General features: G+C 42.6%; 2 protein-coding genes, 1 long non-coding RNA gene and 1 pseudogene across 4 annotated transcripts in view; 2 read left to right on the top strand and 2 right to left on the bottom strand.

Moving 5' to 3' along the window:
* Window positions 1-353: 353 nt before the first annotated feature.
* On the bottom strand, window positions 354-55,724 carry AP3S2 (adaptor related protein complex 3 subunit sigma 2). Of its 2 annotated transcripts, XM_058542450.1 has the most exons (6): window positions 55,617-55,724; window positions 51,941-52,032; window positions 51,415-51,526; window positions 31,265-31,336; window positions 3,020-3,127; window positions 354-1,331 (listed from the first exon to the last, which is right to left on the bottom strand). In XM_058542450.1, exons 1-6 carry the CDS (start codon window positions 55,683-55,685, stop codon window positions 1,203-1,205), a joined length of 582 nt encoding a protein of 193 aa, XP_058398433.1. In that variant the 5' UTR covers window positions 55,686-55,724; the 3' UTR covers window positions 354-1,202. The 2 variants fall into 2 exon arrangements, with proteins under 2 accessions (XP_058398433.1, XP_058398434.1); XM_058542451.1 differs by lacking the exon at window positions 31,265-31,336.
* On the top strand, window positions 34,378-41,786 carry LOC131405249 (arginine/serine-rich coiled-coil protein 2-like; annotated as a pseudogene).
* Window positions 55,725-63,218: 7,494 nt separating the features above from the next.
* ARPIN (actin related protein 2/3 complex inhibitor) lies at window positions 63,219-72,052 on the bottom strand. The gene is made up of 6 exons (XM_058542452.1): window positions 71,917-72,052; window positions 70,537-70,612; window positions 67,810-67,942; window positions 65,443-65,649; window positions 64,865-65,028; window positions 63,219-63,978 (listed from the first exon to the last, which is right to left on the bottom strand). The coding sequence occupies exons 1-6, from the start codon at window positions 72,006-72,008 to the stop codon at window positions 63,970-63,972; spliced, it is 681 nt and encodes a 226-aa protein (XP_058398435.1). The 5' UTR covers window positions 72,009-72,052; the 3' UTR covers window positions 63,219-63,969.
* Window positions 71,747-72,089, top strand: part of LOC131406456 (uncharacterized) — a 2,708-nt gene continuing 2,365 nt past the window's right edge. The window contains exon 1 of the long non-coding RNA XR_009220144.1: window positions 71,747-71,849. This is a non-coding gene — a long non-coding RNA (uncharacterized LOC131406456). The remainder of the gene's footprint in view (window positions 71,850-72,089) is intronic.

The raw sequence follows: 72,089 nt of genomic DNA on the forward strand, positions 1-72,089 counted from the left end.
GGCACTACTCCAAGGAGCAGTTTTAGCTCTAAATTAACCACCGGAAGAGAGACTGTTATCACACATAAACATCTACAGGCTTCCAAAGCTAGCTCTAGAACATCACCTGAGGGGCAGAGGGCGTGCCCGTAAGCAGAGCTCAGGGAGGGACCCCTCTCACCGTGGGGAGAAGATGCTGCACTGTGACCAGTCTCCGCCAGCACGCTTCCCGCATCCCCAACCTTCCCCTCTGCCAGGTCCAGAACAGGTGACCCCAGCTCAGGCTCTCATGCTCCAGAAGCTGGTACAGATGGCAGTGGGTTTCCAGTACACGGAAGACTCATCCTTCACAACACAGCAACTGACTCGTCTGCTCCTCGTGAGGAGAATGTATTTCAAACCTGGAAAGAGTCACAATTCTGAGGTGTTCCACATGTTGTCAGCTTCACCTTCTACAGACACTGGGCCTCTCCCCTGTGAGGGAAGACCCTGGAGGGATGGCCGTGTGGGGGTGCTCTCCCTATTAGCAGAAGTGTGGTGGGCATGCCCCAGGTTTATGATTTGGATTGTGTCCTGCACATAAAACCTGTGAGAGCAGAGGTAGGACCATGGCATTGGGGCAAATGTATTCTGTAGAAGGTGGGAATCAGAAAGCTTGGCTAATACAAAAGGATGCTGGGTATGACAACCCTAGTCGAGTCAGTAGGCAACTCTGGTTCTCATAAAATCCTGCCAGGTTTGCCACTTACCACATCCCAAAATCTGAAGGGTCAGCCCTTTTCTAGCTATGGCACCTTGCCAGCAAAACTAAATGCTACAGGACCTCAAAAGCCTTGTGGTGCTAAGGATGAAGGCCCCAGTCAGAGAATGTCCTAGTGGTGGGGTTCTGGGAAGCAGGTGGGCCTCTCAAGACAGACCTCAATCCCTGGGAGCAGCTGCAGGCAGGAGGTAAAGGGTGTGAGTGGCTTGGGCATGCTGACCCCCCACTGAGGAAGCCAGAGACCCCTCACATCGGCAGTGGCCACGTGTATCAGAGACCGGCAAGGCTGCACATGTGAGAACCGAGCACATGCTAGGAATGGACACAGGATTCCCGCCCCCATGCCAAGACAGCAAGGGTCAGGGCCCAAGGCTTGATTTCTAAGGCTTGGAGTGGGATCTGTTGCAGGACTGGCTTGGCTTTGCTTGTTTCAAGGACTCCAGTTCAGCCCAGTCTTCAACCCTCAGACAAACTGGGACAGGTTGGGGACTTTGATGTTGAGATCGCCAATGTTGATGTTCCGAGGAATCTCCGGCAGGTTGATGTTTTTCACAGCAGACACAGCCCGGGCAGGGGCTGCTGAAAGGCCACCCTAGGAGAAAGGAGAGGTGGGCATAAGACAAACCCTCAGTGTCATCTGTTTAATGCTTAAGAAAAACAAGTGACGGAGGCCTAGAAAATGTCCAAACTGAGTACATACAATGCAAGTTTTTGATTTTTCCTCCTTATTCCTCACAGGTAGCCAACAAAACAATCTTTAGGTGAGATGGGGACCATGGTGTAGGGATCCAAACTCTGCACTCCTAAAGCTCAGGTTGTGGCTTATGCAGTTTTATAGCCCCAGCACCTAAAAGTGCCTGGCACATAGTAGGTGCTCAATAAATGCTTGTTGAACTAATCTGAGATGGTTTAACCAAGTCACATTCAGTATCAGGGCACTTTTCAGGTTACAAACCAAAATAAAACCAAACCCTTTCTCAAGAGACTGACGACTTATAAACAAGTGCAGTCACAGAGAAATTCTTAAGAGGAAAAGGAATGTCACAGCTTAGAGCAACTATTTGCCAACTAATAATGTGCAATGGAAAAGAGCTGGCTCTGAAAATGTCATGTGGCAACAAGATGGGAGGAAGGACACGTAGGAGGGGAGTGAACCCACAGATATGGAAGGACTGGAAACAAAACACAGACAGCAAACGTGTCTACGGTCAGCCCTCACCCTCCAGGCTCACTCCATGTGCGGAGAAGGGGAGAAGTTGACAAGGACTCTCTCAAAACCATTTCCTCCTTATTGACTACTTTCGGGACACCAACTCCAATTTCACCCTCACCCAGCAAACCACCATTTCTTCTGGTTTCCAAACCCCCTGCCTCTGACTCACTTACAATTCCTGGAAGCGTCCCAGCCTGCATTTCTAAAAGAACTATAGTTACCACAATAGCTGTGGTCTGGAAAAGCTTCTTCAGCAGGACGGCCAGTCCTCACAGAAACAGGAATTCCTGGTTTTGCAAGATCAAGTTCCGTTACACACAGCAATGAAGCTCTTTAGGACATTCAGATAACTAAAGAGGTAATCTGTTTTGCTATTTCTGCCCCATGTAAAGGTGCATGCCTGTAACCTCCACTCCCTGGTAAGTCTGACAAAGCAATGGAGAGACCTCAGGGGGACAGGACAAAAGACAACAAAAAGATCTAAATGATTACCAGAATCAAAAGTTCTATTCCTCTGAGTCTCTTACTGCGAGCATTTGTATCAAGCCCAGCACCATGTGGGGGTGGACTGGGGTATGTTCTTTTCAAACCCAGCCCAAACTCCACTGTAGCTTTTTATAAGGCTAACTGGAAATAAGGAAATTGGCTACTCTGAGGTCTGAAAGACACAACAAGAAATGGCTGCTGGGAGACCAGACTCACACAGCACACAAATGAGGAAACCACGCTGGAATCAGAGAAGGGGATTCTGGGTTCCTCCAGGGAACGTGTGGCTTTGAGAGGAGGAATTACAAACCACGAACATAGGCCATAACCCCCTGAGCCAGAAGTTGTTTGCCCTCCCGTGCCATCTGGCTTTTCCATTCACACTTTACCCTCATTCTTACCTGTTTAATTTTCAGGGCTGGCCTTCAAATCAGTGAGTTTTGATGGACTCAAGGAAGACAGAAGATGAGTATGAAACACTCCTATGGTTCCACAGCAACACAAACCAACACGTGTATCCACTCCTCCTCTGCCCAGGTCTTCTCTAACCAGCCAGGACAAAAGTACAGCTGTGTACTCACCTCGGATTTCTCCAGCCTGTTCTGAGCTTCAATCTGAGCCACGATTTCATTCATGTTTGTTTCCAACACCATTCCACCCATCACCACCTCCTGAAGGATGTAGTGCACCTAAAGGGGAGGCAAAAACAAGAAGGGTTAGAGCACTGGGTGGTAGTCACAGGGTGTGGCCCAAAAGGAAACCTCATGGGCTTTCCTGCAGCAGCAGAGCAGTCAGACCAGACACTAGCGCCCGCTTCACAATGCGCACCTATGCCCCCTGGATCTCCATCTCTCAAGTGAGACCAGAGGGGTTTCCCCCACGTCTCGGCATATCATAACATGACTCTCTCCATGAGCAGTGCTAGAGGTGCCTGGCTACATTCAGGCAGGGAGGTGGCGGCTGAGAGCACAGACTTGGGAGTCAGACAGACTGTGGCTAGATTTCAGCTCAGCTATTTGTTAGCTAGGTGACCTCAGGCAAATGATCCTTTCAGGGCTTCAGCTTCCTTCAGGACCGTGGTGAGGACTAAATGAGACAACCTGTGTAAAGCACCTAGCCCGGTACCTGGCACACAGTGGGTTCTAAATAAATACTGATGTCTTTCATTACTAATATTATCATCATCAACACTGATTGGCATTAAGTGGGTCCAGTTATGACAGAACAATCCCTATCCAAGCACATTTCCATGCGAAATGGGATGTCTCCCAGGCTTCGTAAGATAGATCCTCCTGTGCTCTTTTGGAGGCAAAATAGGCCCATTCCTTGTAGCCGTCCTCATCCCATATCTTGTAGCTTAGATAAGAACCAGGTTCAGCATGAATACTTTTCTGGGCATGAGGCTCACATTTGGACTCAGGTTCCATCCAGCTAGTAGTTCTCGCAACAAAGCTGAATCCCAGTGTTCTTGCTGTGACAGTTGAGGGGCTGTGCTGACTCAACCGCTGTACCCCACGGTGGCAGGAAAGCTGCCATGGGAAGCCCCAGGTGGGTCAAGTCGGAGGTGCCCACTGAGGTATATAAGGGGTGGTACCTCATATTTCAAATCAAAACCTATCAACATGGCCTTCAAGGTGCTTTCAGTCAAGTTGGAAAGATAGCAAGTATCACTTTGTATTGTTAACTAAGTGCCAAATTAGTGGAATAGTCTTATAGGTTAGAGAAGGAAGAGAGCAGTAGCTAGAGACACCAGAGATAGCTTCAGAGAGATGTGGGAGGACTGAAGCTGGGCTCTGACATCAGAGAAGCAGGGAGAAGGATTTCAGGTGAAAGGTGCTGTAAGAAGCAATTCAGTTGGTGTATGGTATGAGGGGCACCTGGGTCTGGCTAGAATGTCAGGTTTACGCAAGAGGGAGGCTAAAGACAATGCTAGGAAGGTAGACTGGGTCTAAGGCAAGGTTTCTCAATCTGGGCACTATTGCCATTTCGCGTTGGATTATTTTCTGTTGTGGGGCTGTCCTGTGCATTGTAGCATGTTTAGCAGCATCCTTGGTCTCTGCTCACTAGACTCCTGTAGCAGCCCTGCAGCTGTGACAACCAAAAATGTCTCCAGACACGGTCAAATGTCTCCTGGGGGGCAAAAATCACCCCCAGTTGAGACTCACTGATCTAGAGTCTAGACTAGACTGTGGAGGATTTGAGGGCCAATTTACTCTGTAGGCAATGAAGAGTCAAGAAAAAAGACGTGTCTGTGTGCTTGTGCACGGGCATTTTGACACATGAAGTTCCCTGGCGTGTCAGTTCTCCATATTTTGCCCATAGTAAGTGGAAGGAATGCACTAACAGATGTAACTAGGGTATTTCTCCTAACCTCAGGGAGGGAGTGTAATAAAGTATACATTCAAATACAAATAAAGTATATTTGCCTACATTGAGTCTTTTTTTTTTTTTTTGGTGAGGAAGATCAGCCCTGAGCTAACATCCTTGCCAATCTTCCTCTTTTTGCTGAGGAAGACCGGCTATGAGCTAACATCTATTGCCAATCCTCCTCCTTTTTTTCCCCAAAGCCCCAGTAGATAGTTGTATGTCATAGTTGCACATTCTTCTAGTTGCTGTATGTGGGACGTGGCCTCAGCATGACTGGAGAAGTGGTGCGTCGGTGCACGCCCGGGATCCAAACCCAGGCCACCAGTAGCAGAGCACGTGCACTTAACCGCTAAGTCACGGGGCCGGCCCTACATTGAGTCTTTTAACCACTTTTCTGTCTGCATATACACTCTCATGAGGCATTCTTAAATTTTATACAATATGAATTATTTCATTGTTTATAGGCAAATGGAGATTTAATGCCAAAACTCTCATATTTAGATAATTTACAAAATGTTAAAGACGACTGGTCTTAAAATTATTCCCGGGGGAACTATACTGTTTATACTTCCCCATCAAGAAACAGCCCTCTGAAAACAGTATGGTGGTTCCTCAAAAAATTAAAAATAGAATTACTGTATAATCCAACAATTCCATTTCTATGTATATACCCAAAAGAATTGAAAACAAGGATTCAAAGAGATATTTCTACACCTATCTTCATGCCAGCTTTACTCACAATAGCCAAAAGATGGACGCAACCCAAGTGTCCACCGATGGATGAATGGATAAACAAAATGTGGTGCATACATATAATGGAATATATATATATATTTTGTGTGTGTGTGAGGAGATCAGCCCTGTGCTAACATCTGCCAATCCTCCTCTTTTTTTTTTTTTGCCGAGGAAGACTGGCCCTGAGCTAACATCCGTGCCCATCTTCCTCCACTTTATATGGGACGCCACCACAGCACGGCGTGCCAAGCAGTGCGTCGGTGCGTGCCCGGGATCCGAACCGGCAAACCCCGGGCCGCTGCAGCGGAGCACGCGCACCTAATCGCTTGTGCCACCGGGCCAGCCCCACACAATGGAATATTATTTAGCCTTAAAAAGGAAGAAAATTCTAACACATGCTACAACATGGATGAACCTTGAGGACATTATGCTAAGTGAAATAAGCCAGACACAAAAGGACAAATATGGTGCGATTCCACTTATACGAGGCACCTAGTAGTCAAAATCATAGAGGCAGAAAGTAGAATGGTGGTTGCCAGGGGCTGAGGGGAGGAGGGAATGGGGAGTTGTTGTTTAATGGAGATAGAGTTTCAGTTTAGCAAAATGAAGAGTTCGGAGGAAATAGGTTGTGCAAAAAATGTAAATGTACTTAATACTACTGAATCGTAAACTTAAAAATGAAGACGGTAAACTTTAAGTTACGTCAATTTTACCACAATTAAAAAAATAGGTCTCTACACCAGTATTCCTAGTATTTGTTCCTTCTTTTAACAAACTCCTTTTTCCTGGGGGGAAGTCACACTTGTTGAGCATCCACTATGTGCTGAGCACGTTACATGTAACATTTTAATTTTACAACATCCATCTGAGCTAGGTAACGTAATCTTCATTTTATATATGAGGAAATTGATACGTGGAAAAGTCAATAGACTATCCCAACGTCACGTATATTAGTAACAGAACTGAGCACTGAATCTAGGTCTGACTCCAGAGCTCACGTTCTACCCTTTCCACCATACTCCCTCAAAATCCCAAACTGTGTCTTCCACCCCATTCATCCCTTACCCCTACTCGTGTGGAATCATTTTAAGACTCGCCTTTGGTGTGTCAAAGATCTTATATGAATCCTTCCATGCTTTATCCCCAAGGCCTAGAACAATGCCCAGTGTGGAGTAGGCATGTTGAATGAATGAAAGGCTTTTCCTAAGTCTCAGTAGCTTATTCCTTGGGCTTTAGATGCTCAAAGATGGATGACAGTGTGGTGGTGGAGGCCTTATGGAGAAGGTGTAGTAAAAGGCCTAATAGAGGATATCATAGGGATCAGTGGTTGGTTAAAAGGAAACATCAGTTAAGACTTCTGATTTGAACATTGCATCACGAAGTCACAATTTTACAATGTTATTTAAATGTGTTCTAAGTGCAAAAAGGAGAAATAAATAAAAATGCAAACTCAATTTTCAACAAAACTAGAAGATAACCAAAATCCCAGACCCCAAAATAGGTGGAAAAGCTGTCAAAAGCAGGGAGCACAAGTAAGGGCTCCTTCTCTTTTAGAGAAGGAAAAGAAGGAAGGATGCTACACAGAGAGCACACGTGGGCTGGAGAGCTCAGTAAGACCTGTAAAAATACACTTCCTGTAGGTAAAGAACACACCCTCTGGGACAAAACATTCTTTGTTTTTGGAAGGCAGGAACTTCCTTGGAGCCCCTGGAGTTGGGGCTGAATGAGAAACTCCACAAACGAGCTATATTTGCCTCACCGAGTTGGTCTCTTGGCAGCGGAGAAGATAGCCTTTGCATCGGGAAAAAGCTCACAGATGCCTATCTCTATTGGCTGGAAAGAAATAAAGGGTAAATAAATTCACCCAGAACCCTAAACCATGAGAACAACTGCAGCCAGCCTGCAACAAAGACTTGGTGCCTCCCCTAAACAAGCATCTTGCAAATAGCTGGTCCCTGAAAAACTCACCTATTTAAAGATGAGTTATAAAAATGAAATCTGCAGAGGATCTATATAAAGACACAATAAAAAATTAGGAAAGAAACAGGAAAACCAAAAGGTAGACTAAGATTACACACTGGAAAAGTGCTGCCATGGAGCAGATAAAATTATAAAATATTCTGCAAAATTAAAAAAAAAACTATAAAGCAAGAGCTCGAAGCGGAAGTCCAAGAACTTACGAGAGAAGTAGGGAGACAAGAAGACATATACTAGCACAGTTCAGGAAAAAAACATAGAGAAAGGAAGATGAAACTGGAAGGAACAAAAGGGAGAAGAGACACTGCTAAATACATAGTAAGGAACAAAAAGGAGAGAAATGAAAAAAAGCAAGTAAAATGAAACGAAAAATGAGTTCAAAGGAACAGAGAGGGGGCTGGCCCCGTGGCTTAGCGGTTAAGTGTGCGTGCTCTGCTACTGGTGGCCCGGATTCGGATCCCGGGCGTGCACCGACGCACCACTTCTCCAGCCATGCTGAGGCTGCGTCCCACATACAGCAACTAGAAGGATGTGCAACTATGACATACAACTATCTACTGGGGCTTTGGGGAAAAAAAGGAGGAGGATTGGCAATAGATGTTAGCTCAGAGCTGGTCTTCCTCAGCAAAAAGAGGAGGATTGGCAAGGATGTTAGCTCAGGGCTGATCTTCCTCACAGAAAAAAAAAAAAAGGAATAAAGAGAAACTGAGAGTACAGAAGACAGCAAAGGAGATGCAACATATGCATAAAAGAAACCTAACATGGAACGAAACAAATATGTAAAGATTTGTTCATAAAGATTACATAAAGATATAATTCAAGATGTTTCTGAAATAAAAGAGGATCTACATATGAAAGCGCACATTGTATCTCAGGGAAAACTGACCCAGAAGAGTCAGTGCCAAGATAGACCTTGAAGGTAAGATTTATGGATTTCTGCAACCTGGCAAAAAGATCAAATCACTTAAAAGAGGGACAAAATCTTGAAAATTTCCACAGTAAAATTCAAAGCTAGCAGAAAAAGGAGCAATACATACAAAATTCCCAAGGACAGAAAGTGTGACCCAAGAATTTTATACCCAGTCAACTGTCAATCAAGAGTAATGGCAAATATTGTTCCCATGAGCCTTCCTTGAAGAATCTACAAAAGGAAACATTTCTGCCAACCAAGGGACAACTGGAAAAACTATGGCAGCAGGACTGGCGGTGAGCACTGAATCTACTTAATGGCAGGACTAAGACTAAAATGGGATTAGAGCGACAACAGAAGGTCAATGCTATATGCTTTGACAAAGCAGAAAAGCTACAACCAGCCAAAATTAGGAAGACAAGGGGGAAACAAGGAGGGAGGCAGAATAAGAACACTGAGTTCCTCATCCTCAATAACTGAGAGTCAACGGATAGCATCTAAAACCAACAAGTCACGTAATAAAGATACAGTTATTATGACTTATACTGTGACTTTTTTCTGCCAATGTCCAAGCCTAAAATCATTTGCTGTAAGCAATACTTTGAGAACCATCAAACTTTTGATTTAAGGCCAACAAGATCTTTACTGCTGATTAGAATTCTATGCCAGCTTTCCTGCATAAAATTCTCCCATAACGCATCACCTACAATTTCCAGCTTCTCTCAAGTAGACGGAGAACTCACACTCCGTGAAGCAGTAAGTACAGAATCATCCTAGATTTTTAGGCACCCTCCACCTCTAGTCTTCTATAGTTATCTTGCCCAAACCTATTCTCTTGCCCAAAACTAATTCAATTTTTTTTTTCCTGCTGAGGAAGAGTCAACCTGAACTAACACCTGTTGCCAATCTTCCTCTATTCTCACTGTGAGCCACCACCACAGCATGGCCACTGATGCATGGTGTAGGTCCACATCCAGGTACTGAACCCAGGCCGCTGAAGCAGAGTGCGCCGAACTTAACCACTAGGCCACGAGGGCTGGCCTTTCATTTTCTCTTCTTAAGTAAACTTGCCTTTCCAAAGCATTCACCTTAGTTTTCATAGAACAATTCTCTTTTCTCATTATCTGTATATTATTAATTAACCAGTAACTGGCATCAACAGGTCTGAAAACATCACAACTGACCTCTGGTAACATAGTGACTCATGTGGTGTAAATGAGCAAAGGATGAGCAACTAGGGATCAACTTACCAACTGCCCATGTCAATGTGACAAGTCAGTGAAGATCTCTTCCACTGAACATGAAGTAGACCATGAAAGATGGATAACACTTTCTGAGTGGAGACAGAGGGTACCTGAGAAAGTTGGAGGTTGCCAAGCATGGGTGTGGGGAGACGGCCGCCAAGAATCAATACTACACTCATGGACGTAAAATACTAGAGACACACAGTCAGATCACAAAGAATGGTTAAATGACAGGAGTTGACTGATGGACTGATCTTGAGGATGCCAGCAGAAATGCAGGTAAACACCTCAGAGAACACTGAGAGTTAAAGTATCAAACCACCAAAGGGAGGCGGGGGAAAAGGAAATCTGAGTCATGTTGGCAGCAATAAAAACCGCAAGAATAGAAAAAAGCAAAGAGGTAAAGGTCCTCAAGAGCCCTAAGCCCAGCCTAACACATAGCGTGCAATGAACAAATATGAATTATCAAGTAATAATAATTCACAGCTTTTTGCTATGTCAGCAACCATCTAAAATAATGACAGCAAAATTAATTCAGAAGTGTTTATTAAGAGAATTCAAACAAAAGTGCTACTGATTTCTTAGTTCTTGACAAATCTAATGGTGATTTGACCTAGGAATAATCGCGACCAGGAAGAGTTTCATCTGAACATAAAAATTAAGATAACCCCAGGAAACCAAAAGGTTACCTTGATGTAAGGGGAAGAAAATTGAGAAAATACTTTGGGTGATGAATCTGAAATCTCAACAGGTAAAATGCTGGGTGGAAACTGATGTTCTACAAGACCAAGATACATAAACTTATGGCCACACTTGAATGAATGAAAATTGGTCTTTATAATTTTGTCATATTAAAATTTTTCTCTTACAACTCCTCAAAACAGTCAAAAAGTAGGAATGATTACCAAAATCAAAACTTCTATTCCTCTGAAGGCAATCTAACCTGCCAGCAAGCCTCTATTCTCTCCTCTCCACACATCTGGACACCTGTCTTCCTTTATTTTTCTTTTCTAGGAAGCTGTCACCTCGTCTTCCCTCCCCTGAAGGTACTTGCTTCTATAACTAGATCCACTGGGCATCCAATTGGCCCCATTATTCTTTTCTGTCATATAAGTTAGTAGAGACCTTTTCCATCTCATTCCCCAGAGGCAATATGAATGTCCTGATCAGGATGGGGACCCATAAGTTTGTGCCCTGGGCTCTCCCAGGAAGTTCTTCTGTGACCCAGTTTACTAATAGGTGAAATAGGAAGAACAAATTTGGTGCATGCTGAGGATTCAACAGTGCTTAGGTACAGCTCTGGGACTCCTGGAAGGTGTGACTCTCCTGTTCTGAAGAGCTTGAATCAGAGGTTCTGTGCCAAGAAAAGCCTGGCCAGCAGTCCCAGTGTGAAAATGCACAGACAGGCAAAAATAATACTGGGTAGCATCAGAGGAGAGTTAAACGAATGTCTAACTTGCTGGGACTTCCTGACGGAAAGAAAGCACTTCTCCACCCTGGAACAAGGACTTGTGCTGCTGACTCTGCTGAGATTTGCTAATCCTAATCCTCATTACCTTCTAATGTTCTTCATGCTGATCCTGTCAAGCAGTTCTGTAAAAATCAGACATTCGTCCAGGATTTGAGGTGCCAAATACCCAAGGTGTGGGCCAAGTAAACTCAAGAAAGGCTAAGACCCCTCTAGGCTGAGATAATCACCCTCTTCTCAATGATACTACTGTGCCCAGTGCGCATTTCTACTGAGGTACTTAATTCAGTGCACTGTCATATTTTTTGTCTCTTCTCCTCAACTATGATCTTCCTTGAGGGCAGGTACTATGTCATATTCATCTCTGAGTTCCCAGCACTGTGCTTGGTAACAGTGGTACTTCATAAATGCTGGCTGAATGGATGAAAGAGGCTCACCTGGTTCAAAAGTCTTGATTATGAGGAGACAATGGCCTGGCTTCCCATTCTGGTACTGAGAAATATGCTCTACTACCTGAGACACTGCCTGAGTCAACCTCTACAGATAAAAGTGGGTTAAAACGAGCTTTCTAGTTTCATGTCAGGATTGACAAGAGTCTAAGAGGGAAAATAAAAGTGTCACTTGAAGGATAGAGGTGCTCCTTAGGGACACAGCTCTGGAACTGCTGGAGATGGAGACAAGTCGGTTACCACAACCCTGTCCAAGGACAGGGGGGTCAGCATCCTCAAGAGTTCTATCCTTGGTTATGTTTCTCACTGAAGTCAGAAAGTTCTGAATCCAATCCCAAGTCGACAGAGACCATCACTAAAAGCAAAGTGATCTGGAGCCTGAAGATAAGACATTAATTATTCTTTTTCCTCTAGTAAAAACACATAGTCTCCAGACCTGAAACTGGCCATGTTCCAAAAGTTTATTTTTAAGTACTAAACTTACAATGTATTTCTCTATAGGTATAAGTAAGGTTCTCATATTAGCAGCTCAAAAAAGCTGACTTAAATCCATAATGCCACCTAGAATGTGGTACCACCTCCTGCAGCTACAACTAAGTACCATGAAGAATACTGTAGTGAAACGCAGTTCTATGTTGGGACAGCAGGAACCCACCTAGTGGAACTCCACGGGCAGAGAGGGTAGGTAAGATCTTCTGAGACAGTAGTGGTACATTAATGCACACCACACCCCAAGCTCAATCACATCCATAGAAACCTCTAGACTAGATCAATCTCTGCCCACGTGTTTTGCATTGAAGGACAACAGCCTGTTGTACCACAAAAGACAAGGGCTCACAACCCCACTGCCTATTCATACTGTCATATCTTTCTTAAAACAACTGTGTTACCACAAAGAAGACAATAAAACACTAAACAAATACAAAAGATCATGGTCCTGTACTGGAACACAAGGATGCCAATATTAAAACACTCAAGTTTTAAAAAAGAATTGTTGGGGCTGGCCCAGTGGCGCAAGTGGTTAAGTGCGCGCAATCCACTGCGGCGGCCCAGGGTTCGCCGCTTCAGATCCCGGGCACGCACTGATGCACTGCTTGTTGAGCCATGCTGTGGTGGTGTCCCATATAAAGTAGAGGAAGATGGGCACAGATGTCCGCCCAGGGCCAGTCTTCCTCAGCAGAAAAGAGGAGGATTGGCATCAGATGTTAGCTCAGGGCTGGTCTTTCTCATTAAAAAAAAAAAAAAAAAGAATTGTTAATCACCGATAAGAGATCTAGTCTACTATATAAAAAGGTAAATGCTGTTAACTTTTTCTATCCCTTCTTGGCTTGGTTGGTTTCATTAATTCCTAGGAAAGGCGTCCAGAGTGTAAAGAGGGAAGAGATTCTTGGTAGATGGGGTATGCGTCATCTTCTTGTCCATGCTAGAGGGTATGGTGGCTCTTAATAGGCCAAAGGGTAGGAGGACACTCTAAGTGGACTCAGCACTGAGAGGAGACGAGAACATCATTTGAGTAATTTTGGCCCAGAGTCAGTCTCTAGTTTCCGTATTATCCATTTTAGAAAGAAATGAAAAGGGGAAGAAGGCATAAAAACGCCTTTCAGAAATCTAGTTTATATGCCTTCTTCTCTCTTTTATTCCACTTTTATTCCTATTTTAATAGATAATCCCACTTTTATTCCAAAGTCCAATGTTTTATCAGTGTTTTAAGACATGCTAAGGACTGCCTATCCTCATTCCCTGTGGGTTGCCTTTCATCTTCCTTGTCTACCAATGAACACACCATGGCAATTAGATTCAACAACTGTGGGCCGCCCCCGTGGCTTACCGGTTAAGTGTGCGCGCTCCGCTACTGGCAGCCTGGGTTCGGATCCCGGGCGCGCACTGACGCACGGCTTCTCCGGCCATGCTGAGGCCGCGTCCCACATATAGCAACTAGAAGGATGCGCAACTATGACATACAACTATCTACCGGGGCTTTGGGGAAAAAAAGGAGGAGGATTGGTAATAGATGTTAGCTCAGAGCTGGTCTTCTTCAGCAAAAAGAGGAGGATTAGCACGGATGTTAGCTCAGGGCTGATCTTCCTCACACACAAAAAAAAAGATTCAACAACTGTTGGTTGAGTGTTTACATAGGTATAACTGCAATGAAAAATATGGACACACAAAGAAATATCAGTTCTAATGAAAAGCTGACTTTCTAGCCAGGGAGACAAAATAATGCATGAAACAGTCAAACAAAAAAACACCATTATCTATTTCAATGGAAACCTTCAAGTGTACTACACACTCCCATGACTTCTAAAACAGAGTATTTTCAACATGACCTAGCTGCTTCTTTGTCACTCATTGTTAATGTCAATTAATGAATTTACTCTATGCTGATATATCCTTGGGAACTCTCAGGCGTACAGGGTTGCCTGGTCCCAAGCAGTTCTGCTAATGTAAAGAAAGCAGGCAAAGAAAGCAACCTGCTCTGTAAAGTTCTATTTTTCTCTTTTCCTTGCTATTAGTGTCTCCTGAACCAATCTTATGACCTTTCTCTGTCTTCAGACTGCAAATTTCCATGGTTTTCTCAAGATGTCTTCTTGCCATGAAATTCCAAAAGACTCAATTTCTAGCCCTTGATTTGCTTTCTTTCTTTCTCTTTCACTCATATGATCATACATTCTTTCAATGGAAACAAATGAATCTAGTGGAATCTCATCTTATGTGACATTTAAGTTTCAAAGTCACCAAGTAAGACGGAAACCATACATTGCCAAAAATTCTTTAAATCACCTATGTAGTCCAACTCGGCTAATTTTTCCTCCACTGGTGGAACTGAATACTTTTTTTTTTCCCCAGTTGAGCACTAGATGAAGTGGCTGGCTTGTTTAGGGACCACATAAATTGAAAATCTGTGTTGCATCTTTAAGCATTAAAATCACTCTAAGCACCATACGATGCTTATGAGAGGACAGGCACACGTGAGCAGAGGCAAAGAAAGGCTGAGTCAAATCTTTCACCTCACACTCACTCCAGGCAGGGAGTGGAGCACCTGTCTACTCTTTCTTTTTGCCCAATGGTTAGAGGTGAATCTGTATAAGCTGAATATGTGTATGTGAGCCCACTGTACCCACTACACACAAGATAATGCATTAGGTTCAAGGAATTCACTCACTTTCACCAAAAGAAAGTGATCTGTTACAATGTCTATTTTCAAATATGCTTAACATCACAGAATGTTAAGAGCTGGAAAGAGGAAATGAAGATAAGATGTGGACCCTGTCCTCAAAGGGCTTAGAATCAAGTAAAGAAGATAGAGCATGTATGGAATTAACTATGATAAAAGGAAGACTGTGATAAGTACCATGACCCAAGTACAAACTACTATGGAAGTTTAGGGGGGGATGGGGCTTAAACTAACTGGTTTATGGAGAAGGCATCCAGGCAGAGGGAATGGCAAATCGCCCAGCAACTTGTTAACTAGTCTTCATGCTCTGCTAATAATTCTTCTTCTTTAATAAAAGGGTCACTCACTCGCTGTCTTTGTTGTATGCTCTTTAAGTGTGTATAGTTGACTGGAGCAAAGTATACTCATTGCATGTTATTCCTTCCTTTTTTTAAAAAATGAATTCCTATTATGACTCAGAGTTCTCTGTAAATTTTTTTTTTTTTTTTTGGTGAGGAAGATCGGCTCTGAGCTAACATCTGCCAATTCTCCTCTTTTTGCTGAGGAAGACTGGCCCTGGGCTAACATCCACGCCCATCTTCCTCCACTTGATATGGGACACTGCCACAGCATCGCCTGACAAGCGGTGCGTCTGTGTGCGCCCGGGATCCGAATCGGCGAACCCCGGGCCAACCCTGGGCCGCTGCAACGGAGCGCACGCACTTAACCGCTTGTGCCACTGGGCCGGCCCCTCTCTGTACTTTTTTAAAAATGTTCCAGCAGGACTTTTTCTTTCTCATCTACTGTTTCACCCCTCTCATTTGCTGCCTGTCGGCAATACTGGTCCCAAATGCTAAGGCCAGTGCCGGGTAAAGAAAATGATCCAGTCCTTGTCCTCTTGAATTTTATCCTCTCTCTGGTTGGTTATCTGCTAACAAAACATGACCCAAATACACCCCTTTCCACGACGAGGATGCTAAAGCAGGAGAGAACGCGAAGGGCGGCATAGCAGTATGGAGAGTGGAGGCTCTGGAATCCGAGTCCTGGGTCTGAATTCTGTCTCTGCCACTTACAATAGCTGTGTGACCTCGGAGAAACTGACAGGTCCTAGCTCTAAACCTCAGTTTCTTCATCTGTAAAATGTGGAGAACTAGAGTTCTTATCTGACATGCCTATTCTAAGGATAAAATAAGATGATGCAGGAAATAAAGGAGACACTGTAATTAAAGCACTTAGCTATTATGTGCCTGACACTTAAGTAAGTACCTGACGAATACTAGCTAATGTAGTAATTATAATCAAAGTCATCCTGCCAACCTCCTTCCCAATGCAGGAATTTATTCTCTGGCTGTTGAGACAGAATAGATCCTTCAGCTTGGTGAAGAGCTCACTACTGTTCCTAGGCTGCCCAGTCTACGGTGGAGCAGCAATAATTGTCAGAAAGTTCTTAACTGTATTGAGCTACAATGCAAATGCAACCATTTCCATCCCCTGTGCCACCTGGAGCAGCAAAGAATAAGTCCCTGCCCTCTACCCTGAGATTCTATCACTCTTCCTAATATGACCATATGACAGGCAGTTAAGTAAGTGAAGCACAATTTATTTGACCATCAAGAAAAAATTCCAAATGCGTGCCTGGATCCACAAACATGTTTCTAAGGAGATGATCTCCACCCCCACAGTTCCTGTTCCTTCTAAAGCACTGCTCCTGGAACGGCCCTGGGCCCTGCTCTACCCTCTCTAGCCCTTTACATGGTGGGTCAAAAACTTACAGAGCTATAACATCCTTAAAGACAAGTTATACAAATAATTCAGCACTGCTGCAGCACAAAGTTCAAAGCAGGAAATGGCAAGAGGTGAGGCTAGAGATGCAGCAGGCTGGGAGAGATCTCGGAGATCTTTGTAAACAATGTTAAGGGGCCTTAGCCCCATTCTTTAGGCAGTGGTCTCCTACCTTTTTTCTAAACTCATGAAAATGCACTTGCATAACACACTTCCCTCAATCACTCAGTGTCATCTGCCATTCATAAGGTTCTGAGGAAGGCAGGGGAAGGAGTGAGGCATGTCCTCTTTCTCCTTAAGAATTACTGCTATGGGGAAAAGACAGCCACTGAATAATTCAAACAACGGAGGTAGACAGTCAAAAACACATTATTGGGCCAGCCCCGTGGCTTGGGGGTTAGGTGCACGCATTCCGCTGCTGGCGGCCCGGGTTCGGATCCCGGGCGTGCAACCACGCACTGCTTCTCCGGCCATGCTGAGGCCGTGTCCCACATACAGCAACTAGAAGGATGTGCAGCTATGACATGCAACTATCTACTGGGGCTTTGGGGGTGAAAAAATAAATAAATAAAATCCTTAAAAGGTTTAAAAAAAAAAAACCACATTATTAATATGTCATTAGGCTGGTGTGTAAAGGATGGATTTAAGGGGATAATATCGGAGGCAGAGAGAAGAGTAGGAAAAAAGTAAAAATAAAGACAAAATCACCATTTATTGAGCCTTTAAGCAATTATTCACTAACTCTAATCCTCAAAATAACTATGAATGGTGGATGTTACTCTATTTCATTAAAGCTAAGACTCCATGGATTATAAAACACACCACTATTTTATGTACCACTAAAAAAGAAAAACATTGCTAATTAAACAATGAAATGTCAACAACTGTAAGACAAATCGTGATTTGAGATGTTAAAATCATAACTATTCCAAAAAAAAGGAGTCTGAGAACTGATGAAATATGGTATCATCCCTGTAAAACAACTGAATAAACTGAGGCACAAAGAGGTCTTTAAGAGGCTGCCTAAGTCACACAGTTAGAATCGTAAAGCCAGAAGCCCGAGAGGCCACTTCGGGCAGAATCCCACTCGAGGAACACAGGGCTCCTCCTGAGTCCATCCAGAGGTTATCTCCCAAAGGAGCAGAGACAAAGCTGAGGGAGACCTACTGAAACCCATGAGCATGCACAGGTCATAACCTTGAAAGTCAAGGTCTAATCAGAATCTGCTTTTTAAAAATAGGCCTCTAGCTGTGCTAATTGACATTTATCTGAAAAGTACTTTGAAAATTTAAAAAAAAAAAAACCCACACAGAATTAGGACACATATGTATTACACATCAACCAATCAACTATATTTGAGCGCTCTGCACTGTTCAGATAACCAATGAAGTATTCATACTGACACTATTCCAAGAGTTTACAATGTACTGGAAACAATTAGGACTAAAAACTTCAGAGCATGAGCAAGAAGACAAATAGCTTGGAGAACTACAACACTGGAGTTCAGAGAGACTTCATCAAATGTAAAATCTGAGCTAGGCCCTGAGTGTGGAAAGGTTGACAGGGGAAGGTGAGAGTAATTCAGGGTGGGGAAGGGGTGTGGGCAAAGGCAAAGAGGCGGGAATTGGGATGTATGTATGGAAGACAGAGGAAGATACATCTGATGGGCATGAGAGGTCAGTGTCCCAGAGCAGAGACAGCCTGAAAGCCAAGAGGGTCCCTAATGCAGAGATCCTTGGAGACCACAGGGAAGATCGCAGATTGAAGGGAAAATGGGAGAAATGTTTTCTACAGGAGGGACGTTGGAGGAAAGACTGGATGTAGCTGCTGTAGTCACCTAGAGCTGATATGTTAGTTACCTGGATTCAAGTAATGGGAAGAGAAAATAGAGAAAAGAAAAGAGGTGGACCTGAAGAAAATATTGAAAGAAGTCATACCTATCTGGGAGTTCATGCCTTGAAGCAAGATGGTACTGCTGACAGAACTAGGAAAGTTAAAAGAAGACAATGGGTGACGGGGCAAGTGGGTGACAGGGTAGGAAGGAAAGGAGGTGGAGTAGGGAGGAGAAAATGAGTGGTTTGGTGTACACTAAGTTGGCAGTGGTGGCAGGTCATTCAGATGGAAAGGTGCTGTACACTCCTGGAAACACGAGTGTTTAGCTAGGGTCAAAATGAGATGTAGATTTGTCACCTATCTGCGTCAAAGCAGATGAATGCTCAAAGGTGAATGCACGAAGAGAAAGGCAGCAGGGTGCCAGGGACGGAGCTATGGGGAATGGGCCCATTTCTCTCACTCTCTAGGAAAGAAAAAGAATAGCAGTCTTAAAGCTCAAGGGGTCAGGCCCAGTTGGCAGGGAATCTTCCACTCCTTCCATGAGACTTCTATAACCAACATCAAATATGATACTTATAGGGTAAATTCAGGTATATGGATTCTGAAAATCTAAAGGGATACAACACTTATGTAGTGACTGGGCAAAAAAATAAGGAAGTGCTCAGCTCCAGGCTATGAGAGGATGTCCTCCCTTCAGTGCTACCAGTAGTTAAACCACGGAGGGGATGGGCCTGCGCATCCTTCTGCTGTAAGCTGCTGGAAATGTCTCCTGGTACAGACCTGGCTGACTTCAGAAACAGGGTCAACAATCTGTTCTCTACAGAACATGAACCTTAATTCTTGAAGTCATAAGCATATAAGGCCACAGAGATTTAACGACTGAGATGTAAACGTAGTCTACTGTTTTCACTAAGCTCACAGATCTATCTGCTTTCAGACTCTCATGATGTGTCCTAAGGCCATTCTGGGCCATTTCCATTGCTGTGCACACACTCCTGTGGCCCTCCCCACGTGTGCTCCAGGCATTAATCATAGCTCCCAGGCTAGGGTGAAGGGATAATTTGCAGACAATCTATCAATTTATCTGGCTTCAAGCTCAGACTTTGCCTCTGAGCAGCAGAGTGGTTTAACTGTTTACCGTGCTAGGCAATAAAGCTTACATAGAGAAAAGATTGTCTGTAGTCTTCAGTGCAGTGGGCCTAAAAGACCCAGGGTGATAAACAGGCAATTTATGCAGACAGTACAACATTTCTAAAAGTTAGTGCCCACACTTACCTAGCTCCCCTCCCCAGAGGTAGTGACTCGCACCAATTTCTTTGGTTAACAAAGACCTACAATGACTCATCCAATCCTCTTCCCCACCCCTAACTCATCTATTACTTCCCACTTTTCTCACTTCTATGGTTCAAGGTCTTGGTACTTGTTGTTCCAGCTACCTGGAATGTTCTTCTCCGGAGAGCCACGTATCTCTCAATTCTCTTACTTCCTTCAGGTGTTTGCTCAAATGCCATCTTACCAGATATCCTTCCCTAACCACCCTATATAAAATATCAAGCCATATCTACCTCCCCCTCAGCCTGCTTTACTTTCTCCCCTGCACTTATCACCACGTAACATCCCCCTGGTAGATATAAGATTCATGAAGACAGGAATGTTATATTAACTATTTCCCCAGCCCCTAGAACAGCAGATGGATAAATGAATTCAACAATAACTGAGTAACCAGTATGTGCCAAATATTGTGCTAATATCTGGAAATGCAGTGGTGAACAAGACAGTCTGATCCTTACCTTAATAATATCTGGGGTGGGGGACAAACCAAAGAATGAAATACTTACTATGTACAGGTCCTGTTCCAGGCACTTTCCATATATTCAATGCTTACATCCACCATATAAGCTGGGTACTATCACCATTCCCTGTCCACATATAAGTTCCTAAGGTACAAGTCACAGTTTGTAAGTGGCAGAGCCAGGATTCAAGCCCAGCCATGAAGGCTCTAGAGTTTGTGCTCTTAACCAGCCAGGCAAATAAGCAAAAACAACATACTGTGTTAAATGCAATGGCAAAAGTAGTTGAGGGTGCTGGGGGAAACAAGACAAGTTCAGTCTATAGGCAAGGAGGGGAACATCAGGAAAGGTTTTCTAAAGACTAACTTCCTTGAAGGTTGAGTCAGATTGTCAGCCTGGAGACGCAGGGGGCTGGAGATTCAGTTTTGGACATAACTGAGTTTGAAGTGCAGTGAGTTCAGATGGTAATTTAGGAGTCACCAGCAGACAGATAACTGAAGCCATGGGATTATATGAGATTTCCTAAGAAGAGAGTATCTAAAAGAAAAGAGAAGGGGACCATTTAAGAGGTAAGAAGCCCAAAATGCCATATGGAATAGCCAGAAAGGTAGATAAAATATCAGGTGAATGGAAACCAGGATCAAACAATGCTTTAAGAATGAGAAAGTGTTCTGGGGCCGGCCTGGTGGCATGGTGGTTAAGTTCGTGCACTCCACTTTGGCGGGCTGGGGTTTGCAGGTACCAATCCCGGGCATGGACCTACGCACCACTCATCAAGCCGTGCAGTGGAGGTGTTCCACATACAAAACAGAGGAAGACTGGCACAGATGTTGGCTCAGAGACAATCTTCCTCAAGCAAAAGGAGGACGATTGGCAACAGATGTTAGCTCAGGGCCAATCTTCCTCATCAAAAAAAAACATAAAAAAAAAAAGAGAAAGTGTCAAAACTGCTTGGTGAGAAGGACACTAGGAAGTGTCCACTGGACTCAGAAATGTAGAGGAGAAGGCTCTCCACAGTCTGATCGCCATCTACTTCTTCTCTCCGACTAATCCCATGCACACACCCCGAATTCTAACCCAGTACTCTTCATCTAGGACATACCACTCCCACGTACCACTGACCCCTCTGCATTTAGCAGAGGGGGTCAGGGATGCTAAACACTAGCAATTCCATGAAAAATGGTACTGCCCAAAATGCCACTAATGCCTTCACCAGCAGACCCTTTGTCTAGCCGAAGTTTATGCATAATTCCAAATCTCCAGCGGCCCTCACCCTTAATGTTCACACATTCCTCCCCACCCCCCACCATACCTTGAGCCTTTGTCTCCCAGAATTCTGGTTTTGGAAACAGAAATCGACAAATTCCATAAATTTTTACATATCATATCTATCATGATATTCACACTTCAAAATTCTCAAATTCTGTGGTTTAGTGAAAAGAACATGGTTAAGTTTCACGCACTTGAGCCTAAGCCTCAACTTCCTGATCTGTTATACAGGGACATTTTCACCTACTTTATAAAAATTACTGGGATAAAGTACCTAGCACAATGCCTGGCACTTGGCAGCTGCCCAATCAACATTCACTTCCCTTCCAATGACTCCCCCTCCCCTTGATGATTGCTCTACTCAAAATTCATACAGCCCTCATTGCTCTTCTCACTTAGCATTGATCTACCACCTCAAATTGCTGGTGTTTTTCCCCAGCTATCTGACTTAGGGCCGTCACTACTGTGAGGCTCGCCCAGCCTTGCCTATGTTGTTACACACTCAGCCTGGGCCACTGCACTCAGTCAGGAGGTTGCCTAACAGGCTTCCATATCTAGGACCCCAGACTCCCAGCCAAAAGCTGCAGATGGGCCACCATCTATCCTGCCCACCTCCATTTCAGACCCTGGCCTCAGAAACAGCCCTATCTTCCAAGACCCACTCTTCTTTCTCTACCTCTGATCAAAAATCATTAAATAAAAGAGCTCCTGATTTGGTACTGTATTATTCTGTATAAATAATTTACATACACTTTAGTTTTATGAAGTACAATATGCAGATATACCATATATATTTGACTGAATGCAGTGTTTGTGATCACTTCTATAAATTAAAGTAGTGCAAGATGAGAGCTCCCTCATATAACACCATGCCTACTGAAAAATTACATTCAACTTAGGGTACCTTTTCCAAAAAATGTTGCTTACTCCAAGATCAAAGACCGTCTCCATGTGACCCATCTTTCTAGTTGGACTATGAGCTTCTTGAGGATAGGGCATCTGTCTTTTCCATCTTCGTATCTCCATATCTTGCACAGTGTCCTTCTCATTAATAAATGTTAATTTATTATAAATAATTTATCAAAAATAAACTGGGGCTAGCCCCGTGGCTTACCGGTTAAGTGTGCGCACTCCGCTACTGGCGGCCCGGGTTCGGATCCCAGGTGTGCACCGACGTACCACTTCTCCGGCCATGCTGAGGCTGCGTCCCACATACAGCAACTACAAGGATGTGCAACTATGATACACAACTATCTACTGGGGATTTGGGGGAAAAAAAGAGGAGGACTGGCAATAGATGTTAGCTCAGAGCCGGTCTTCCTCAGCAAAAAGAGGAGGATTAGCGTGGATGTTAGCTCAGGGCTGATCTTCCCCACAAAAAAAATAATAAAATAAAAAAAAAAAAACTGTTGTTTGTCTGATAATCAGAGAAAAAAAGACAAAAACACTGTCAACAGACACTAGTACTTTTCCAAGGTCAGAGAGCCAAGGTAAGGACAGACGATTTGAGGAAAGTCTCTGTAAGGAGGGAGGTACCTGCTTCTCAGATATGGAAGCAATTATTCTGTTAGGGAATTTTAATTTCTTAAGTCACCTTAAATTTATTTGGGAAGTATATCAGATATAAATGCCAAATATTCTGTTAGAGAAATTGAAAAGTTGCTACATGAGATGCCTTTTTCTAAGATTCAACCATGTTTCTTCTTATAAGAGCATTCCTCTATTTTTCTTTTTTTTTTTTATAATTTTATTTATTTAGTTTTCCCTCAAAGCCCCAGTAGATAGTTGTATGTCATAGTTTCACATCCTTCTAGCTGCTGTATGTGGGACGCGGCCTCAGCATGGCCGGAGAGGCAGTGCGTCGGTGCGCACCTGGGATGCGAACCTGGGCCACCAGCAGCGGAGCGCGCACACTCAACCGCTAAGCCATGGGGCCGGCCCCTCCTCTATTTTTCTGATACCAAATGATATGAAGCAAATGTCAGTGTTTCCTCTAAGACAATAAATGAAAAAACTGTCGTAGTCATTAGTAATAGTCAAAACTATTTCAGTTCTCCCCCATCCCGGCCACATGGTAAGACTGCACATCCCTTGCCCCTTAGGTGTGGCCATGTGACTTGCCTTGACCAGTGAAACGTGAGCGCAATGGGGTGTGTCACTTTAAAAGCCAACGCACAAGCGCCAGGTGGAAGTACATGCTGAGGAGGATGTCCATCCACCTGGACCACCAAGTGACTCCAGTGAATGGAGACACTACAGTGGCCACATGAATGAGTGAGAAATAAACTTGGTTGGTTATAAGCTACTAGAATTTTGGAGTTATATATTACCTAGCCTACCTAGATTGATACAAACATAAAGCCTGGCAAAGGGTTCTCAACTAGGGATCAAGAAATTCTGCTTTTTATCTCAGAGTAGGCCCATTCTCTTCTGCATCCTAAAGGATAATAGCAAGAACAGTAGAACCGAATCTCAATTCCAGCCTTTTAGGGCGCCTATGCATCAGCAATCAAAGTGATATACAATTTGTTTTAACTGTAACACATCCTAATAATATCATTGGTAATAAGATTTGCTATTGACTACAATCCTGGCAAATACTAGGTTTTATTGAAAAGGCCAAAAACAAACAGCTCTAAAGGTCACATTTTGCTGTTTTGTGTGCACAGGATGTGCACTGCCATCCTAATGCCCTTAACCAGTAATAAGGAATGATTAAACAAACCAAAAAGGTTCCCTGTAATTTCGATTGGCAGGCAATCAATGAGATTGTGCATAGAGGCAGTGCAAAGTTCAAGTAAGGAAAGTAAGAGTGTGTACTATAGTAGACATTAAGTGTAGCTTTGAGCAATCTTAGCTTTTCCTGCTTTCTTTTCTCAAAACAAAGTATAGCAATATTGGAAATTTAAGAAATCATTATTGCTGGTCTCTGTCACTTGTCCTGAGGGAATAAGATATTGGCCTCTGAAAAATACTCTACCACAAAATTCTTATCTATCAAGCATTAGCAGAGAAGGGCTCAGGATGCGATGGAACAAAAGGCAGACCTCATCTCCCCTTGTCTCTCTTAGGCACATCAAGAAAGAGAAACAGAGGTAGCCAGGGACAGTCAGACATGCCAACTAGCACCTTTCACATGAACTAAAACTCAAACAGAATGTCTTCTTCTTCTAGGCCAAAACATGTATCCCTCACTCTTTCCGCCATTCCTGGAGACTAGCAATCAGGATACCTACTTCAACATCACGAGGGTGTGGAAGGCATTAATGAGCTTTGTTATCACAAGCTCTTTTCCCAGAAGGGACATTGAACAAGCACCATAATAATCCATTATTACTGTTTATGATCCTTTCATCTTAGGGCTCGCCAGTTCATTTCAATTTTGAGCCCTCAGCATTTTCCCATTTCTGCAGCCTATATTTAGCAGAGATTTTAAATTCCATACTATGAGGTTTCTCGGGCTCAGATCTGCCCAAAAGCATACATTCCAACTCTCCTGAGATAGCCCATTGCAGATTGAAATCTATAAAAAGGCTGGATAAATTACCTTGACATAGGCACTGAATTGTGACTCTGATGACCAAATCTTGAAAGCCCAAGTGAATTCCAAACCCAGCTTTGCTGTTGAGATACTGGTAGATCGGAATATCAGGCTACTCACATGGTTTTCTTTGAACAAAACTCAACTCACCATAATTCACATCAATACCCAACTCAGTCACGATATTGAGCTGTGTCTGGGGATTTCTGAAGGCAAAAGGGAACCAACTGCCTGAGGCAAGATAAGCTCCAAATGGCACAGTCTGGAGAGCTGAGGACTACCCCAGAGACGAAACCAGACTTTGCTCCAGCCTGCAGCAGTTTCAATCATGAACACTTTTATGAGGCTAGAGACCTGAAAAGTCTTTAGTGACACTCACCTGAAGACTACCTCACTCAGAAAAAGACACCATGCCAGATCCAGTGAGAGGGACAAGAGCAAACACAAAGATAAGGACGGTCTAATCAAGTAGGGAAAACACACAGACTTACATAAACTAAGGTACAAAAGGACAGAAACAGCACTATATATGGTCCACAGAGATCACGATGGGCCAGGGTAACAAGGACAAGATTTAGGGTGGTACGACTGGAGCTGAGCTTGAAGCTCAGGCTGGATTCAGTTACAAAAAGATGTGAAAAGGCAATGCAGACAGAGGCTCTGAGCAGGAATTACAAAGTGACTAAGACTGGTCCACTCTGGCTGGAGCAGAAGGTATCTGCCAAGAAGTAATGGTAAGTAAGGCCAAGACAGAAGAGGGACAATTATGGCCAGCCTTGAATGCCTGGCTAGGGGGTCAAGGCTTGATAATGGGGGACCAAAACAGGTCTGTGGCCAAGGAAGTCTAAAGGGTGCTTTAGGAAAACAAATCTAATTCCAGTGTGCAGGATTAAGAAGAAAGAAGAGAAAATGAGATTAGAAAATCTGATAGACACAACTGAAATCAAGAGGCACCATAACTAAAGACAGTGCTTGACTCACGGTCAGAATTAGGATTTAAAAAATCTACATAAAGGGGGCTGGCCTGATGGCATAGTGGTTGGGTTCGCGCACTCCACTTCAGCGGCCCAGGGTTCGTGGGTTTGGATCCTGGGCGCGGACCTACACACTGCACATCAAGCCATGCTGTGGTGGTGTCCCACATACAAAATAGAGGAAGAATGGCACGGATGTTAGCTCAGGAACAATCTTCCTCAAGCAATAAGAGGAAGATTGGCAATGGATATTAGCTCAGGGCCGATCTTCCTCACCTAAAAAAAAAAAAACAAAAAAAATCTATATAAAGGGCATTGCTGGGACAAGTGAGGAAATTTAAATATGAACTACATATTGAACAACAGTATTTATTAATGTTAAATTTCCCAAATATGTTAATTATGTTTTCATTTAATTATGTTGCAATTACGTATGTTAATTAGAGAATTATGCACAACATATTATATAAGACAGTGTCCTTGTTCTTAGGGGATGTGTGCCGAAGTATTCAGGAATGAAAAGTTATGATGTCTGCAACTAACTTACATGGTTCAGGAAGTATATATCCACAGAGAGAGACATAAAAGCAAATGTGCCAAATGTTAATAACTGGTGAATCTAAGAACAAGATATAAGATGGACCCTACAGGAAGAAGCAACAGGTTTTAGTGATTGACTGGCTGTTGGAAGCAAGGAAGAGGGAGGGAAGGCTTTGAGTGTATTTGACAGAGAATGGTGGTAGCACCACTGGAAAAGGGAAGCTGGGGAAAGAAACGGTTTTCAGGAGGCATGCTGAATCTGGCTCCAGATACAAAGTGGCAAGAAGAAATAAGACGCTAGAATGAAATGAGGAAGAAATGTCTTCAGGCAGTTGGAAATATAGGAATAGGACTCAGGCCATACATCAGGACTAGAAATTACCAATTTGGAAATTACCTAGATGGATAATGGTTTAAGTATGAGAAACGGATGAGATCTATAGTGGAAACACGGAACGGAGAAGAGCAGGGTAAGAAATGACAACGTAATTTAGTGATAGAAGGTGGGAAGAGAATAAGGGTAAAACCAGGAGGGTTCTATGTGACAGAAACAAAGATGGAAAAAGCATTAAGAAGGCAGTGCTCCGTGGAATGATGAATAGTATCAAATACTGCAGAAGCATTAGAGAACGTGATGAGTGGCAAATGGGATTAGGAAATCATCAGCGAATTTTGGGGAGGACAGAAAACCAGGTTATGGGGCTCCAGAAAGGGAACAGATGAAGTAGAAATGCAAGACTGGGTGTAAATCACTCCCTCATTCAAGAAGTTTACGTTAAATGAAATGACAGAAATGGAACGACAGTTAAAAGGGGCAGCAGAAACACAGGAAGAGCTGATTCTGTGAGAGACTGGGGCCATCTGGAAAGATCTGTAGTTACACAAGAAGGAACAAATAAAGACCCCTCAGAGACGAGCTGAAGAAGCAAGATTGTGGTGTACATTGGGGAAAGACAGGAAAAGGACTTAGCTCTAGAAACAGAATGGAGCAAATCTTCCTTTAAGACAGGAAGAAAAGGAGAGATAAGAAGTAAAGAGAGCAGCAGTGATTAAAAAAAGAGTATTAACAAAAACAATTTAGGAAGCTGAAAAAGAAATCTCCAGATTAGAAATAAACAAATTGCCAGGGCAGCAGGAATTCAGTCATATCTGGTCCTTACACAGGCCTGCTACTCTAGCCACATCTGCTTAGGGTAATGGGGCAGCTCTCTGTGACAATCTAATGCAGAGTGTAAAGGTCTAGGGACTGATGGGAGTTCTGATGTCAGGTGGAGAGATTCTTCAATTAAGAAGGATGGCATGGAGCCGGCCCTGTGGCTTAGTGGTTGGGCACGTGCGCTCCACTGCTGGCGGCCCAGGTTCGGATTCCGGGCGTGCACCGATGCACTGCTTGTCTGGCCATGCTGAGGTGGCGTCCCACATACAGCAACTAGAAGGATGGGCAGCTATGACATACAGCTATCTACTGGGGCTTTGGAGAGAAAAAGGAGGAGGATTGGTAATAGATGTTGGCTCAGGGCCAGTCTTCCTCAGCAAAAAGAGGAGGATTGGCATGGATGTTAGCTCAGGGCTGATCTTCCTCACCAAAAAAAAAAAGAAGGATGGCATTCAAGGTGATATTCCTACTATCTTATGACAGGTCCTTTGCCTATCTGAGTAAAAAGACCATTTTCTACTATCAATAGAAGATATGTCTGAATTAGCAACTGCTCTATGTGAGGGCAGAGATAAGTTTGAAATCCCACTAAAAGAAAATCACCTGCTGCAAGACACCTTCAGACATTTGAAAGGTGAGTAGAGTGCGATTCTGACTCCTTACATCATCACTTTTCAAAAACCTCAGGAGATATGGAGAGTAATTTCCTGATGTCATGTGAACAACTAAAAATAAAGTTTTATAAACTGCAAAAGAAATTTGCAGCAGCAGCAAAATATTTTATGGAACTTATTTGAAGATAAGACATATAAGAAAGAACATTTTTATGGCCTTTTATTTCCTTTTAAAGCCATGCCCAATAAAATAGTTAGGACTGGAATTACTTTACTGCTTTAGCAGGTATCCTTACAAATATTTAAAAAACAATATTAGAATGATAAGGCAAAAAATCATGACTACCTGAGGAGATGGAGAAAAAGCTTTTGATACATTTTAATACCCTTTCATGACTAACACTTCTTACCCACTAGGAAGAGAAGGGAGCAAACTTCCTTAACCTGATAAAGAATATTTACCAAAAAACCTACTATACTTCAAATACTATATATATAGCAAATACTGTACTTCATGGTGACAGAGTGACAGCTTCTCTTTGAAATCAGGATCCAAACGAGATGCCTACTATCACTACTTCTATTCTACATTACACTGGAATTCCTAGTCAGCAAAGCAAAGCACGAAAAAGTCATGAAAGATACAAGGATTGGAAATAAATGGGCAAAATGTTTACAGATAAAATATCAGAATTAATAACAGTTTAACACAATCTCTGGATTCAACATCAACATACAGAAATAAAGTGACATCTATATAGCAAAAATAAAAAAATGAATATGCTTAAAACATACATAAAATACAGGTATCTAGGAACAAATTTAATAAGAGATATATAAAACCACTGTGGGAGAAATTATAAAAGTTCATTGAGAAACCTCAAAGACGACCTAAAGAAATGGATATACCATAATACAGATAAAACTCAATATTGTAAAGATGTAAATTCTCCTCAAATGTTCTATAGATTCAGTGCAATTCCAATCAAAATCCCAACTGTGTGTGTGTGTGTGTAACTTATAAGCTGACTCTAAATTGTATATATGTGTGTGGGTGTGTGTGTGCATGTGTGGGGGGGTGTGTGTGTAACTTATAAGCTGACCCTAAATTGTATACTAAAATGCAAAGGACCCAAAGCTCAATTTCCCAGAGGACCTGCAATTGCTTCCTCCAGGTGTATCATCCCACAGGCTCCAAAGTTTTCAGCTGGGCAGCTAGCATTCCCAGACAACTTCTATAAGCAGTGAGCACCCAAATAGACTGCCTGGTGTCCACACAGTTTGTGTACCTCCTCACAGGTAAGGCTACTCCCACAGTTGCCTGATAAAAGAGAGCACACTTACAGAGGAGGGTGGAGGGTGAGTCACTCCAGCAGAGACTGGCCCCAACACACCTCTCCATGGGGACATTTGGAGGATGGGAGATCTGTTCCTTCTCTTCTCTTGCTTGGGAATTTCCCCTCTCCCTAGTAAAACCTATCCCTTAATCCATGCTTTGAGATGTGGATTCATCTCCTGCCTGATAAGCAACAGGTGGCATCTGCAAAAGTATCTACTTTGAAACTAGGTGGTAACCCCAAAAGTAACATCTTGTATTTCACAATAAACAAGATTGTTTTAAAACAATAACAATAAGATCTATAGAAGGCATCCCTCCATTCCTCCGACATTCTCAAGTCTCTTTAACTTTAATCTTTTTTTCCCACTAGTACAAAAAGAAGCTAGATTTGAACTATGGCTCTCCTTAACAGAAATTACAAGATAGCAGCACCTTTAACAACTGACAAGCCTAAAGCAACTCCAACTGCTTGTAAAGAGGGGGCTAAGAGGTCTTTGAAGTTTCTAAAATCCTTTCAAAGGGATTTTAGAAAAGGGAGAGTGACCACCTCAAAAGCACCTGTGAGCTCTGGAAGCCTTGTGAGGCTATCAGGAAGCCCCAAGTCAGGTATCTACAGAAGGAATGGGGTTCTGGGATTCTCCCACATCAGGCTGCTCATCAAGCCACAGAGCCAAGCGAGATGTTGAGAAGGAAAACTTCACTCCTTTCCAACATTCAACCTTAAGAATGCACTCATTGCGTAAGCCCGGAAAGTATCATCTGAGAACCGTGGGAGAGTTAACAGAGACTGGAGATCCTATTGGAAAATGACAACAAAGTCCTCTAGATGGATCTAAACACACCTACTTCATCACGATGAAAACAAGTTAATAAAGGATCATGGCTTAGCAATGAGTAGTGGTCTCCTAAAAATCATTATCTCCTTCCAAGGGCCACAGATCGTAGTGACAACAAATAGCTGAAGAAAAACCAGGACCAAGCAAACCTAAGATGCACCAGTCTCCACCAGTGAACAGCACAGGGTACAGCATGTGCCTAGTTGGACAAAATAAATGTGGTAGTTCCTATCCCCTTGCTGGCTATCTCCCATGTTTAATTTGGCACGAGAGGAGATAGGCCATGTCAGTTATGCTAGCAACACAAATCGGAGAACATGTACTTTAGAACGTTTCAATTCTGCCTCTGACAGTTGGTTTCCCTACAGAATATCACCTGACTGACCTCAAAGTATGTTACTGATGTCTTAGTCACTCCATTACTCTTTAGGAAAAATATAAATTTTACTAGGAAAGTCAAAGCCCCTGTGTCAAGATTATTCCAAAGCCTCACTGTTATTGGACTATGTCTAGGAAACTCATTTGTAATCAACATAAAATCAACTATTTATCTCACCTTTGGCCTGGTAGCCAGTCATTCTAGTGATACTATTGTCCTACACCAAAAAGTCTGTCTGTAAAAGATGAACCATGATATAGTCCCAGTAATAATCCTGTGTGCGTTAAAACTGGTAACAGATCTTAGCAAAATACCCCCAAAACTATTAAACTTAAGTTATTAAATAAAACAGGTTCTAGGACTATCCCTAGAGTAAAAAACCAAAACAAAGAACATGAAGGCAGAGAGGTGGCTAGAGATGTCCTAGACCCTTAGTTTTTTGGTAACCCTGGTTTGGGAGAGAAGGTACCTTATCCATATGGAAGATCAAATCCAATTCACAAACATTTTCAAAACACTTATCCAGGGTCTCCACAAAAACCTAGGAAACAAGGAGAAATAGATAAAGAAGAGAAATAGGGACATATCACATCTTCATAAATGTCACATTTGAAAGTAAAGGGGGCAGTCATGCTACTATTTGCCTTATGATAAATCTTAAAAAAAAAACAAAAACAAAAACTACCAACATTAGCTGATCACCAATCATTAGCTTATCCCAATTCTGAGGCAATAATCTAGGACAGGACAATCTTGTTTTAGAATAGTAACACAACCAGCAGACACATGTGGTTTTCTTTCTTCCTTTATAAGATGCTAATTTACATAAAAGAATAATAAATTGAAATACCAACTACTTACAATATTATGTCCTTTCCCCAAACCTCCATGTATACATGTACAAAAATTTTTCACTATTACAGCGTTAACATAGTTTTGTCCTGCTAATTTCAATTAACATTAACTTCAGAACACCTTTCCACGAATCAACTTAATTTTCAATGAATCAACTTAATTTATATGCTTATAATTTTAATTCTTTAACTTTTTTTTTTTTTGGTGAAGAAGATTAGCCCTGAGCTAACATCTGTTGCCAATCCTCCTCTTTTTGCTGAGGAAGATTGGCCCTGGGCTAACATCCGTGCCGATCTTCCTCCACTTTATATGTGGGACACCTGCTGCGGCATGGCTTGATGAGCGGTAGGTCCACGCCTGGGATCCAAACCTGCAAACCCTAGGCCGCCAAAGGGGAGCATGCAAACTTAACCACTATGCCACTAGGCCGGCTCTCTAATTTAACTTTTTAATATAACATTTAAACAGAAAAGGATACAAATGATAAGGGTACAGCTTAATGAGTTTTCAGAATGTACACACCAAGTAACCACCATGTACATATTAAAATGGAATATTACCAGCTCCCTAGAAGCCCCCTACTTGCCCCCTCAGACACCACCCCTCTCCAAAGGTAACCACAATCCTGACTCCTATCATCATAGTTGAGTTTTGCCTGTCTTTGAATTTACTCAGATGGAGTCATACAACATATACTCCTTTTGTCTGACTTCTTTCACTCAACAATGTTTGTGAATTCCTCCATATTGTTGGATGTCATAAAACCTTGGCATATTCACTGCTGTATAGTATTTCATACTAAAACTTATTTATCCATTCTCTTATAGAGGGGACATTTGAGTTGTTTTCAGTTTTTGACTGGGTATAAATTGATATAAATGGACATTATATTTCCAATCACTTGGAAAACTATTTGACATTATTTACTAATATTCTATGACCCAACAATTTGACTCCTAGGTACATCCCCAACAGAAATGCATACATATGTATGCCAAAAAACACATACAACAATTTCATAACAGTATTATTCATAACTCTTTACATTTTTAACAGTGACTGAATAGTTCACTGTAAAGATTACATACTTAAAAGGGGTTTATTTTCAACCACAGTGCTGGGCACTTGGTAAGTCTTTATAATCCAGCAACTCAAGTCCTTCAGTTTCGGGAAATTTTGTCAAGTAATTTTGTTGAGAATTTCCTCCCTTCCCCATTCCTAATCTTTCTTTTTGGAGCTACTTGTATTAGGATATTGGATCTCCTTATTTTCTTATCTTTTCCTTCCCATTTTCCATTTCTACCCATTCTGGGAGAGTTCCTTAACTTATCTTCCCATACTTCAAATGAGATGGGGATTTTCCCCCCATTTTCCTCTCAGGTTTTTAATTTCTAAGAGATCATCTTGTTCTGAGCTTCCTGTTTGTTTAGCAGCTCATTTTTGATGACCTTCTTTTATTTCTCTGTGGTTTAAGGATAGAGTTTTATTTGTTGGTTTGTTTCACTGTTTTCCTTTCTTTCTATGGTCTCTATTTCCTCTAAGTTGCTTTGTACTGTTTGTTTATTAGTTTTAGACTTTATCTTCCAGGTTACAGGATTTCCTCAGATGTCTGATTATCCTTGGTTTTTTTATTCATAAGAATGAAAGGCTGATTGGAATCTCTGCAATCACGGCTTTTTGTTGGGGATCCTCCCCCCAGCCCCATAGGTTTTTTTATTTCTTTCCCCTTAGATTGGTCAGATTTCCCAGAGAAATTTCTAATCTCCTGCCTGAAGAGTAAAAGACTAGCTGCTAGAAATTTAGGAGCTGAGTGGCAGGAAAAGGGTTGGAAAGTTAGTGTACAACATTCACAGGGCATACGCTCACCTAATCCCCCTGACGTGCACCATCAACTACATCTGCTGTCCCCCAAACCAGAGACGCCTGCTTTCACCCTCTGCATAGAATAAACCTCATCTTGTGCTGGGGGAAAGGCAATTACTGGGAGAACTGGAATTGGGGAAAGGACTTAGGGACCTGACTGGTTCTCAGACAGCTTTCCCTGTCCACTCCACCCCACACCACAGTGAGACTCTGTGATGCCTGCTCTGTGCCTTTTGAGGGTTCTGTGGCGTGTAGCAGGTTGGCCATCAGCTTTCTCTGCCACTGGCCTGGGATGTGGCTTCCCTGGGTTTGCCAAGTCAATTATCAGGCATTCATATTATTTCCTGCTTTCAAAAAACTCCTTGCTATACATTAAGCCCTCATATATCAATAATTACCCTAAATGTAAATGGATTGAACTCTCCAATCAAAAGATACAGAGTGGCAGGATGGATTAAAAAGCAAGACCCAACAATATGCTGCCTCCAAGAAACACATCTCAGCTCTAAAGACAAGCACAGGCTCAGAGTGAAAAGATGGAAGACAATACTCCAAGCTAATGGCAAACAAAAGAAAGCAGGTGTTGCCATACTCATATCAGACAAAGTAGACTTCAAGATAAAACAGGTTAAGAGAGAGAAAGAAGGGAAATATATAATGATAAAAGGGGCCCCATATCACTTATAAATATATACGCCCCCAACACAGGAGCACCAAGGTTAGCTATTAACAATCCTAAAAGGAGACATTAACAACAACACAATAATAGTAGGGGATCTTAATATCCCACTTACATCAATGGATAGATCATCCAGACAAAAAGTCAATAAAGAAATAGTGGACTTAAATGAAAAACTGGACGAGATGGACCTAGTAGACACATGCAGAGCACTCCATCAAAAAACAGCTGACTACACATTCTTCTCAAGCGTGCATGGAACATTCTCAAGGACAGACCATATGTTGAGAAACAAAGCAAGCCTCAATAAATTTAAGACTGAAATCATAACAAGCATCTTTTCAGACCATAATGCTATGAAACTGGAAATCAACCAAGAAAAAAAAACTGGGAAAGTGACAAAAATGTGGAGATTAAACAACATGCTACTGAACAACCACTGGATCATTGATGAAATTAAAGGAGAAATCAAAAACTATCTGGAAACAAATGAAAATGAAAATATGCCATACTAAACCATATGAGATGCAGCAAAAGCGGTCCTGAGAGGGAAACTCACAGCGATACAAGCCCACCTTAACAAATAAGCAAAAGCCCAAATAAGCAATCTTAAATTACACCTAACAGAACTAGAAAAAGAAGAACACACAAAGCCCAAAGTCAGCAGAAGGAGAGAAATAATAAAAATCAGAGCAGAAATTAATGAAATTGAGACCAAAAAAACAGTAGAAGGGATTAATGAAACAAAGAGTTGGTTCTTTGAGAAGATAAACAAAATTGACAAACCCTTAGCCAGACTTACCAAGAAAAAAAGAGAAAAGGCTCAAGTAAATAATATTAGAAATGAAAGAGGAGAAATTACAACGGATACCACAGAAATACAGAGGATTATAAGAGAATACTATGAGAAATTATATGCCAACAAATTAGACAATCTAGAAGAAATGGATAAATTCTTAGACTCATACAACCTCCCAAAACTGAACCAAGAAGAAATGGAGAATCTGAATAGACCAATCACAAGTAAAGAGATTGAAATAGTAATCAAAAACCTCCCAAAAAATAAAAGTCCAGGACCAGATGGCTTCTCCGGTGAATTTTACCAAACATTCAAAGAAGATTTAATACCTGTCCTTCTCAAACTATTCCAAAAAATAGAGGAAGATGGAACACTTCCTAAATCAGTCTATGAGGCCAACATCACCCTGATACCAAAGCCAGACAAAGACAATACAAAGAAGGAAAACTACAGGCCAATATCATTGATGAACATAGATGCAAAAATCCTCAACAAAATATTGGCAAACCGAATACAGCAATACATTAAAAAGATCACACACCATGATCAAGTGGGATTTATACCAGGGACGCAGGGATGGTTCAACATCCACAAATCAATCAACGTGATACACCACATCAACAAAACGAAGAATAAAAACCACATGGTCATCTCAATAGATGCAGAGAAGGCATTTGACAAGATACAACATCCATTTATGATAAAAACTCTCAACAAAATGGGTATAGAAGGAAAGTACCTCAACATAATAAAGGCTATTTATGACAAACCCACAGCCAACATCATACTCAACGGGGAAAGACTGAAAGCCATTCCTCTGAGAACAGGAACGAGGTAGGGCTGCCCACTCTCACCACTCCTATTCAACATAGTACTGGAGGTTTTGGCCAGAGCAATTAGGCAAGAAAAAGGAATAAAAGGAATCCAAATAGGCAACGAAGAAGTGAAACTCTCACTATTTGCTCATGACATGATTTTATATACAGAAAACCCTAAAGAATCCGTGGGAAAACTATTAGAAATAATCAACAACTACAGCAAAGTCACAGGGTACAAAATCAATCTACAAAAATCAGTTGCATTTCTGTATGCTAATAATGAACTAACAGAAAGAGAGCTCAAAAAGATAATACCATTTACAATGGCATCAAAAAGAATAAAATATCTAGGAGTAAAGCTCAAAAAGATAATACCATTTACAATGGCATCAAAAAGAATAAAATATCTAGGAATAAATCTTACCAAGGAGGTGAAAGACCTATCCAATGAAAACTACAAGACATTATTGAAAGAAATCGATGATGACATAAAGAAATGGAAAGACATCCCATGCACATGGATTGGAAGAATAAACATAGTTAAAATGTCTATATTACCTAAAGCAATCTACAGATTCAATGCAATCCCAATCAGAATCCCAAGGACATTCTTCACAGAAATAGAAAAAAGAATACTAAAATTCATATGGGGCAACAAAAGACCCCGAATAGCTAAAGCAATTCTAAGAAAAAAGAACAAAGCTGGAGGCATCACAATCCCTGACTTCAAAACATACTACAAAGCGATAGTAATCAAAACAGCACGGTACTGGTACAAAAACAGGATACACAGATCAATGGAACAGAATTGAAAGCCCAGAAATAAAACCACACATATACGGACAGCTAATTTTCGACAAAGGAGCTAAGAACATACAGTGGAGAAAGGAAAGTCTTTTCAATAAATGGCGTTGGGAAAACTGGACAGCCACACGCAAAAGAATGAAAGTGGACCATCTGCTATTGCCATTCACAAAAATTAACTCAAAATGGATCAAAGACCTGAAGGTGAGACCTGAAACTATAAAACTCATAGAAGAAAATATAGGCAACACACTATTTGACATTGGTCATAAAGGAATCTTTTCGGATGACATGCCTACCCAGACTAGGGAAACTAAAGAAAAAATAAACAAGTGGGACTTTATCAGATTAAAGAGCTTCTATAAGACAAACGACACCAGAACCAAGATGAACAGACAACTCACCAGCTGGGAGAGAATATTTTCAAAACATGTATCTGACAAGCAGTTGATCTCCATAATATATAAAGAACTCACACAACTGAACAACAAAAAAACAAACAACCCGATCAAAAAATGGGCAGAGGAAATGAACAGACACTTCTCCAAAGAAGATATACAGATGGCCAATAGGCACATGAAAAGATGCTCAACATCACTAATCATCAGGGAAATGCAAATCAAAACAACACTAAGATATCACCTTACGCCCGTTAGAATGGCTATAATCACCAAGACAAAAAACAACAAATGTTGGAGAGGATGTGGAGAAACAGGAAACCTCATATACAGCTGGTGGGAATGCAAACTGGTGCAGCCTCTATGGAAAACGGTAGGGAGATTCCTCAAAGAATTAAAAATAGAGATGCCCTATGATCCAGCTATCCACTACTGGGAATCTATCCAATGAACCTGAAATCAACAATCCAAAGAGGCTTATGCACCCTTATGTTCATTGCAGCATTATTCACCATAGCCAAGAAGTGGAAGCAACCTAAGTGTCCCTCGACTGATGAGTGGCTCAAGAAGATGTGGTATATATATACAATGGAATACTATTCAGCCATAAAAAAGACAAAATCGTCCCATTTGCAACAACATGGATGGGCCTGGAGGGTATTATGTTAAGTAAAGTAAGCCAGAAAGAGAAAGACAAACGCTGTATGATCTCACTCATATGTGGAATATAAACCAACACATGGACAGAGAAAACTGTATTGTGGTTACCAGGGGCAATGGGGGTGGGGGGGTGGGCACAAGGGGTGAAGGGAGACATATATGTGGTGATGGACAAACAAAAATGTACAACCCAAAATTTCACAATGTTATAAACTATTAAAACATCAATTAAAAAAAAAAAACTCCTTGCTATTGTCTCCTCTCCTGTTCTCTCTGTCCTTGTGTGTATACACGTTCTTTCAAAATTTACGTTTCATAGTTTTAAAAGAAGAAAATGAACTTTGAAGGGTGGAAGTTCCTCACAGGACGTTTAAAAAAACGAAACTGACAAAGTCTAAAGTTCTTATAGAAAATAAAATGTGAAAGAACACTCTACCAAGAATTTTTGGAAAAAGAGTAATAAGGAATGACTTATCTTACTAGGTATCAAAATTCACTGCAAAGTTTTGGTAATTAAAATAGTGTAACACTAAGACAGGAATAAAAGTATAGATCAGTGAGAGAGAATATAAAATACTGAAACATACACGTTTATAAAAAAATACATTTTTTTTCAGATGTGGTAAGTCATTTTCAGTACTGTTAAAGGCATAAACCAGAATCGGTTAAGAGGTTAAAAATTCATACAAAACCTGCTGTAAACTAAGACAAAGGTAGATTAAAATGCATGATTATCTGTCTCTTAAATAAAGTAATACTTTCCATAAAAAGCAAAGGTGGGCTTTTGCCTTAATGCTGAACAATGCTGGCTCCAGAATTCTGCGCAATTCCAAACAAAAATATATTCTCTGAAAATTATTTTCCACTTACTGTGAACTTCAATATGACCAAGTTCAAAGGCAAATCATGATAAAAACTGCCATTGTCTTAAATTCCGCAGGCTAGGAGTTTCAGACAAGCTGCAGTAAAAAGCCATAGTTAAGAAACCCAGTGAAGCACAGGAACACAGCATGAATACTTTGGGTTTTTAAGTTTAAGAAAATTGGAGCAAAAAGTTGATTTTGTGTGCAATACTTTTAGATGCTCTAGGAACATGCAAAATCATGACAGTCGTAGCAGTCTGTACAAAAGTCACCACAGTCTGCTGTCACCAAGTTGCCTCCATACCATAATTCCCGTACCCCCATACCCAGCATGACATTCATGTAGCCTCCATGGTTGGCACCACCAAATCCTCTTCCTCTCCCTCCTCTTCCCCCATCCTGGCAGGTTTGTGGGTGGCGGCACTTCACTGTGCTTGGGGCCTCCCATGCCAAGAAAATACAATTTCTGATAAAGACTGTATTTTAAATTGGTGGAAGAAAAGATGAACTAGTTGATAAATAGTGTTGAGACAAATGGCTATCCTTTGGGGGAAAAAATAAAGGCAGTTTACCTATCTCAATGCAGACGTAAAAATACCTTACAGATATTAATGAGCTAAATGTAAAAAAAAGCAATGGTAGATCCGCTTTGTGCAATCTGGGTCTCTCGTGGGAACAATTTAGTCAGTGTGTGGGCAGCTTCTGGGTGGTTGGTACTCTTAAAAGCAGCAAGTGGAGGCGCTGCCCTAGCAGCCAGGACTCTGGACTAAGACGCTCAGAGCATATGTGAGGAGAGGCAGACCATATTTCTCAGCAGCACTGTACCAAGGGGCTGTTTTTTTTTTTTTTTTTTTTTTTTTACAAATGTTCATAGCAGCTTTATTTGTAATAGCCCAAAACTAGAAACAACTCACATATACATCAACACGTGACTGGATAAACAATTTGTAGTATATCCATAGAACAGAACCTTACTCAGCAACACAAAGGAACAAACTGTTGACACACACAACATGGATGAATTTCAAAAGAATTATGTTAAGTGACAGAAGCTAGACAAAATTGGTGTACAAATTGTCTGATTCCATTTATATAAACTCTAGAAAATGCAAACTAATCTATAGCGATGGAAAGCAAATCAGTGGTTGTTTGGGGAGAGAAAGTCACAGAGGGGTAGGAAGGAGGGATAACAAAGGTGCATGAGAAAACTTTTGAAGGTGATGGATATGTTCACTATCTTGACGCTGACTGAAAATTTCATGGAGGTACACCTTATGGTGGAGGCCATAACTTATCAAAGCGTACCATTTATTTTATTTTATATTTTTTCATTTATATATATATATTTTTTTTTTTTTTTTTTTTTTTACATTTTTATTGATATTTTAATGGTTTCTAACATTGTGAGATTTTGGGTTGTACATTTTTGTTTGTCCTTCACCCCATATATGACTCCCTTCACCCCTTGTGCCCATCCCCCACCCCCCACCCCCACTTCCCGGGTAACCACAGTCCAGTTTTCTCTGTCCAGCAGGGGGCTGTTTTCATTTTAATGAAATTAAGATTGGTGTATTAGTCTGCTCTGGCCGCCATAACAAAATACAACAGGCTGTGTGGCTCAAACAGCAGAAATTTATTTTCTCACAGTTCTGGAGGCTAGAAGTCCCAGATCAAGTTCTGGCAGGATTGGTTTCTGGTGAGGACTTTCCTCCTGGCTTGCAGACAGCCACCTTCTCACTGTGTCCTTGACAGGCCTTTCTTTAGTTCACGTGCATGAAAGAGAGAGCTCGCGGGGGTCTCTTCCTCTTCTTATAACACCACCATTTGTACGGGATCAGGGCCCCACTCCTATGACCTCATTTAACCATAATAACTTCTTTAAAGGCCCCATCTCCAAATACAGTCACATTGGGGTTTAGGGCTTCAACATATAAATTTTGTGGGGACACAATATAGTTAACAGTTGGGTTCTCAAATAGACCAGTGATACAGAACGAGATGGACTAGCTCCAGAAAACATATTTCCCCCAAAAGAGCAGTCAGATGCATCTGTTTCTCCTAGAGCCTCGAAATATCATTATTCATGATCACAATCAGGGTCAAGAGAAAGAACAAAAGTCAGATGATGTAGGAAGAAAACGCAGGAGCCAGAGCCAAACGCAGGCAAAGAACATGCAAATGCATGAAGAGACTGAACTGAAGATGCTGCAGACTCAGAGAGCAAAATAAGAAGACATGAATCCAAAAATAAATTCTCTAAGAAACATAAATCTGAGGAACATAATAACAAAGAACATTCTTCTCATACAAGAAGACAGCAACTAAATTCATCTGAAAATGGTGAGGACAGATACAAATGCAAAGAAAGTAAGTCATCAAAAGGCAGAAGTCACTCAAGATGTAGGTCTCATAAAAGGTGTCAGCGTAGTAGAAGCAGGGAGTGGAAGAAATCATGATCCTCAAGCTGGGAAGAAAACTGCGGATCAGATCTCGTTCCTGCTCAAGCTCAAGACACAGGCATAGGGGTAGAAGGAGGAGTGGTACAAGAAGTAGAGGTGGAGAAAGAAAGAAGAGAAGGGAAAAACCAAGAAGATTTAGCAAAAGTTTAAGCCGGACTCCTAGTCTGACTCTCTTCAGAGGCAGAAACACAGCAATGGATGCCCAAAAAGCTTTAGCTAAGAGGTAGGAAAGGACAGAGAAATTACAAGAACAATGAGAAAAGAAAATGGCTGAAAAACAGAAACAACAAGAAATAGTTGCAGCTACTGGAGATTTTGTTCTCAATGTTGCTGCCCTGTTGGCATGAAGAACACAAGCAACTTCTCAGATAGCTATGGCAGCTCAAATGACAGCCCTACAAGATAAAGCTTGGGGACCAGAACAGCCGTTTCTAGATAGTACAACCCAGCAGCTATGAATCCAATGAAATCTGCTGAACAAGAGAAGAAAAGGGAAACACTTCAGCAAGGCAAGAAAGAAGGGGACAAATCCCAGCCTGCTTAAATATGGGATAAATTGAATTTTGAAAACAAGGACCAAAATGTCAAATTTAGAAAATTAATGGGTACTAAGAGTGAAGATGAAGCTGGATGTAGCTCAGTTGATTAAGAAAGTTATAAGACTTTGAAGCAAGAGGAAGAAGTATTTGGAAATCCAGATGCTTAATGTGAAATGCCAAGATCATAAATCCACACACAAAGAGGAATGGGACAGGGTTTCACATCTTCAATGTCAGGAATGGATACAGTTTGAAAAAGACCACACTTTTAAAGTTTGGGACTTTACAGACTTCTTGTTCTGATGTCAGGTCCTTGTTCACCAAACAGCTAGCATTCTAGCTTGTGTGGGTGTTGCACTGACTTTAATTTAGTGAAAAATATGATTCTCAACACAAAAAAGAAATGGTAATTATGTGACGTGATAAGAGATGTTAGCTAATGCTATGGTGGTAATCATTTTGTAATATATAAGTGTATCAAATCAACATGTACATCTTAAATTTACACAATGTTACATGTCAATTACATCTCAATAAAGTTGGAAAAAAAAGAAAAATATGACTTTTTGTAAATATCAAATCAGTGTTACAGGTGTTAGTGTTGTAATCAGGTTAAATCCACTTCTGTTAAACATGACTGGGCACCATTTTTTAGTTCACGAACTCTACTTTTCAAATATACAAAAGCTGAGGTGGGATAAAATCTCATACATATATTTTTTTGTGTCCACTGTCTGGTGCACTTTTGTACTTCACATTTTATGGTATTTTCATCTCTTGAAACACGAAAAAAATGTTATGTAGATGTTCTTTAGATGATCTGGCCATTTGCTACATAATCTAGCACAAATAGCTGGGTGGTGGTGATAAAAATGGTTTTCTCAAAAGAAAATTAAAATGACAGCAATATTGGAGAACATTTTTATACCTTAGAGTTATAATTAAAAAGACCAGCAGGGGCCGGCCCGGTGGCGCAGGCGGTTAAGTGCACGCGCTCCGCTGTGGCGGCCCGGGGTTCGCTGGTTCGGATCCCAGGTGCAAACTGACGCACCGTTTGTCGGCCCATGCTGTGGCGGCGTCCCATATAGAGTGGAGGAAGATGGGCAGGGATGTTAGCCCAGGGCCAGTCTTCCTCAGCAAAAAGAGGAGGATTGGCAGATGTTGGCTCGGGGCCAATCTTCCTCACACCCCCCCCCGCCCCCCCAAAAAAGATCAGCAGACTTCAGTACATAAAGTTAAAAGACCAATGGACTAGGAGAAAATATTTGCAATAAATATAATAGAAAAAGGATTAATATCCATAAAGTTAGGGAAAAAACCAACACTTACAAATGAACAAAACAAATGAGCCATTGGAAAAGTGAACACATGCTGATGTCAGACACTTTCAAATACAAATGGCCAGTAAACACTAAAAGATACACACTAGTACTTAAGGAAACTCTAGGGAAAACAATGAATTTAAATTTTTTACTCATGAGATTGGTAAATGTTTGAAAATATTCTTAATATTTAAAGTTGGTGAGGTTATGTGGAAACAGGCCTTTTTTGCTAGGCAATCTGGCAACATCTATCAATTTAAAAAGCACGCATCCTTTAATTAAAGCAATGATTCCAATTTTAGGAATCTATCCTAAAGAAACTAACACATGTGCATATAGACGCACGTGCAAGGGTGTTACTGCAGCATCATTTGCAATAGCGAGAAAATGAGAAAAATCTAAATGCCCACAAGTAGGGTACTGAACAAAAGATTATGATACATCCATATTAAGGAAAATCACGTACCACTAAAAAGTATGTACGAGGTAGAAAAAGCTCCAAGACTTATTATTAAGTGATAAAAAAGCAAGTTACAGAACTATGTATACAGAGTGATTACTTTTCATTTAAAAAATTAAATAATGTATATGACACACGTGTGCGTGTGTGTGTACATGCATTAAAAGACTTAACAATGGTTACCTCTAGAAAAGAGACTGATGTATGAGAGAAAGGGGGATGAATTCTAAGGGAGAGGACTTCTCCACTCTACTTAATAAACTTACTGTTTGAATCTTTTATAAAAAGAAATATTCATGTACTACTTGTATAGTTTAAAAAGCCCCAAACAAAATAACATACTTGAAATTCCAGACATAGGCCTAAATTTATACAGAAATTTAAGTCAAACTAGGAGTAGAAAAACAATGAGAGACTGAATAATTTGGAGAAACTGGATAATGATATGAAGAAAAAGTAACTTGGTTCCATATCTCAGCATATATTGAAATAAATCTTGTGTTAAAAAGATTTAAATAAATATTTGTGTTAAGCTTATAATATGTATATTTTTAATTGGAAACAGACGGTTTAGGATTTTGTCCCAATTGTGACAGGAATATAAACTTATGGCTAGTGAAGAAGTAGAGGAGATCAGCATAAAGCGGATAGTTTCAACTATGCTGAAGTGTAATAGCAAACAAACATGGTAAATTAACAAGTTAAGAATTAAAGGGAAGGTTGTGTAATGGTAAAGAAATATTTACGACTATAATGATGAATAAAAGTTTAATATCCTAAAAATCCAGAATAAACCATGAGAGATTAGGACACTTTCTGAAAACAACAACAACAACAAAACTTTAATGTAAGATTCGAAAGAAGAAATGAATATGGAAGGAAACGCTACTTTTAATTCACTTCTAATTATAAATCCAACAGTGACTTTTGGGACCTTTACAAATAATGCAAGAATGTTTACGGATGAACAAATGGTTATAAATACCCATGAATATATTTATATTCCTATAATGAAAAAGAACCCAAGGGGAATAACTGGTCCTACTAGGGACACGAACCTCTATTAACAACAATAAATAAAACAGTGTGAAACTAATACAGAAAAAGAAACATAACTCAGTAGAACAAAATGAAGAATAAAAACTAAATCTAACTATGTATTAAACAGCTATGTGATCAACGTATAGTGAATGATTACTGTGCACTGGGCATGCACCATTCTACTCTGGGGATTCCACGGTCAACAAGCCATGCTCTCACCTGGCATATATTCTGATATGCTGGGTGTGGGAAGAACAGGAGGCAAATCAACAAGATCTTTTCTACTGTCATAAGTGCTCTGAAGGAAGTAAAAAGGATGATGTGGTTACTTCAGACAGGGTGTCAGCAAAGTCTCTGAGGTATAGCGTTTGAGCTGAGTCATGAATGAGGAAGAAGCCACTCATGTGAAGAGCTGAAGAGTGAAAGAGCCTGGGCAAGAGCATTCCGAGGACAGAACAAGTGCAAAGGCCCTCACACAAAAAAGTACCTGTGTTTGAGGAACAGAAAGAAGGCTGGGACAGCTAGAGTACAGTGAAGATGAGAGTGTATATGGTGCGGTCAGATTGAGAAAGATGAAGGAGACAGATCCTGTCGGGCCTTATAGTCTGAGAGGTAGTTTGGATTTTACTGTAAACTTAATATATTATACGTTGAGGTTTCTTCAACAAGGGGAGGTAAAAATGAATTACTTATACCTAACATAATAGTTTAGAAAAAAATTAGTTTGGAAAAAATTAGTGTGAAAATAAACAGAAATATACAGAGAATTACTTTTTCATTGATTGTAAGACCAACTATTATTTTTGTGTTAAGAAAAAAATGCTGTCAATTATAATCGTAAGATGTGATCTATTGTAATACACATCCTGATTTTAGTTATTAAAGTGTGAAAAAATGTGCATCTTAGAACAGATGAAATATATTATAAACCAAGATCTAGACTTCAATTATAATTATAAACCAAGATCTAGACCTTAATTATATTACAAAAGGTTTACGTGAAAAAGAACATTGTAGACCCACACATGGAAAAAGTAGGCATGATTAATAGAATAAAAATGCAGACATTTGTGAGGTACCACTCTACCTCTGTGTAGAAATTAAAAATGACATATTTCAGTGTTTGAGCTAAGAAGAAACATAAACTCAGAAATGTTGGAGGCATCATAATTTAATACAGCCTTCCTGAGTATCTATCTAGCAACTTGCATTATAAATAAAAATATTAATTCCCTTTGACTCAGGAATTCTGTTTTCAGCAGGGTGTGAATAGGCACAACAATTTGCGTAAAGACTTACAGTAGTTTTATTCACGTTAATAAAAAAAAGGAAAATGGAAACAATTGAACTATCTGGTACTGTCCTACTGCTCTGCTGCCTGGATCAGCTGGGACCATTCATTTTACCCCCACCGAAATGTTCTGCTTTGACCCACTCTTGAAATACAGAGGTAGATCATGGCAAGCTGAGAAGCAGAAAATGTAAAGCAGTCCATTCCTCCTGTCCATGTTACTGCTAGACAGCCAGAGTCCAATACCCCAACTGTGGTGAGCAATAAGTTTCCTGGGATTCACTCACATGAACTTGCCTTCAGACTTCCCCAGATGGGGCTCTTGTAAACTCTCAGGGACCCTGAAGCCAGACCGTGAGCCAGAGACTCTGTTCAGCTTATCTGCTCTTGGGAGCCTTCATCTAAAAGTGGCAAATTACCCTTTCCTTATACAGCTAAGTTTGTGCTTGTCACTCAGTTTTTCCAAACTAAGCAAAATCTCATTTAAGGAAATATACATCACATGGTAAAACTATAAAGAGAAGCAAAGGAACAATCAACTCAAAAGTCTGAGGAGGAATGCAGTGAAGGAGGGGGACGGCATTGGGGAGGGGCATACAGAAGCTTCTTAAGGTACTAGGAATGTACTGTTTCCTAATCTGGGTGATAGGTACATGGGCATTCATTTTACTAGCATTCTTTAAACTGTATAGGCATGTTTTGCATTTTTGTATATACAATATGTTTCACAATAAAAATAATTTTCAAAAACAACAATAATCTTACTGGGATTCTGACTGGGTTTTCAGTCATTTATAATCTGGACATTTTAACGAGATTTCTCAACAGGCAAAGGTATGTTTTATTCATTTATTTTGCTCTTTTTTCAGATTTTTAGTAGAGTTTTAAAGTTTTCTTCATAGAGAGATCTTGAACATTTTTACATTTATTCCTGGGTATCTTATGGACCTTTGTGCTATTGTGAGTGGGTCCCTTTTAAATATTATATTTTCCAACTTATTATTGCTAAAGGAAAGCTATTAATTTTTATATGTTAAACTTGTATCCAGTCCCCTTACTGACCTCTATTATTAGTTCTAATTGTTTTCCAGTTGAGTGTTTTGGATTTTCTAGACAGATAATAATTTCATTGCAACCATTACATATTCTGAAGCCCAGTAAAGCCAATCCCACGTTACTGTCCTTTTCCCCTCAAAACATAATTTTGCATTTCTTGGCCAGTCATTTTTCCTGATAAATTTTCCCTTTACCAAGTTCTATAAGATCCCCTGATGGAATTATACTTGGTTTCCCATTTAATCTACTGATTATGGGGCTGGCCCCGGGCGTAGCCTAAAGTTAAGTGCGCGTGCTCTGCTGCTGGCTGCCAGGGTTCGGATCCCAGGTGCGCACCAACACACCACTTGTCAGGCCATGCTGTGGCGGCGTCCCACATCAAGTGGAGGAAGATGGGCACGAATGTTAGCTCAGGACTAGTTCTCCTCAGCAAAAAGAGGAGGATTGGCATGGGTGTTAGCTCAGGGGTGATCTTCCTCACAAAAAAAAAGGTCCGGCCTTGTGGCATAGCGGTTAAGTGCGCTCTCCGCTGCTGGCGGCCCAGGGTTAGGATCCCAGCCACGCACGGATGCACCACTCGTCAGGCCATGCTGTGGCAGCGTCCCACACAAAGTGGAGGAAGATGGGCATGGATGTTAGCTCAGGGCCAGTCTTCCTTGGCAAAAAGAGGAGGATGGCACGGATGTTAGCTTAGGGCTGATCTTCCTCACAAAAAAAATAAATAAATAAAAATAACCTACTGATTACTATTGTCATCTTTGCTTGACTCTTCCTAACAAGTGGAGGGCTTGTAGCTTCATTTTCAAGTATTCCTTTATGTTTTTCCTTTAAGATTTTACAGTTTCATTGGAATCAATGTCAAGTATTCCATACTAAGTTAATTTCCAAACACCAAATATCCTTTGTCACTACTTAAGTGAAATTTCTTTAATTATGAATTTTATAGCTGTTTTCACAGAAACAGGAAATTCAGTTTTGATGGATTTATCTTGTATTCTGCCATTTTGCTTGTATCATGAATTACTGGTTATGGTTTTTGCTTTTTTTTTTAGGTTTTCTAGGTACATAATTAGGCCACCTTACAGTGATAACTTATCTCTCTCTTCCTTTACTATGTTACTTCTTGATTTCTATTTTTATCACTCATTACAAGTGCTTGTTCAAATTAGAGAAACAGTAAGAGACACCCTTGTTTCCGTGAATGCCTGTAGATTTCTTCCCTGGGAAAGGGGAAGAAAGATACTTTCACTGTATACTACTCTTGGTGTGCCTTTTGAATTTTGGGCCACATAAATGTATTATTTCTTCAACGGTTTATGCTAAATAAATAAACGTGCACTAAAGAATCATATAAAAATGCTCCCTATTCCAATTTAAGAGTATTTCAGGAATATAATTTGGATAATCATTTCTCTTGGCATCTACTGATGCAATTATATTAGTTTCCACTATTTTTCTCACTGCTGTAATAGACTCCAAGATTTTTTCTTTGTTAAACCAACTTGCGCCCTTGGGATAAAGACTATTTGGACACAATGATCAATTCTTCTGGTATGCAGTATTCCTGAGAGAGAAAGAATTTTAGAGCTAGCAAAGAACATCTAGTGTACTTATAAATCAAAACAAACACACACAGAAGAGCCAAAACACAAAACACAAACCCCCTAAGGCCTCAAAGCTTAAATGATTTATTTAAGGCCACACTGCTTGTTAACTGGAGAGTCAGAAACAAGAGCCAGGTCTCATGACTGCTTGATTCAACTGATTATTGGCCAAGATTTTATTTAGTAATTTTGTACCAATATTAATATGCAATATTTGAGTAACATTTTCTTTTTTTAGAGGCTTTTATATCACAACCAATTTACTCTGTAAAATACACTTAAGCAGTATGATTTTTTATTCTGAGTTTAGAAAACAACTTATGTAAGTAACATAGAGATTTTACTGTGCTTCAACATTAAAAAAATTCTGAATCTATGAGGCAGGTTTTTTTTAACTCGTCTTATTTCATCCTAATATTGGATTAAGTGCCTTTTTGTTGACCTAATTTGGGTGTTTATTTTTTGTAGTCAGCTATTTCAAATACATTTATGCATCATTTAACAACGGGGATATGTTCTGAGAAATGTGTCATTAGTCGATTTCGTCATACAAACATCCTAGAGTGTACTTACACAAACCTAGATGGTATAGCCCACTATACACCTAGGCTATAAGGCACTTACCATATGGGACCACCATCGTATATGCGGTCCATTGTTAACCAAAACATCGTCATGCGGGGCATGACTGTATATTGATTATATAACCATGGATATCATCCCCTAAAAACATTTGATGTTTTCTATTTCTGGCTTTTATCCTCTTTATATTAGGCCAACTATTTATTGATTTTACTGTCTTTTCAAAGATCAAAATTCTTAGTTTCTATCATTTTCACCTTTTACCTATCTTCCCAAATCCAATTCACACTAAATATCCAATAAATGTCCATTACATTATAAAGTTACATCTTTTTGTCTTGTTAATATAGATATTTGAAGTGTATTTCCTCTAATAACCGCATCTCAATTTTTAAAATATATTATCATTATATTTCCTTTATTTTCAAATATACTCTTATCACATGCACATTTCTATAGCATTCTACAGTCTATAATACAATAAAATACACTGCCTAATGTTTCTATAGTCAGATGGTGGATCAAAGACTCAAATCAGGTTTTCTGATTGTGGATCTTGAGCTATTTCTATTATGCCAACTGACTCTCAATGTCCAACCTGACTCAGATGTTAAGAAAGCATTTAAAAATTATCTTAGAGATGAATCTTTTTAGATGTTTTCATTATTTATTTATAGTTTCATGTATAACTGAATACGATGTATGAAATTTTTTTTAAATAATTATTTATTTATTTTCCCCCAAAGCCCCAGTAGATAGTTGTACATCATAGTTTCACATCCTTCTAGTTGCTGTACGTGGGATGCGGCCTCAGCATGGCCGGAGAAGTGGTGCATTGCTGCGCGCCCGGGATCCGAACCCGGGCCGCCAGCAGTGGAGTGCGAGCATTTGACTGCTAAGCCACGGGGCCTGCCCATGATGTATGGAACTTCTAATCAATCGTTTTAAACAATTTTCTGAATGTGAATGGGTATAAATAAATAAAATTTAAAAATTTCTATGCCCAAGAAGAACATCACTTTTTAGAAAAGAGTCTGGTATATTTGAAATGCAAATATACACTCAAAATTTCCATTTATTTGTCCTTGGGTATATTAAATTTAGCTTCTTTAATTTTATCTTAAAATGCAGTTGCATGCATTTAAGGTTTCTACTTTATAGCTAGAGAGTTTTCTTTTCTATAATTGTTGCCAACTAGGTTTTAATGCAAGCTTCTATTTGAGTGCTTTCTACTTAAGTGGCTTTTTCAAGTCACTTAAAAGAAGCCCACCTAGAATTTCATGTATAAAATAATGCAATTGTACTAAATTAACGGTTCCTAAGCTAGTATCCCTACACACCTCAGTTTCCATAATGTAATGAAAAGAATCTGTAAGTCATTTCTAATTTTCAAAAAGCCTACTAAAATCATGTTTACCTACGTCAAGATGGCACAGACTAACGAAAACATCAAGTTTCTTTGCTTTAGGCTAGAATTACAAGCGAAAATATAAAGCACAAATTTTTAAAAGTCATTTGGTTTCATAGTTGAAAAAAATTTCAAAACATCACGTGGTACTGTAATTTATAATCATAAGTATTTAATTGGCATTCATCTCCGTTTCTGGCACAGAGCTCCTAAAACTCTTGGAATTTCCTAAGTGATAAAGGCGTCTTTTGTTTCTGTTAATAAGGTGACTTCTGGAAAGCAGCTAAGGATGGGTGCTGGTTCCCAGGAAACCAACCATGTGATTAGAGGGTTGGAACTTTCAGTCCCACCCCCTGACCTCTAAGGAGGGGAGAGGGTCTGGAGGTTGAATCAACCACCAGTGGCCAATGATTTAATCAATCATGCCTATATAATGAAGCCTCCATAAAAACTCAAAAGGAGGGGGTTTGGAGAAGTTTCTGGGTTGGCGAACACATGGAGTTTTGGAGAGAGTGTCAGCGCTTAGAGAGTATGGAAGCTCTGCGCCCCTTCGCACATACCTTGCCCTATGCATCTCTTCCATCTGGCTATTCCTGAGTTATATCCTTTTATAATAAGCTGATAATCTAGTAAGTACAATGTTTCTCCAAATTCTGTGAGCCGCTCTAGCAAATTAATTGAACCCGAGGAGGAGATCATGGGAACCTCCGATCTATAGCCAGTCATCAGAAGCACAGGTGACAACATGGACTTGTGATTGGTATCTAGGTAGATAGTGTCAGAATTGAGTTAAATTTATGGGACACCTGGTCAGTGTCCAAGGAGAATTGAGTTAATTGCTTGGTGGGGGGAGGGAACACACACACTGTAATTGGTCTCAGAATCGTATAAGAAAACCAAGAGCAGTGAGAGGGCTGGGTAGAAACCAATGAATCCAGAAGCTCTAAGAATTTTTGACGGTTCCTCAGGAGCTTTCTCACAGCACCATCTGGTGGACGTCTGGCAACTTGTACCAGTATCAGTAAAAAGACTGACAAGAGGATCTTAACAGGTTGGTTACTCAAAAGTCCAGCGCAAACTCTCTAAAGTGGCTGCCATCATTAGATGACTACACATACCTGGATGAGGTCCAAGATTCCCAGTTCACTCTCTGATGAGTCCACACAAAATACAAAGTAGAGGGTAGCATAGTGCCGGTAGATCAGTTTGTATTCAGAGCCACCAATCAAACTGTGGAAGATGGGAAACATTTAAAAGCCTTAATTAAATGTTAATTAATTAAACATATCAAAGAGAAACCCAGTGACAAGGAAGGAGAACAGGACCAGTAGAAAGAGGAGGGGCAGGCCAAAGAACAGGCCATTTCTCCCAGGTGAAAGGCAACCAAGTTGGGCAGAGATGTCTAAAGCTACTTTACCTCACCTTTTCTTCCGCCCATCCTCTCAAGAATCAAACATCTAAATGAGTAATACCTGAAGCACAACAGCTTCCAGAACAGAATTGGGTCTCTCCTGAGCAGATGATGCTAAGATCAGCTCAAGTTGCATCAGGTACCCACCCTGACACTTGAGTACTGCCTGAAGAAGCAATAATGACAAGGTCACCCAACAGTGGATATATGGGGAGAAAACTGAAGCTGTTTACCTTCCACCCTCCAAGAAGTTACAGATGTTGTCATCCCGCTTGAGAACTAGATGGAAGGTCTCTCGAACAATCTGCTGTTGAATTTCTTCTGGCTATGGAATAAAAGAAATAAAGTGAATCAGTGGGAAAGTCTGGAAAATGACGTCCCATTGATGGGGATGGACAGGAAGAGAAGTGCTTCCAAGCTGGGAACAATCTGAACATTCGGTATCAGTTTCCAGAGAAGATAAAAATGACGAGTAGAGAAAAAATAAAGAGTGAATCCATGGGAAGATGGACAACAAGGCTCTATTACAGAAAATAAGACAAGGTATGTTTACCTAGATATATAGTCACTAGCCACTACTGTCCTGATAGGTAAGCTGGTATTTATATACTAGTTAATAAACAAGGAAAGGAGAACTGATAAACTCTCATACAAGGTCAAAGGGTAACTAGAAAGTCTGGTCCTGAAATATTGTGTCTTCCCCTAAAAACATCTATGCCAGGTAAATAACAAATGTCAACAGGTCTAACACTTCTAGGAGGTCAAGATGTAATCATGCACATGTTTTAACAAACTGAATTTGCCATCTTTTGTACTGGTAATATAGGTATTACATATAAGATGCTGTGTTATTCATCAACAAAGTATTACTGAGAAAGAAAAAGTTGTACTTACAGATTAGAATTTTGGACAATCACAGAGCTACAAATATTTTGCTTCACTTACTACACATGAAAAAGGTCAACTGTGATGGAATCTCTTGATAATTCCCATTCAATTTCTATTTATACATATGAGGTTCATAGTAAGTATGGTTAAAAAAAGAATGATGGGAAAGAGAAACCAGTCATTAAGAAAAAAGTAATTAAAAGCTCTAGACCAGTGCTTCTCAAAGCTTAATGTGCAATGAATCACCTGGGACTGTTGCTAAAAATGCAGATTCTGATTTCATAGGCCTGGGGTAAGTCCTAAGACTGCAGTTCTAACAAGATCCCAGGTGATACCAATGCTGCTGGTCTGGGCACCACGCTTGGAGTAGCAAAGCTTAAGAAAACCTTCAGACTGGACTTGTCCTAAGAGTCAGAAAACAGATTCAAGAAATGTTCATCTCTTTCTTTCTACAGCATTCAATTCAGGTTTGAACTGGTTAATTATTTAAAAGAAAAAGAGAAAAAAACAGGGAAAATGTCATTGTGAAGAAACCACTTGTCATAACTTTGACTCAACATGGATATAGAGTGGCTCTCAGTATTTACTGAATGGACGAATGCAAACTTGCTAATCACTGGTCACTGAGTTCAGGTGAATCAATCACTATTTTCCTGGTTTCCATTTAAAGAACTCACAGAGCTCACCAATGCCAGGATGCTTTAAAGGGTTAAGTCTAAGTACTTTGAAACATAAAACATGCTAAGCATCAGCACTTTTTTAAAGTGACAAAAACATCTTTCAATCTAAAGCCTTTTATCTGACTCTAGGGGGAAGTGGCAGCAGTCACTGGGGAAGTGGTATGAAATGGTGAGGCTACCTAATTTCTAATTCAACAAAAAGGTAAACTACCAATTGCTTATATGACTCAATTATTTTAATAATCCCTCATATCTTTTAGTACTCTGCAGTTTTCAAGGTAATTTTCACTCATGAGCTAATTTGGTTCTTATAAAAATCCTATGTTCTCAAGCCAGCCCTGATGGACTAGCATTTAACATTTGGCATGCTCCACTTCGGCGGCCCAGGTTCAGTTCCCAGGAGCAGAACCATACCACTTGTCTGTCAGTAGCCACGCTGCGGCGGTGGCTCACATGGAAGAACAAGAAGAACTTACAACTATACACAGCTGTGCACTGGGGCTTTGGGGGGGGGGTGGGGATAAAAAAAGGAGGGAGACTGGCAACAGATGTTAGCTTAGGGCAACTCTTCCCCTGCAAAAAAATATAAAAATATATAAAAAAATAAAAAAAATCCTACGTTCTCCAAAGAAGATATACAAATGGCCAGTAAGGACATGAAAAGATACTTAACATCAGTAATCATTAGGGAAATGGAAATTAAAACCACAATGAGATACCACTTTACACCCACTAAAATGTCTTTAATCAAAAAGATAATAACAAATGTTGATGGGGAGGTGGAGAAATTGGAACTCTTACACATTGCTGATGGGAATGTACAATGATGCAGCCACTTTGATAAATAGTTTGGCAGTTCCTCAAAATATTCACCATAAAGTTACCACATGACCCAATAATTCTACTCCTAGGTGTATAACCAAGAGAAATGAAAACACGTCCACACAACAACTTGTATGTGAATGTGTGTAACAGCATTATACACAAGAGCCGCAGGTGAAAACATCACCTGATGAAATGTGGTATATCCATACAATGGAATGTTATCCGGCAATAAAAAGGAATGAAGAACTGATAAACGCTATGATGTGGATGAATCTTGAAAATATTATACTAGGTGAAAGAAACCAGTCGTAAAAGACCACATATTGTATGATTCCATTTATATAAAATGTCCAGAAGAGGCAAATTTAGAGAGAGAGAAAGATGAGTGGTTGCCTAGGGCTGGGGGAATTGAGGGGTAAATACACAGTGATTGCTAATGGGTAGGGGTTTCTTTTTGGGGTAATGAAAATATTCTAAAATTGATTGTGGTGATGGTTGCATAATTTTGTGAACATACTAAAAACCACTGAATTGTACACTTTAAATAGGTGAACTGTATGGTACGTGGCTTATATCTCAATAACACTTAAAAGTGAGGGAAAAAAATCACACACACAAAAATACAAATACAAACAATAGTTATATTGAATGCTAATATTTTTACCTCGATATAATTATTTAATAAAATGTAATCTAGATAAAAAAAATCTTATGAAAAAGGCAAAACTATTTTTTCATTTCTATTTGACAAAAGAGGAAATAAAGCCTGGAAGAGTTTGTTAACTTATCAATAGACCCAAAGGTAAAAAACGTGGAGCTGAGACCTAAACCTAAGTTCTCCGAGTCTTTCACCTCTGGGCTTCCACCAGTCCACCAATTATGCATGTAACATTCTGAAACCTAGCCAGAAAGAAAGAAAACGTTGAGGGGCAGGATGCAAATAACGATGTTTGCGTTTTTCCAGAAAAACGTTTTTGGAAAATTCTCGCGGCAGCATTTATAATTTCTCATCATTCCTCATTTTTAAACTGACTTCCCTCAACTCGACAGAGCGCAGGGTATCCAGTCCTGGGGCAGGCCCAGGAAACATGGAAGGGAAATAATCCCAAGAAAGCACTTTTCCAGACCCTCCGGCTAAAGCAAAAACTTTTAAGCAGCTGCATATTTCTTCCTCCTCATGGAACTGCGTTCAACACCCACCAAGACTAAAGTGACTGCAATCATTCACGTTCCCAATGAGGCACACCCCCGCCGTCACTCAGAGCGCCCTGAGACCCAAAGGGAAGTGTCACCAAACCGCACGGAAATGCCGGGTCCAGGGCGGGGTCGGGGAGGGCGGGGGCAGCAAGCCTGACACTGGCCCCGGGCCGCGGAAGGAGGTTAAGGGGTTTGAGGTCACGCAAGGGGCAGGAGCCCCAAGGGGTCACCTGCCGGGCCCGCGGGCGCCGTAGGGACCTAGGGGAAGGAAGGGGGGCGGCCGCCCCGAAGGGACGTGACGAGGCTGGGCCGCACTCACGAAACGCTGGTAGAAGCGCACTAGCCGCGGCTTCCCGTGGTTGTTGAAAACCAGAATCGCCTGAATCATCTTTGCCCGCCACGCTTCTGTCAGCACTGGCTGCTTCCGGGGAGCATCTCCTTCCGCCACAACACGGACATTTCCGGTTGGTGCGCTGCTGAGAGTGGCCCGCGGAAACTTGCCCCGGCGCCCAGGGGCCCGACCGCGAAGGGTCCGGCCTCCCTGCATGCCTTGAAGAAGGCTCTGGGGTGGGCGGCGGGCTCTCGAGGGAGGGCTTGTGCGGACACCGAGGCTGGGGAGGGTCGTCACGCGGCCAGCGTCGGCTGCCCACCCAGGGCCTGGCCAGGGCGCGAACCTGGATCTGTGCTCTTCGCACAGACCGACCGCTTGCTGCAGAATCCCGAGTCCGGCGTAAAGCCGATCCAGGAGCAGAAACCCCTGAGAGCAGCCCCGCTCCCCGGGGAGGCGGCGGAGGCCTCGCGTCCCCACAGTCTGCACTGGACCCGCGGTCCCGCCTCCGCCTTAAAGCGCGCGGAACGCTCCGCCGTGGGCGGATGCCGGCTGCTTAGCAGTCCCCTGTTGGAGAACATTAAGTTCATTTTTATTTTTCAGTATTATATACAATGCTGCAGGGAATTATATAGATGTCCTCGTGCAAAAGGGCTGTTTCTCCGTGGTAGATAGTGCATAGTGGGAATTAAGGAATATTGAATGCAATTCCATTTAAAAGGTACCAGCGATCTCAAATTGGTAGTTTTTGTTTTTTCTTGTAATGACTTAGTGGGGGTGAGGTGAAACATGTCCCTATGCTGCAGATAAAGCTGCAAATCTATCCAGAGGACTGTTTGGCAATATGTATCAAAAGCCTTTGAAATGTATAGAACATTAGACCTAGCAATTCCAGTTTTAGAATTTATAATAAAATAATTGTGGATCTGTGAAAAGATTTAGCCTCAAGAAAGTACATCTCAGCAGTGTTATTACTGGGGAAAATGGGAAGCAAACTAATTATTCCAAAATGAGAAATTGGCTAAATGCATTGTTACACATGCATACGAGAAATATTAAAGTTATTAAAAATCGTGCTGTGAAAGGCTTATACCATAGTATAGGCAAATGTTCCATGACATATCTGTAAGTGAAAAGATTATACAAAGTATGTACAGGGACACCCCACTTTGTAAAAGATTGGAAGTAGATACACCAAAATATGGATAATAATTGTGTCTGATGGAATGGCATCATAGCGTTCAGCCCAGGCCCCTGGAACCACACTGCCCTGATTCAAATCCTGGCTCTGTTCACCACCCGGGCACCTTAAGCAAGTGTCTTCATCTGTGAAACAGGCATAACATCAGTTTCCTTTACTGTAAAACTGTTTTTTTTTTGAAAAAAAAAGATTCTACTTGCCTCAGTTATAAACAAAAGGAATTAATATTTGTAAGCGCTTGGAGCAATGCACAGCATATCACTGAGTACTACATAAGTGATTTAACATACATCTTTGGGTGGTGGAGTTATATATTATTCTTTTATAAAATAAATATATATTACTCATAGCCAGAGTTTTTTAATTTTAAAAAAGCCAAAGGCAATAAAAATGCACTGAAACTTGACAAAATGTTCCAAATGTTGAGGAGGATGTCAAAGAAAATTCCAAAACAGAAGAATAATGAGGGGGACCTAGCCCTACCTACTATTAAAACCTACTATATTAGTTCAAATTGTCACTATAGGGAGACATTGAAATATAATGGATAACTTAGGTATAAAATAATTTTAATATGTGATTTAGGAGAAATCATAACTTGATAGTGGGAAGGATTTTGTAATGATGTCATGATAACTGGTTAGCAATCTGAAAATAAGCAATTTAGTTATCTCGCTTCATACCTTCCCATAAATTAAAGGCAGAGTGGATTAAAGAGTACATAAAACCAGATAATAACCAAAATGAAAGAAAGTGAAACTGAGTATTTAACATCTGAAAAGAGAACACAAACTTAGAAGCAATAAAAATCACAAAAAGTCAACAGATACATCTATATAAAGATTTCATTTGTAAAATCAATTTTTAAAAATGGAAAAGTTGTTAAAATATGGTAAATGGTTATATTTAAAATATAAATAACTCTGATAAACCAAAAAGACCTCTCCCCCTGAGTAGATAAATGAGCAAAGGAATGGAGTAACAAAACATGAAATACATCTAGGAAATGAACGTGAAAAAAATGTTTAAGCTCACTATATTAATGGGGGAAAAGTCTATTTAAAGTATTAATTTTTTTAATTAAATGTAAAAAAAGTAATGACTACTCAAGAAGCCATAATCCCAGAAATCTATTTTCTAGAAGATTCTGCAATCATAGCACTTTGTACTTGCATTGTCTATTATAGCACTCATTTTCTCTTTTTTCAATCTTAAAGATTTAGAATGTGGCATTTTTATTATTTTAGAAATAATAGGTATGCATCAGTGTTTTTATATGTATTATATATACCTATATAATATACATTAGCATATACATAAACATATATGTATATATGTAAAGTTAATATTTTGAATATGATTCAAAATTTCTATGTCTGTTTTATTTTACATCAACTGTATTTTTTTCTTTTTACTTTTTGACCCCTTCACCCATTTCTCCCATGCCTCTGGCAACCACCAATCTGTTCTCTGTATCTATGAGCTTGGTTTCTTTTTTTTTTTTAATAGATTCCACATATAAGTGAGATCATAAGGTCTTTCTCTGTCTGACTTATTTCACTTAGCATAATGCCCTCTAGGTCCATCCATGTTGTTGCAAATGTCAAGATTTCATTCTTTTTCATAGCTAAATAATATTACTATGTATATATACCACAACTTTTTTTTTTTTTTTGTGAGGAAGATCAGCCCTGAGCTAACATCCATGCTAATCCTCCTCTTTTTGCTGAGGAAGACCGGCTCTGAGCTAACATCTATTGCCAATCCTCCTCCTCCTTTTTTTTTCCCCCCAAAGCCCCATTAGATAGTTATACGTCATAGTTGCACATCCTTCTAGTTGCTGCATGTGGGACGCGGCCTCAGCATGGCCGGAGAAGCGGCGCGTCAGTGCGCACCCGGGATCCGAACCCGGGCCGCCAGCAGCGGAGCGCACGCACTCAACCGCTAAGCCACGGGGCCGGCCCCACAGCTTCTTTATCCACTCATCCATTGATGAACATTTAGCTTAGTTCCATATCTTGGCTATTATCGATAATGCTGCAATGAACATGAGGGTGCATATATCTTTTCCAGTTAGTGTTTTCATTTTCTTTGGATAAATACCCAAAAGTGGAATTGCTGGATCATATGGTAGTTCTATTTTTAATTTTTTGAGGAACCTCCATACTGTTTTCCATAGTGGCTGCACCAACTTACATTCCAATCAACAGTGCATAAGGATTCCCTTTTCTCCACATCCTTGCCAACACCTGTTATTTCTTGTCTTTTTGGTAACAGCCATTCTAACAGGTGTGAAGTGGTATCTCATTGTGGTTTTGATTTGCATTTCCCTGATGATTAACGATGTTGTGCATCTTTTCATGTACCTGTTGGCCATCTGTATGCCTTCTTTGGAAAAATGTTTATTCAGGTCCTCTGCCTATTTTTTAATCGGATTGTTTGTTTTTCTTGTTGAGTTGTATGATTTTTTTATATATTTTGGATATTAGTCCCTTATCAGATAAATGATTTGCAAATATTTTCTCCCATTCAGTAGGCTGCCTTTTCATTTTGTTGATGGTTTCCTTTACTGTGCAGAAGCTTTTTAATACGTAGTCCCACTTATTTATTTTTGCTTTTGTTGCTTTTGCTTTTGGCGTCAGATTCAAAAAATCATCACCAAGACCAACGTCAAGGAGCTTACTGCCTATGTTTTCTTCTAGTTTTGTGGTTTCACGTCTTATATTCGAGTATTTAATCCATTTTTTAGTTAATCTATTGAGTTAATTTTTGTGTATGGTATAAGATATTGGTCAAGTTTCATTCTTTTGCATGTGGCTGTCCAGTTTTCCTGACACCATTTATTGAGAAGACAGACCTTTCCCCATTGCATATTCTTGGCTCCTTTGTCGTAAATTAATTGACCATACATGAGTGGATTTATTTTGGGGCTGTCTATTCTGTTCCATTGATTCATATGTCTGTTTTTATGCCAATACCATAGCTTTAATTACTACAGCTTTGTAATATAGTTTTAAATCCAGGAGTGTGATGCTTCCAGCTTTGTTCTTCTTTCTCCAGATGGCTTTGGCTATTTGGGTTTTTTTTTGTGGTTCCATACAAATTTTAGGATTATTTGTTCTATTTCTTTGAAAAATGACATTGGAATTTTGAGACTGCATTGAATCTGTAGATTGCTTTGGGTAGTATGGATGTTTTAACAATATTGATTCTTCCAGTCCATAAGCACAGAATATCTTTCCACTTATTTGTGTCTTCTTCAATTTCTTTCATTAATGTCTTATATTGTTCAATATACAGGTCTTTCACCTCCTTGGCTAAATTTATTCCTAGGTATTTTAATCTTTAATGCAATTGTAAATGAGACTGTTTTCTTTACTTCTCTTTATGATAGTTTGTTATTAGTGTACAGAAATGCAACAGATTTTTGTGTAATTGATTTTGTATCCTGCAACTTTACTGAATTCACTTATTACTTCTAACAGTTTTTTGATGGATTCTTTAGAGTTTTCTATATAAATATCATGTCATCTGCAAATACTGACAGTTTTACTTCTTCCTTTCTAATTTGGATGACTTTTGTTTTTTTCTTGCTAATTGCTCTGACTAGGACTTCCAATACTACATTGAATAGAAGTGACGAGAGTGGGCATCCTTGTCTCGTTCCTGATCTTAGAGGAAAGGCTTTCAGCTTTTCACTGATGAGTAGGATGTTTGCTGTGGGCTTGTCATATATGGCCTTTATTATGTTGAGATATGTTCCCTCTATACCCACTTCTGTTGAGGGATTTTATCATAAAAGTTAGGTTGTTTATTTGAGACTTTAATTGTTTCTTGAGGTAGGCATTTATTGCTTTGAATGTCTCTCTTACAGCTGCTTTTGCTGCATCCCACAGATTTTGGTATATTATATTTCCATTTTCATTTGTCTCAGAGTATTTTTTGATTTCTCTTTTGATTTCTTCTTTGACCCATTGGTTGTTCATTTAATCTCCAAATATTTGTGAATTTTCCAGTTTTTCCCCACTATTAATGGGGAAAAAGGTTAATTAAATTTAAAGTATTAATTTTAAAATTAAAATATTATTTTCACCTTATCAAGTATCACTTTAAAAGTGTTATCATACCCAATTTTGGCAAGAGTAGCATGAAAATGGTCCTCTCTTACATTGCTGGTGAAATTATAATTTAGAACAACACTTTTAGAAAGCAATTTTGCAATATAACAAGACTTTACAAAATTCCTAGATTCCCAGTAATCTGACTCCTGGGAATCTCTCCCTAAAGAAATAACCCAGAAATATAATGTGTTTGTGTGTGTGTGTGTGTGTGTGTGTGTGTGGTGCGGGGAGGTAGGTGAGTGGGCTGAGCAAACTATATAATTTACAACAGTTTTTGACACATTAATTATATTAGCTCCAAATAGGGAATCAATGAATTATGTAAAAATTATTTAAATAGAGCTATTAAATCTTAATAGCTTAAAACAGTGGTCAATCCTAAAAACAGTGGTTATGAAGACTATGTAGCAATATGGAAAGTGATTATATAACACTAATTGAAAAAGCATTATCAGATTTTATGTGTAGGCACAGTGTCACAACCAGCAGGTACAGAAATTGCATATTCCACAGCAGGCCCCTCCCCCCACTCCATGGCTTTGCCAAGCTCTTCTCTTGCTGGAAGGTCCCTTTCCTTCTCTGTATACCTGAATTTCTTCCCATCTCCACTGCCACTGCTCTACACCAAACCACCCAGCTCTCACCCCAACAACTGCCGCAGTCCCCTAGTTGGGCTCATTGCCTTCAGCTTCTCTGTGGTCAAGCCTTTGACTGTAGCAAGACCTGACTTTGAAAATATCTTTGAATTTTACAAAGATCTTGAAAAGATCATTGAAATACACAAATCAGATCTTATCACTCTCCCTGGGATCACCAGCTTCATAAAGTCCCAAAATACTTAACATATAGAAGATGCCAGGCCCGATCTCCAGCTTCATCTCAAACACACTTCCACCCCTCCCATTCTCTGAGCTCCAGCCTCAAAGGCCTTTTCCTTCCAGGAGCGTCTCCAAGATACCAAGCCCACTTGTTGCCCAGGGCTTCCCCCATTGACACACTGGGCCTCCTTGTTTGGAATGGTGGCCTGCCCATATGAGCTTGCCATACCCTTTGGGCACAGTGCTTTGGGCAGGGAGATGCCCTCAGGAGGTGCCTCTACCCCTAGTCAGCGTCCCCAGTCCTCCTCCTGCTTAACCACCTCCCTGGCCACCCCCATGGTTGAGGTCCCAGCAAGCTCAACAGTGAAACAGCCCCATTCAGACACAGGACACCCGGGAGGCAGCTTCCACAATAGTCAAAGTGAGAGATCACAAGGATCTGAACTAAGAAAAAGACAAGAACAGAAGAGGCATGCGAGCAGTCCAGGGACTCATGACTTCTGGTGGCCTAAGTGAAATGTGAATCCCAAGCTCACAGCCATATTGTTGAACCCAGGCTCAAATACGCAGGAAGGCAAAGGAAAGTTGGAACCATGAATAATAAATGCTAGAAGCACAGTATCACCTGCTCAACTGCTGATACCTGTAGGGCTGTTTTCAGCCTCAGCAGATCAGCAGTCAAGGGCTTATGCAATTTCCCTAAAGTCTGGGAATATAACCCTGCTCCATAGGGCCAGGCCCTCCTCTGGTCCCTGGGTCCAAGGCCCTTCTGTAGGCCAAGGAAGCAGGGGACAGGGGAAGGAGAATAAGCTTTGCTTTTGACAGCTCTGGATTTGAATCCTTGCTCTGCCCCTTATTAGCTGTGTGACTCCGGGCAAGTTGCTCACCTCTCTGAGGCCCCCCTTTCCCCTGTAGTATACGTGTGGAAGCAGAATAATCCAGCAGTTAACACTATGGACTTTGAAATCTGACTGCCTGGGCTTAAATTACTCTCTCCTCTATATGCTATCCACGGAGCCTCTGAGCTTGTCTCATATGAAAAAAATGGGGAGAATAATCACATGTACCTCATGGGATTGTTGTGATGATTAGGTAAGATATTGCAAGTGCTTAGCACAAGTTCTAGCACCAGGAAGCACTCAAGAGTCAGTGGCTGTAATTACTATTATGGAAAGCATCTAGTGCTGTGTTTAATACGAGGGGACTCAATAATTGTTAGTTCACCACCACCCCCTCTTTTCCCTGGGGCAAGCAGGATCCACATGCCACCAAGTCTCCACCATTCTTAGCATAGGCAGATTTCAACTCCAGATCTCTTCACAGATCTTAGCATGGGCACACTACCCAGCAAGGCAATGTTCATGACCAAAAAGAAATGGCCTTCCTCCTACAGGGACATGGCTCAGCTGGAAGACTGTTTACACCTGACAATAACCCAGTCATTGTAGAGGAATCCTTTTCTGAAGATTTACTCATTCATAGAAAGTTCTCAAGGTACAAAACAACAACAAAAAAGGTGTTATCAAAAATGTGGCCCAGCAGAGTGAGTGTGAGAGGTGGGGACCAGCCAGCCACACCTGTGAATGCTCTAGGCCTCCCTGAGAACAGCATCCCCAGGAAAGCAGCCAAGGAGGTCAGGAGACAGGAACCCTAAGGTGGCAGAGAACCAGAGGAGGAATAAAGAATTAGCGGCATCGGGGAAAGGAGGCTGGAGCAGGAGAGCAGAGGCTACAACACAGAGTGTGGGGGAGGAGGGTGGGTGTGGAAGGAAAGCAGAAAATACAAGGGCAGAGGAAGGAGCCCCGCTGACTTCTCCTCTGAGCCACTCTGAATGCAGATGAGGGATATTCCCAGATTCTGCACCAAGAGCAAGTCCAGTTCCTCTGACTACCCTGGGGACTCACCCACTGCCTGCCTCCAGAAACAAGGCTGCCACTCAGGGCAAGAGCCATCATGAAAGTGTCTAGGAAGGCTAGACTCACGTCCAGGGAGGGACTCGCATGAGCCACAGCATGGGCCACACTGCTAACATCGTGGGCTTGGATTTGATTTTAGCAGAGCTTGTTCAAAGGGTATTCCATGGCGGCTGTAGGGAAGAACCAGGTGAGCTTGGTGGACTGTCCCCTTGAGCTCCAGAGTGGAAGTCAGTGGAAGAAATTCTCAAGTGCTGGTGGGCCCCGGAGGCACTCCATCTCCCACTAACCTCAGTCATCCTAGGGGAGAAAGTAAAGAGACGTGAGCAGAGCACTTCCATGCAAGTCTTCTACAAGTCATTGGACAAACAAGGGTGTGATCAAGAGGTACCAGTGGGGCCCTCGGCCGCCTGCCTTGGCCTCACCTCATCAGAGCTGGCCCAGGGAGCCGGCCTGGCAGCTTCAATGGTTTTTCCGTCCAAGACTCACTTTATTAAGACAAAAGGGAATCCAGACCTTCTACCCTACCTGCCCCTGCTGTCTCTGACAAATGTCATCATCTTCATCACCTAGACAAATAGGCCATTTTCTGTGACTTTGTTTTAAATGTTTAATTTGGGGCCTTTTGACATCAATTTAAATCTTCAGGTGAAATATACTTCAGAAAAACAAAGCAACTGTGAATAGGCTGAGGATCAACCAACGGGCTGACCCTTGGCAAAAAAAAAACTATTAAGGACCAAGTCAGCCATTTTCCAGCCACTTTGGGCAGGGAGCCCAGAACAAAGGAGAAAAAAAATGCCCATTCAGCTGCTCTACCGCCTTGACGTGGCTGATGTAGTCACTTGAAGAGGAAATGTGTGGAGACTTGATGACATCAAGTCTGTGTTCCCCTCTGCACTCCATTCCTTCCATCTCTCACTTTTGTAAATCTTTGGGGGTTTCTTGTAATTAGCACAGTTCAGACCCACCAAGAAGAAAGGCCCCAGGTTGTCACCCTTCGTACCTTGAAGGACGTTTCCTGATGCTAACATACTCTCAGGCCTTCCATGGAATTCCACCAAGGCTGGGGGTAAAATTTATGCTGCTGTCTCCTTGTCCTACACCCAACCACAACCAGTACAAAACTCCTGCCCCGAGATAAACCACGCCAACGCCAGGTCCACAGTCGTCTCCCTTGACCTACCCACTCCTCGTCCTCTGCTCCAGCCCCCTGCTCTCGGGTCTCCACTGCAGCCCCCTCTGAAGACTTTCGGGCCATGATGTTGTCTGTCCAGGACACCCCTGTCTTTCCATCACCAGCGAAATTACACTTGGTCACTGTTCCAGCCTCAAGTTTGGCTAATGAATCTGAAAGAAAGGAAGAAGTTGAATGGCCTCCCTCCCTGTGGCAGAAACACAGGGGGGGCTGGCCCATTCTGCTGGCATCCTCTACGTCTGAGTAAAGCCATTGTTCTCTTCCGGTCTAGGCGTGCGCAAGGTGGCCCTAGGGGGGCACCCCCAAAACACTAGATAGGACAGGATCCCACAGGAACCATGGCATTGAGCGGCACCCCAGCATCCAGAGTGTCTAGGCTATTGGCCCCAGGGCACTTGTCCAGGGACTTAGGAATAAATCTCAAGGGGTCATGTCCTCATAGAAGCCAGACCTGGCCTCCTCCCATGAGCTCTAAGCAGGAGGGCTGGGGGAGCCTTGAACAGGAGGCCAGGACCCCCACAGGCCACATGGGAACATCAGGCCACAGTGGCGGCTGCACCACTCACCCAGGAAGGGGCCATCGCCTCGGGTTTTCAGCCGTACACTGGCCCCCAGCTCGAGCTCCATCGCCTCCATCTCTGACTCAGGCATCCAGAACGCCACCGTCTGGTCGGGCGTGAGGCTCTCTGTCAGCGCCAGCAGCTCTGGCTTATTCACCAGCTCCTTCAGCGACTCGGGCGTGAGTCTGTCGCTGTCCCCCTGGGCTTCCACCTCTGCAGACACACAGCACAAGAGGGCTGTTACCACCGTAATAAGCACTTAGGGAGGGCCTTCTAGGAACCAGGCGAGGGCTGAGGGTTTCACATGCTCACAAGCACCTGGGGGTGGGACTCTGAGGGCTCGTCCTGCCAGTGCTCTTCAAGGAGCTCACAGCAGAGGACTTACGGGCATGGGCTCTGGAGCCAGGCCGCCTGGCGCAAACCTGCTTAGAAGCAATGTGACCTCAGGCAGGTTACTTAACCTCTCTGTGTCTGACAAATAAGGATAAAATGGTACCCACCTGACAGGACTGACATGAGGCGTCAATGAAATAATGCACGTAAAGCACTCAGCACAGCACTGGCAAATGGTCGACCCTCAGTGAGTGTTAATGTTTTTATTTCTGTTTTACAGATAAGAAAATCAAGGCTTAGAGAGGTTAAGTAAGTTGCCCAAGGTCACACAGCTAGTCAGTGGAGGAGGCAGGATTCGAACCCTCCACACAATTCTGCGTTCCCACTGAGACCCCAGTGACCAGGCAAGGTTCTCTCCAGGCTCTCAGGGTCTTCCTGGCTGGGGCAGGGTCTGCTGGACCCAGCAGCAAACTTTGGTCCTCATCTTCTCTCTGTCCTGCTCATCCTGGCCCTGACAGAGCCCTGAGGCTCAGGGAGGGTTCCAATAGCCTCTCCTTCCTACCCTGAAAGTCCCCTATCTGCATATTCAGGTGGGGGCAGGGCGGTCCCAGACTAGAAGCGAGGCCACGCAGGGCTGGGAGTGCTCACAAGGCCCTAGACCTCACGAAGATGTGCACAGGCGCCCAGCACAGCAACCCTGGGGCCGTGTGACAGGCTGCCTTCTCCATGCCAACACCCAGGTGGCCACACTCCGGGGAAGAACTTCCAGCCAGCCCACAAAGACCTGAGCACGGTCCACTCACAGTGTAAAACCTCTGCCGAGCCTCGTCAGGGACGCCTGCGGCGACTCCCCAGACACCTCGCTCACACGGAGGACTTGCAGTCTGCTCCATCCTCCTCAACCCTTCCCTGCCCAATGTCCCCCAGATAAACCGCCTCACCTCCTAGAACCACTGTCCCTCTCTATCTTGGGTCTGTCCAGTCTCTCCATTCTCACTGACAGGTCCTTAGTCCCGGCCCTCTTACCTCCCTCCTAGGTTGCATCGCAGCCCCCTAACAGGCCTCTAGGTCTCCAGTCTATTCACCTCCTCGGAGATTTTTAAGAATAAATCCAATCTCGTCACTCACCTACTGAAAACCACTCAGGGCTCCCCTGCACCCTGAACTGAGTGCCCCTTCTGGTCCTTCTCCACCTGGCCCCTGCCTCTCAGGCTGCCCTCCCTGCCTGGCTTCTCTTCACCTGCAGCAGGAGCCCTCAGTTCCCAGGGGGTCTTTGGCACGCTGCCCCTCTCTGAAACACCCTTCCAAGCCCTGGCACCCCGGCTGATCCCTGCTTATCTTTCAGGATTCTGTACTGGTGTTGCCTCCTCTAGAGCACCCCCTGACCAAGCCTCCTCGGGCTCCAGGCACGGGCCTGTCCATCTCCTCCACCAGACTGAGAATGTCTTGAGTGCCAGTCTGAGTCTTGTTCGTCCCCAGACCCTCAGCATGCGGCTCAGTGCCTGGCACAAGGCAGATGCTCACTAGATGTTCAGAGAATTAATAAGCGGCTGAAAGCACGAATGAAAAAAATGACAGAGGGGTGAATGGATTCTCACTCAACCTCAAAACCTTCTCATACAGGGGCAGACAGCAAAGAGGTCCTTCCACAGCCAAACACTGGGAGGAGGAATGGGATCACCGAGGACCCAAGAACGAAATGAGAATTTTGGCAGAAAAAAGGAGGCCATGGGGGCCTGGCCGAGGCTCTGCACAAAGGCAGGTAGAGCCCAGAACCAGGTTCATGGACGATTCTCCAGACTGCAGGAGGTGGCAGGCGTTGGGAAGGCCAGCTAGGTCCCTGGGACTGAGGTGGGGATCCCCTGAGTGAATGGGAGGCAGGAAGGAGTCCAGCCCAGGGGCCCTCAGGCCAGACACGGGCTTCAAGGCCAACTACACTGAGAAGACACTTTCTAGGGGCCAAGAGACTCTCAGAGACAAAGGAAGGCCACAGTGGGAGGCAAAGGAGGGCCTGAGGGAGGAGAGGCGCAGGATACCTACTGTAGGATGACATGAGGAAGCCCGTGTTCACCTTCCTGGTGGCGCTGAAATTGGGCTCAATTTCATTTCCCTTGGGGTCAAACTTACGGCGATGGATGCGACTGGGCCGGATATACAGCACATAGTAGCGCTCCTGGGGCAAGGCAGAAAGAGAGTGAGGGGGCTGCTGCACCCCCCACCCTCCAACACACACACTCTCCACAGGGCTCCAACCGCAGCTCTCCCCAACCTCACTTTCTACCCCAAAAGATATTCAAGCTGGGCAGATGCCCCCACTCCAACAGCCATTCATTCATTCTTCACTCATATGTTTAGTAGTGCACCTGCCACACATAATGAACCATGCTAGATGTCCATGAGAGGGTGGGCCCAGGGCCTGACCCCAAGGGCTCCACACAGCCAGAGACAGAAAGTATATCCAGAAAACCATAACCCAAGCACCAATGACCCCAAATACCGTGAAGCAGGAGTGGAAGCAGCCAAGGTGCATGGAAGGGGCACCGAAAGGGAGTTGTGAGTGAGGGCAGCCACTGTGCCTCTTCGAGCAGATGTGGGACCCGGGCAAGTCACTCCTACCCTCGGTTTCCTCTGTCGCTGAGGGACAACGTGACGTCTACTTTCAGGACTGTTGTAAGGGTTCAAGGAGATAAGGAAGAAGCAAACACAGCATAAAGCATGAAGTGTGCTGTAAATGCTGTTTGCCAGCTACTTTAATCAAAGCAGGCGGATGAAATGCTCCTAGAGACTGAAGAAGAGGAAACCACCTCCTGGGAGAAACAGAAGGCAAAGTCTAGAAAGGTGGAGAGAGCTGCAACTGTGGGATAAGTGTAGGAAGAATACTGAAAGCCGGGGACAGGCACGTAAAATGAGAGTCAAGGTCCCGTGTGCATGTCTGAGCAACGCAGGGCCCTTGGAGGCCTCGGGGGAGCCCAGGCTGGGAATGCAAGTGGGATCAGTTTGAGACGGTCCTTGAGTTGGCATTTGGAGGTAGATTTTATTTGGTTACACAAGAAGGAATCCTGAAAGGTTTTTGAGCAGCAGCAAGACGCTCAGAGATGTCTTTCAGGAATCAAGTTGGCAGCAGGGCAGGAATGAGCATTGGGGGCAGCCAGAAGGCAGGAGGGGCAGATGCCAGGTTTAATGAGGACAGGCTGAGTCCCTCAGGGCCCATGTGAGGTGAGTGGACGTGGAAAGAGGAAGGGAAGGGAGTGGGGGGAGGGACAGCCAAAGTGGGAGGCCAATAGGCCCAGACTGCTTGCCTGGGGGAGGGGCAGGAAGAGAGAGTGGGGTTTGCAGGCCGGGGCGGGACGGCTACTGCATGACCAGTGGGAAGGGGGAACTCAGGAGGCAGGCTTGGACAGGGGCAGGGAGAACGCCCTGCTGTCAAGGGCAGCCGGGCAGCTGAGGCAGGTCAGCCTCAGGTCAGCGTGGAGCTACTGCTGGGCTCTCCTGGGCAGGCTGGCTGGGGGCTCCAGATTGGTGTGCCCACCCTGCTGACTTGTGAGCTAAGGAGGAGAGGATGCAGCAAAGCATCTCTTGGCATGAAATTAGTGCTGTGCAGGGAGCAGAGGCTGTACTCTCGAGGTGTGAGAGAAACAGGCTCTGTGCAGCCTCTGGCCTGCCTCGAGAGGGCATTTTGATGAGCTCAGCTGCAGAGACCAAGGAGATAAAGGGGTCACTACACGAGGCGGGGGCTATTTGCAAGGGGGGTGGAAATTCAGAACTAGTGCTCAAGAAAGAGACACCGGCTAGTACAGGATGGTGAACACCAGGTGTGTCTGCGGACACCTAAAATGGGGTGGTGATAAAGGGCACGACCCCAGGAGGCTGAGGGGACAAGTGCACAAGAGCAGGGACGTGGGAACTGAAGCCCCAGGCAGTGTCAGCAATGCAGACTCACATTCAGGCTGGAAACAGGCCCCCAGTGCAGCAACCCTCCTCCACCTCAATGCGCTCCCACTTGTACACATGTGGAGGCCCAGGTCCACACCAGTGACCTGCTTTATAAAAACCGAACATTCCAAAAGGCCCAGCCACAACACAGTGATGTTAAAAGATGAGCAAGCCCATGCCAAGAGATTCACCACTTTGCAAATTCGTGCACACGAATTCCCAGGAACAGGGCTGGTATTCAGAAAGGGAAGGTGGCTGCTGCCCTGCACCCACACAGGCCGATAACCTGCTCTGACCCTGTCCACCAGGCCTTGGGGAGAAGGAACACCAGACCAGAGGACAGGAGTCTGGGCCCTCAGCCCTCCCAGGATAAAGAGCCACTCATGCTGCCCACCCCAGCAAGGCTCCCAGTACTCTAAATCTGTTCCATCAGAAGGCAACAGGACCTCTCCAGAGGGCCTTGCAGCCCACTTAGCACCCACAGCCTTAGTCCTGAACCTCTCACCTCATCCACTCACCCTTCCTGCTCTCAACCCTCCCAATCCCAGCCCCAAACACACCACCTGAGTTTAAGAACTGGTCTGTCTTCCCAGGAAGAACACAGGCCCTTCCATCTGTCCACTGCCCAGCACAGCCCTAACTGATCCCCTTCCACTCGGTGGCCCGTTTTGACTGCTAATCTCCCGACCCACCTCCCACCTGCCCTGTGAGCCCTTCAAGGAAAGAACTGGACCCCAAGTCTCGGTACCGGCCGGACAAAGCACAGGGAAATGCCTTGGTGGGTGAGGACTGTGAAGCCAGGGCCCTGAAGGTGCCCCAAGGAAACATCCTCACCTTCCTACCATGGGCGTCCAAGATGCTGTGCCGAGAGACATCGACCAGTTCTCCCTCCAGCAGGAGGCCATTTCCCCTGGGAACGAGAGGGAAAGAAGGGACCAGCTAGTTCTGTCAGTCCTCAGGGAAGAAACACAGTTCGATGGCCCAGGTCTGAGTCTGTACTGAGAAAGAAGCAAGTCCCACGCGTATCTCCTACTCACCGGCCCCTGAGCAGGCCCAGCACTGAGCAGCCCTTTTCTCTGTGCTTCCCACAGGGGGCCTGCATTCTCCTGAGGGTCCCAAAGGCTGGGGCGCTGCCCAGAGCGAAGAACCCAGTCAGGCTGCAAGACCAAGCTGTGGCCCCTCCTGCAGGGGTTATATAACCAGAGCCTCATTTTTCTTATCTGCAAAATGGGACAGTAACAGCTGCCTCTCTCTGCTTCTATGATGACGACATAAGGTCATGTCTATGAAGGTGTTTTGTAAACTATTAAGTGCTTACTAAATATAAAGGATTTTACATTTTTATTTCGCCAAATTTGGGGGGGGGGGGTCTAAGCTGCTATAAAGTATTTTCCCTTTACACCTGTTTTAAAGCACTTTCATATTCCTGTTCATCCATATCCACTTTGAGGTGGAGAAACCGAGACTCAGAAGTTTTGTGACTAGCCCAAGATCGCAGGGTCCCTGAGAGGAGCTGGACCCTGCTTCCCTATACCAATTTTCATAAAAGCAGAACCTGTGGGCTTCCATTTTCGGAACCACAGAAACGGGAGAGAGGTAGGGACAGCGGAAGGGATGGAGATGAAAAGCGAAAACTCGCTGTACCTTGCTTGCCCCTACCCACCCTCATCCCCTACATTTAGTGTCTAGAATTGCAAACGGAATGGTCCCTTCGTGTCCCTGTGATGGCAAGGCCCGGCCCTCCCCCTCCAACACACGCCTCCTTACAGGCCATGCCTCCCCCAGCGCAGCCAGGCCCACTCTCCCCGCTGTTCTGGTCACAGGCCCACACCGTCCCGTCCGGAGCGAGCGCAGGCTGGGCAAGGCGGGGCAGAGTGCGGTTCACAGTCACGCGGATCCGGCAGACAGAGGTCGGCAGCAAGGAAGCCCCGCCTCTTGAGGCCCGTCGGGGAGTCGGGACCCCGGACTCCAGCGACGGTATGGGGACAGGAGGGGGGATGTAAGCCATCCGTGTCTTAGGGCTGCGCTCCGGGGGCGGGGGGCCGGGAGGAGCGGCCTGGGGGCCCGAGAGGTGGCTGTGGCGAGCCCCGCCTGTCCTCCCACCCGCACCCTGGCCCGGGCGCGCCGTCCGCCATCAGGAAGCCCAGGTTGGAAGCCGAGCTGGGGCCGAGGGAGGCCGTCCGAGCGGCGGTGCGGGCGGCGCGGGGGGCCTACCCCTGGTGGGCGGCGGGGTTCCAGGCGCCGGGCAGCCGCGCGCTGCGCACGGCCTTGTTCCCGAGGGCGCCGTCGTGGTAGATGCGGCTCATCCTCCCCCGACCGAGGCCCGGGGCGTGGGGCACGGCGAGGGCAAGCGCGGGGGCACGCGCCGAGACCGGCAGCCCCAGCTG

The sequence above is a fragment of the Diceros bicornis genome, chromosome 5 (assembly GCF_020826845.1).
Source record: "Diceros bicornis minor isolate mBicDic1 chromosome 5, mDicBic1.mat.cur, whole genome shotgun sequence".
NCBI classification, from domain to species: Eukaryota; Metazoa; Chordata; class Mammalia; order Perissodactyla; family Rhinocerotidae; genus Diceros; species Diceros bicornis.

Bases quoted from the DNA above. Each gene is read 5' to 3' on its own strand.
- AP3S2 (XM_058542450.1), bottom strand. From the start codon at position 55,685: ATGATTCAGGCGATTCTGGTTTTCAACAACCACGGGAAGCCGCGGCTA. The intron at 52,033-55,616 runs GTGAGTGCGGCC...TTTATTCCATAG, and splicing joins TGCGCTTCTACCAGCGTTTC to CCAGAAGAAATTCAACAGCA. The intron at 51,527-51,940 runs GTAAACAGCTTC...CATCTTCCACAG, and splicing joins AACTTCTTGGAGGGTGGAAG to TTTGATTGGTGGCTCTGAAT.
- ARPIN (XM_058542452.1), bottom strand. From the start codon at position 72,008: ATGAGCCGCATCTACCACGACGGCGCCCTCGGGAACAAGGCCGTGCGC. The intron at 70,613-71,916 runs GTAGGCCCCCCG...TCTCGTTCCCAG, and splicing joins AACCCCGCCGCCCACCAGGG to GGGAAATGGCCTCCTGCTGG. The intron at 65,029-65,442 runs GTGAGTGGTGCA...CCTTTCTTTCAG, and splicing joins AGGCGATGGCCCCTTCCTGG to ATTCATTAGCCAAACTTGAG.